General features: G+C 52.4%; 1 protein-coding gene across 1 annotated transcript; it reads left to right on the top strand.

Moving 5' to 3' along the window:
• Positions 1-19,278: 19,278 nt before the first annotated feature.
• On the top strand, positions 19,279-56,212 carry MN1 (MN1 proto-oncogene, transcriptional regulator). Its single transcript, XM_080941132.1, has 2 exons — positions 19,279-23,866; positions 53,914-56,212. The coding sequence occupies exons 1-2, from the start codon at positions 20,143-20,145 to the stop codon at positions 54,087-54,089; spliced, it is 3,900 nt and encodes a 1,299-aa protein (XP_080797258.1). The 5' UTR covers positions 19,279-20,142; the 3' UTR covers positions 54,090-56,212.
• Positions 56,213-70,977: the final 14,765 nt, after the last annotated feature.

Raw genomic sequence — 70,977 nt, 5'->3', positions numbered from 1 at the left:
GTGTCTTTCCTGGTTCCTTTGCCAACACTGCTGCATGAGATGGGGCTGTTGAGTAAGGTAGTTTATCCTGGAGGCTTTCGAAATCATTACTGTCCCTAACAAAGCAGGTCGTCAGGTAGGAAGCAGGAACAGTGTATAGACCCAGGGCTCCCCAAAGAAGTGCTGCACAGCTGGAACTTCACAGACAGCTTGAACCTTCCAGTTTGTATGCAGAGGAAGCCGTGCTAAAGGAGGGGTAGAAACAGGCTTGAAAGAGTCTAGAAAAGCCTGGAAGGCAGCATTCCATTGCAGAGGGGATGCCCGCCTGCTTGTAGCCCTGTAGGATCCAGTCAAGACCTGGGGAGGAGGGCCCCAGCTGGGAGTCCACAGGCTGAGACAATTAGGGGATAATTGGAGCTGAATCATCTCAGTGGAGGCCCAGGAGGGTGCTGGGTGGGTGTGGGCCCTGTAGTGATTGCTCCAGACCATCCGGGGCTGAGTCCATCCTGTGGCTCACTCTCCTTATCCTGGCATCTAGCACACGTACAGGCGCCTGGCCTTGACCCCAGGGTGACCTGCTAAAGACAACACAGTCCTGGGGAATTCCCTGGTTTAGGACACATGTCAGCCACTGATCCATCCCCAACGCCATGGACATAAGAAAAATAGCATCTTAACCCGGGACAGCATGGCAGCCATCTATTCAAAGAAGTGCTCTTTCTACATCTCTAAAGTGACTTGAGTGTGGTTCACACTCTCACGGTAAGAGAAAAGCAGTAGACCAACAACCACATGTGCAAGGTCTGACACACCTACCCTCCACAGACGTTGCCAAGGAGTCAACAACCCCAAGTGATTGGATGGAAAATTAAGTTTCAAGAGCCCTATGCCCAGCAGGTGGAAACTCCTCTGCTGCTTTCTGACATAGGCTCAGAGATTTTGATAAGCCTGCATTACACACCAGAAGCATAGTAAGGGCCTGTCGGCTCTGTGTGTGTGTGTGTGTGTGTGTGTGTGTGTGTGTGTGTGTGTGTGTGTGTGTGTGGAGTTAGGTGGGTAGGAGGAGTCCATGAGTGGGGAGACAAACACTGAGTTATCCACCCACATCTCTGCTACCCTGGTGGTCACCTGTATACAGCTCTTTGACAACACACACCCTGGCTGCCTGACAACACACACCTTTATCCCCCCACCAGGAGCTCAGATCAGATGGAGAGAGATGGATGTTGGTAGACAAATGGCCCAGTTCCCTGGTCCCCCATTAGGGTACCTTGGGGCCAAACCCACAAATCTCCCAAGGTCCCTAGCACTTCTGAACATCCCTGACAGCCAGAGAGGCTGTGTAGAGGACACAGCTTTCCTGTCACTTCTTGGGACCTCCTGACATAATGGCCCTGCCCCAAATCTTTGCTTGGGGGGGTGTCATTTGGTACAGTGGTGAAATCGACCTCTGCACAAAGGAACGGGTAATGAGAAAGCCTGGGAGGGAGGCAGTGATGGAAGCAGTCAGTGAGGTCTTTCCAAGAAGGCTGAGAGCTTGGGGGTCAGGGGCTGGTGTATGCTGAGTCTACGGGTCATCTGAAGCCATCCATAGAGCCAGATAGAGGTGGAGTCAAACAAATGACACCCACTGTGTAACAACAGCCACGGGCTCAGAGAAGCGGCATCACTCAAGGCTTTAAGTCAGGTCTAAAGGAGCCCTCCCTGTTCCAAGTCTCCTAGATTGTGGGTCCCATTACTTCTCTGAGCTTTGCCTTTCTTCTCTGAAACGAACCCCGTGCCACAGGTCACAGAGGGGACCCAGTAACACACAGTGAGTTTGTCATGTGAAGCCGGGCCCAGAATTTCCCTACACAGGTACCACAGGCTCAGACTCGTTAGAGTCTCACATTCCATTCCCCGTTTACTGTAAACGGGGAGATGCCCTCCTACAACAGTCCATGTGTACGAGAACCCATGTATAGAAACTCAGCCTCACTGTGCAAGTGGCCCCCTGGCCAGTCCTAGCAGTCCCCGCCCCGAAAAGACAGGTCCTCGTTCAAATTCTGGGTCCTGGCTTTCTCCCACCTCAGCCTGTAGCAGGGGTAGAGATTAGTTACACACCACTGTACCTGATTCTGTTAAAAATCATTTTATTCCTGAGGTGCTCTGAGGACTGTCCTACAGCAGGGCCTCGGGACTGGGCTGCCTGGAATGGAATTGCTTCCCTACTAGTGAGGACCCAGGGAAGCACCCCTCAGCCTCGTTCCCTAAGGCCATTATGGACTCCCTCAGGTAGGTTCTGCCACTCCCTTTCCAAGGGTGGAGGCTACCCCATTTTTGGTCAAGACATTCTCCCTGGCCATGCACAGTTTGACATACATTCAGAGTTCTGTTCCCAGGCCAGGCTTGCTGAGCTTGTTCTAGAGGGGACTCCGGAGGCATAGACTGTTTCAGCCCTGTCTGGAGGGCAGGATGTGTGGTGAAAGTTGTGGGATTCCCAGAGCTATCCAGCCTGTGCAGTCAGGACCCAAAGCAGTCAGGAAGGGTAACAACAGCCTCGTTCATTAAACATTACCACTTCTGCAGAGAGGGGTCTACCCAATGTGGGATGATCCAGGTTCCCTGGAGCCCAGAGCCTGGGGATGTGTTAGTACAAGACCATTGCCTTTTGTGAACTTTCTACTGTAACGTATGCGTGTGAGTGTTTCGTCAACATGTATGTATGAATATCACATGCTTGCCAACAGGTATGTCTATGGACCATATGTTTACCTGCTGCCTAACGAGATCAGAAGAAAGCCTCTGGTCCCCAGGAACTGGAGTCATAATATAGATAGTTGGGAGCTGTCACGTGGATGCTGGGAAGGGAACTGAACCAGGTCCTCTGCAGGCGAAGCCAACCCTCTTAACCTCTGGACACCTCTGCAGCCCTGGTTTCTGTTCTTCTTCCAACGTGGCTGCCCGGCACATCCCCACTCCTCCCTAGTTCCCTCAGGATGAAGTTCCACTTTCTTATGCTGCCATTCAAACCCTCTAGGCTTGTACCAGACCATAACAACATTTTATCTCACCACCACAGTGCCTGATGTCCTTCCTGCCTACCCTACATTTGAGACTCTGCCCACATTTAGAAAGGCCATCTCTGACAGTTTAAGTCTGAGGTTGTGACATTGAAGCCACTTGCTCTAAGCACCCTCAGGAATGTCTCCTAAACCCAGGCACCTTAAAGGAAGAGCCTTGCTTTCTGGGATGCAGCCAAGGAGCCTGAGACTTTTTACAAGGCACACATCTGTGGCTCTAGCACTTACAAGGGATCACGAGTTTGAGGCTAGCCTGAGCCACATAGACAGACCTACCTAAAACACACAAAAATAAATTAGAAGACAACCCATCTTCCTTCCCTCCTGTCCCCACACAGCCCCAAACCTCAGTTGCCTGCTGTGAAAATTGGGCTTATTAAGCTTTTCCAGGAGAGGCAGCCAGGGACCCCGTGATCATAAGCCACTCAAGGACACTGTTCTCAGCCACCATGTCAGAACACTGTCCTCTCTTATGAGGCAATTAACTTCCTCCATTTGCCCTAAACAGAAGGGTCTTCTTGAAGGCGAGGCTCAGAGCGGGGGCTGTCAGATGGGTTGGTAGCTCTCTGTCTCCCGTACTGTTTGTTCTGGAACAATGTCTTGCCTGACCAGAACTTGGAAAATGCCAAGTATGTCCACCGTCCAACCCAGGGGCTGCAGGCTCTGCACAGACGTGCAAGCTGGCTTTGAGCACACGAAGGATTGGCTGTTCCCTTCAGGGGGATGAAAATGGCGTCCGTCTTCATCCCTTCAAAGGCTACACTGAGTCGCACCCCTCCCTTCCGACAATCCTCTTCCAGCATGGCCTGGCTCGGGCTTGGACCTTCCAGACTGCACGTCTAAGTATTTTCCCCGTTGGAGACTCTTCCCCTTCCCCCTCCTGCAGTGAGTTTCTAGATTTATTTTGAGCCAAGCATCTCCTCACCCCCAACTCCTTCGCCTCCTTTCAAAACCCAAGGCTGTGTTCAACCTCCAAGTCCAAACCACACTTATGTAACCTACGGTAATGCAGAGTGAGCAAGCTTGGCTGAGAGCTGGGCCTTTGCTCTCCCAGGACAGGGGACATTCTGTCCTCTTGAAATGGTTCTGGGTGTGCAAGTGTGTGTGTGTGTGTGTGTGTGTGTGTGTGTGTGTGTGAGTGCACGAGTGTATGTGTGTGTATGCATGTGTATGTGTGAGAGCATGTATATATATGTGTGTGTGTTAAAATGGTTCTGGTGTGTGTGTGTGTGTGTGTGTGTGTGTGTGTGTGTTTCTCTTCCTGAAATGAAGGAAAAAAAAACCCAGCTCCTTCTGCTCAAGATGTCAAAAAGAAGGACTAACTACGAGAAGGAAAAAAGGCCTGGAATAATTTCAGCATTGGGCCCAGATCAAGAACGGCAAACGCTGGGAATATTTTCCGAAGTCAGGCTGTGAGCAGAGTCACCCTTACTGGAAACTGGAGCCTGACCTTGTGTAGCTTCAGGGGTGTGTGGTAGCCACGTCCTCCACAGGGACAGCAGGCTCTGATCCTTCCCCACTGTGCGCCCTCATTCCAAGCCCAAGCTACCTCTGCCACACACAGATGTGTTGTTAAGGTGAATCTACTTTCTCAAGAGGTAAATCTAGTTCCAAGAAGCAATGGTGGCCAAGGTGCCTTCCTGGTTCTGAGAACAGGGCATGAACTAGATCCATGTGTCCATCACCACATAGTGCTGCGTACAAGCACCTACTATGTGCAGCTCACCCTACTGAACAAGCACCTATTCTGCTCAGCTCATCCTGCTCACCATCCAGCTAAGACTGTTTTCAGTCTCTTGCCAGTCAACTAGAAACGGGAAGGTGGCACTTTTAGTCACACTGTGTCTGGATGTTTGGCCCTAGGACAGCCATTCCAAGAACCAAGTTCTTTAATGGGGACCCTCAAGACCTTAATCAACTTTCAAGGTAACTGGATTCAGCACTGGCTTCCATCAAGCAGCCTAATGTTTCCAGAGGGCCTACTACGCATTTGAGGGAGTTTGACTTTCCTCTGAGAACAATTTCCAAAGTGGCTTCTGAGGTGGGGGTGGGGGGAGCTCATCATTCCCTTTGCTCAGCTGGATCCAGGCGGTGACTTCATAACAGGGCAGCACATGGTCTGGGGAGACATAAGGAGGGCCTATCAGCTGGAGAGGTTCAGGATGGCAGAGGCTGAATGTGTCCTGGTCACTACAGAATCCTCAGAATGGTGCTTGGGACCTGGTAGACCCCAAAAAATGTCTTGAGTCACTGAGAGAGGGGAGCTCATCAAGTTTGGGGAGGATAGGATAAAGGCCCTGGTGGCACACTTTTATCCACAGAACCTGTGAGTGTTTCTTTTGTGGGCGGGGTGAATGCCAAAGGAACCGAGAGGAAGAGCTTGTCCAGCACAGTCCTGGTCTAGATGAGACCTTATCACGAGCAGAAAGCCTTTGGAAAGATGCTGAGACCCAACTGTAATCCTGGCCCCAGAGAGGCTGGAGCAGGGAACCCACAATTCCAGGCCAGCTGGGGCTAGAGGACAAGACCCCAACTTCAAAACAAACAAACAACAACAAAGGAAATGATTACTCAAGAGAACATTTCCACATGAGAGAAGATTCTTCTGCAAGACCCAAGGCTGGGGGCAGGTAGGGAACCACCCCAGCCAAGGAACATGAAGGCCTCAGGACACAGCTTGCCCCCAGCCTCTAGGAAGAGATGCAGCTTAATTACTGCTTGATGCTAGCCTAGTGAGACTAAGTGTCAGACTTTGGTGTCAGTTTGTGTTGTCTAAAGTTAAAAGCCTGTGGCAGTTTGTTACAGCAGCAGCATCAATGTTGCAGAAGGCATTTCCTGGTAGTAGAACAGCATCTGTAAAACCCAGGAGGAGAAAGGACACGGCCATGCCTTCTAGTGCCAACAGGGGCTACTCCTGTCCTTCCAGCCCAGCTCTGCGGCACACAGCTTGGAGAGTTCCCAGCCTCCTGATTAGAATCTCAGGCAAGGATGAGGCACTGCTTGTCTTCTTCCAGAGCATTTGTAAAAACCACCAGTGGAAGGGCCTTTGTCAGAGGGAGGAGGGTTGGCTGTTGGAACACACTGGCGGGTCACACCATCCCTACACTCAGAGCTTGGAGAACTGCCAGGCCAGGGGCAATGACTCCAATCCCAGGAGGGTCCCCGACGTGAACCAGCATAGTAGCTGGGCCTCGGCTGGAACCTGTGTCTTCTGATGTCCTTTCCAGTGTTATTTCCACTGTGTTGTTTTTCTCAACTGTGATACATAGAAAGGCGTGTTAGCCATGGTCAACCACACCAGCTCTATGTCATTGAGCCCCCAGCTGCTCGGCTACCACCTGCATCCACCCAACAGTTGCTTTTTGTCTCTCTGACCTGCCTGGCCCCTGTGCTGGCCAGCACTCCGCGCCTTCCTGTGTCTCTGGGTTGGTCTGTTCTACCCATGACTTTCTAACAGAACCACATAGGAAACAACCAGTGCATTTGTCACATGGTGTCGCAGCTTTGAGTGCCTTGTATCAGCAGGCCACACTGTTCCTCGGCTAAATCCTACTTCTGTGCAGATAGACGACGCTTTGTTCACTCACCATCTACTGATGATGGGGGTGTTGGAAAGAGTTGTAGGAACAGTTGGGTGTAGAATTTATCGGAACACCTGCTTTCGTTGGGGGGTGGTGGTGACAGTAAGAATGGAAAACTAAAGCTTCCTGGTGAGTCTGAGTCAGTTTTCTACAATCAAGATCATGTAGGTTTCCCTAACTCTGGTCCACGGTGATCTCCTGGTCCTGAGGGTTAGGGAAGTACCCACCCTTCATTTCTGCAACTCAGAGCTCCACAGCAGAAAGAAAGGAATGGTCATTAGATAAGAGTATGTGTCAAGTCAAGAGAGGACCAAACAGGCCATTTCCTGGTTGTGAGGTTTGAGCTCCCCTGAACCTGACGCTGGACTGTGGGGGAGCCTCCAGTGCACCTGGACATCCGCCGTGGGAAGCAGAAGCCTTCTGAGATCCCAGAGAGTTCCTGGCCAGGGATGCCTGGCCACTCTGTTCCTGTAAGGATGTTCCTCAAACACTCTCTGAAGGTTTTGCAGGTGAATGTTTTGCACTGCTAATATTTACAGGGTTTAAAAAAATAATAGTTTTGCAACAAAGAGACCCTTGTCAGCTGGTCCAGAAGCCTTGTGGGGACCTTACCCTAACACTGGTCAGAAGCCACAGGACACAAATGTTTCCATCGTAGTGGTGGTGGCACTGATGGAGGCTGGCCCTTTGTGGGAAAGGCTACGGCTCCATGATCCAGTAGCCTTGTCCCCAGGCCAGCAACTGCCACCTCACCCTTCACTTTCTGACGTGGAGCAGGAGGGTCTGGGTTACAGGCACTGCCATGGGTGGTCACCCATGGTTACCCATGGACTTTGAACTTGGATTTGAACCTGAGCCTGTTCTCTCCCAGTACCCATTTCTCTGCAAAGGCATCACCTCCTCATACGGTGTCACCTCCTCTCCTTAGGGGTAAAAGCTTCACACTATCACATATCCCAACTGTTGGTTCAAAGGTTGGTGGGGGGAAGGAATTTTCTAGAAAATAATCATGATGCGGTTCAGAGGCTGTGAGGACAGCCTTGGTTAAATTAAATAGGATCACGAAACAGCATCAACGCAGGAGAGGGGCCGGTAGGGACACGAAGTGGGGGTGGGGCTGACAGGGAGGGAAGGGCAGCAGCCAGAATACATTGTATACAAATATGAAGTTGTCAAAAACCACATCTAGGGGGCTGGAGAGATAGCTCAGTGGTTAGAGCACTGACTGCTCTTCCAGAGGTCCTGAGTTCAATTCCCAGCAACCACATGGTGGCTCACGACCATCTCTAATGGGATCTGCTGCCCTCTACTGGTGTGTCTGAAGTAGTGTACTCACATACATAAATAAATACATCTTTAAAAAAACACTTAATAAAAAATTAAAGAGCAAATTAAAAAAAAGAGTACACTGTCGCTGTCTCCAGACACACCAGAAGAGGGCATCAGATCTCATTACAGATGGTTGTGAGCCACCATGTGGTTGCTGGGATTTGAACTCAGGACTTCTGGTAGAGCAGCCAGTGCTCTAACCACTGGGCCATCTCTCTAGCTCTTTGCAAATTAAGAAAATGAAGAATAGTGTTTCACAGAATCTTCCTAGCTTCAGGCTTCACACCCCCCTCCCGTGACATCCCCTCAGAGAGGGACGGCAGGAGCACCCTGTCTAGGGCTGAGTGCTCAGCTGCCACTTGCTCTTGCCACAGCCCAAGTCTTTCCTGTTATTTAAAACATTTAAGAATGAGAGTTACAGGTCAGGTGCAGTGGCATCCCCAGCCCTTGGCAGGCAGAGGCAGGTGGATCTCTGTGAGTCTGAGGCCAGACTGGTCTACAGAGCCAGTTTCAGGACAGCCAGGAGGACTAAACACAGAGAAATCCTGACTCGAGAAACAGGGAGAAAGAAATTATTATGGGATGGCATGCATGGACTACAGTGTTCGTGTGGCAGTCGAAGGATTAGCATGTGAGTTAGATCTCTCCCTCTGTCACGTCTTAGGTTCTCAGGGGATTGAACTCAGGCTGTCAGGCTTGGCAGCAAACATGCTTGCCCACTCAGCCATCTTGTTGGTTGTCAACACCAGCGTGCGACTAAGCTGTGGAACCCACATTCGCGTTTTCGTTCAGTTATTATAAGACGCTACTAGAATCTTACACCAGACAAACTATAACAAGGTTATTCTAATTATTTTCTAAAAAATTCATGTATTAATACATGCATCTTGTTGTGAGCTGAGCCGATGACTGAGTTTGAACTGAAGTCAAATGTGTATGGCGTTGAGACCTCCCCTTAGCAAGCAACCAGCTACCTTTGGTTGACCGGGGGTGGATGTATTAAAAACTGAGCTGAAGGGCAGACCCACAGTAACAGGAATGAAGTGTTTTGTGATGTTATCAGAGCACTACAGTTGAGCAGCAAATTGAATGGCACAAGCCGAATTTGGGCAAAATGGCCTGACATTTTTACTGTAGATTTTATTTAGTGTTTCTTGGAGATGCTGCCCCTCCCCCCCAAAAAAACATTCTAGGGCATTTAAAAAAATCGACATGTGCTGAGTTTAATGACACCCTTCCCCCATATTCATGTCCACAGAGAGCCTATGATGTGGCTTTATTTGGAGATAAGTTCAGTCGGAGTCACCTGGCCACAGGTGAAGGTGTGGCTCAGTGGGTAGAGTACTTTTCTAATATCCACTAAGCCCTGGGTTTCATGGTCAGCACCACCTAAACCGTGTATAGTGGTGTACAACTGTGATCCCATCACTGGTGAGGTAGAAGCAGGAGGAATCAGGAATTCAAGGCCATCCTCAGCTGCTGAGTTTGTGGACAGCCCAGGCTAATAATGAGACCCTATCTTAAAAACAAAAACCTTGCACTGGATGTAGGGAGGGAGCTTTAATCTAGGGTGTCCTTATGAGAACCCCAACAGAGGCACAAAGAGGCAGTCACAGGGTGAGGAAGAGGGATCAGAGCAGTGTGCCCACCAACATGGAATCCTAGGCTCACCTAAGAGGTCCGCGCAGGCTCAGTTTGAAAACAGCTTGCCTTCCACAGAAGGGCTTGTGCCTCTTCTCTTGGCCTTGCCTGGTTCTCCCACCTCAAGGCCTTACTAGGATCCGGTCACATAGAGTATTCCCTGAGGTATCTGGCAATGTTTGGCTTCCAAGAGCTGAGGTGGGGAGGGTCGTTCAAAGACTAGGTCAACTGTAGGAATGTCTGGGGACCTGACACCTATCAGACAGGCATCTTACTGGGGGGTGGGGAGCATGCAGCGTGGGCACGAACAGAGCAGAAGACAGTCGGGCATAGCAGAGGCTGACAGGACTGGAATGGCATAGGAGGTCTTCAGGCTCCGCAGACAACCCTGAAGAGCCCGGCTATCATCTTCAAGGGATGTCGCCGGGACAAATAGGCGCTTGTTGTGTGACCCGGTTTGAACACACTTAGATCTTGGCTGCTGTCTAGGTAGAGGCTGGGGAGGAGAGTTCAGGACATGGGAACGGGTGTGCAGCATTTGTTCATGTGCATGTGTGCATATGTGCTCCTGTGAATGTAGGGCACGCGCCTGCACCCTTCAGACATCAGGGTGGAGAAGTGTTCCAGGTTTCTTCCCTTCAATCAGAGACTCCCCTGGTGTTGGGGTAGTGGTTGTAGCTGTGGTAGGAAGAGACCCAGGTCCTGGAGCAACCCCTCCTCCACGAACCTCTCCTTTGGAGCGTCTCTGTGTCCCTGTCCCCTGCCCCCACTTTCTCCTGGCTCCCTGTGATTTAAGAGGCATTTTCCTTTAGGGTGATATAGATTCTGAGGCACAGCATCTGTCTCCAGCTTGGTGAGGCTGCCTGAGTTATAGCAGATTGCTTTCTGCACAGGGGGAAGGGGCGGAGGCCGCTGGTTGCTTTCTGCTTTCTGAGACTGGAACATTTGAGCAAACATTCCTGGCTGCTTTAGAAGTTACCAGACCCAGATGAGCTCATCGCAGCCAGAGGTGGGGGCAGCTGGCGCCTGGAGCCCGACCAGAGCTCCCCAGGTGGCCCGGTGGCAAATGGTGGAGGCGGCTGAGCCTCAGCTGGGAAGAAGGCAGGCAAGGCAGGGTGGGCCCCTGTGCAGCTGGGTCTGCCTGAACAGGGTGGGTTCTTTGTGTAGGGCCTTTCCTCAGAGCTAGAGAGGCCCTGGCCAGGAGCCTCCGCAGCACAGCCAGGGACTGGAGAAGCCACTTTGAGCAGCCTGGCTCCAGCTCTTCCTGGGGCTACCCCAGGGAGCTACCCACTCTTCTGGGCCTCAGGGCCTCCTTCCAATGTAGTAGCTGCCGTTTATTGAGTGTTAACTACGTGCAAAGTGCCTGGGCCCCATTCACCCTCCTGGTGTTCTTAAGATCTCTTACCCTTCCCATTTGGCAAACAGGGAAACTGAGGGCTAGGAGGGTGTGGTAGCTGTGAGTGGCCAATATGAAAGCCTACATCTTCTTGCTGGCCACAGGACAGCATTCGGAGAATGGGTGGTTATTTTGCCACAGCAAGTTCAGGACAATTGAGGCACCTGGAAGACATGGGGGGTGTTGGGGGGGGTAGCAGCCATGACTCCCTGGGCTATTTCTGAAGCCCAGCAAGCTTCCTCCTACCTTGTCTCATCCTGGCAGCCTCACAAGGCAAGGGGTCCCAAGATTCCCCCTTCTTTTCCTGGCTAAGCCTTTGGGTTTGTCCTGGGTCTTGCATGTGCTAGACCAGCACTCTGTCACTGACCCCATGTCCCAGCTCCTGTGGGCAGATAGAGGGAGGTACACTCCTCTGTGGGATGCTGTCCCTATGTTTCCTTCTGTGAAATGGGCACACATACATCCCCTGGTGGGACTGGTTTGGGACATAGGACTAACCTCTGGAGGGTCCTCATGGGAGGAACATCACTTCCCTGCAGCTTGGTCCCAAGAGGATGCCCAAAGCCACCAGTATTTCCACACCCTCAGAAAGGAGTCCAGCAGCAGAAGGAACCACTAGGTTCTTTGCACTCCTGGGCTGACACAGGAGAGCCACACCCAAGCCTGTCTTTTCATTCCAAGCTGCTAACAACTCTCCTTGTAGCCAGGCTTACAAAGGAAATGGGGGCCCTGGGGGATTTACCCTAAGCTCTGCCCCACCCCCTCCTTGGTAGGAGGGGTTGATGACACTGTAGAGCAGGGTCCTACCTGCCCAGCACCCGGGGTCTACTGTCTATTACAGGCCACAAGCCAACTGGCCCGGGGAGTCACTGAGACAAGGCAGGTGACTTCCTTGTGGCTGTGGGGGACTTCTCTCTGCAGCCACATCTAATGTCTGCAGCTGAGGAGGTGAAGGCAGAAAGGGGAAGGAGGGGGTGGTTGACAGGGGATGGCATGGTTTGAGAGGCTCTGTAAAGGCTGATTAGAAGCTCATTTGCTGCTCAGTCCTAGTGGCAGGGAGTCCTGTTGCCACCAGAATAGAAGGTGGTGTGTGTGTGTGTGTGTGTGTGTGTGTGTGTGTAACTATGCTAGATAGGTTTGTGTCTTCTCTCTCATTATGTGTCATGTGACGCTTATGTACAAGGTCTGTTGTATTTTTCATTGCTGATTGGGCACTCTTAGGGAGGCCCCGGGTTGTTGGGGTTGGTGTGAGTTATCTTGGGACAGGAGCCGGGTTTATCACACTGGGCTTACAGGACGGAGAGTGGAGGCTCCCGGCTAGTAACTGTGGAAATTATCCATACAGAAGGAGATACAGGCAAGGCTTTGGGATCTGTTGGTCTGGGGGTCGGAGGCTTCTGTGAGGCCTGCAGCAGGTAGCCACATTTCTTGGGGGCTCAGGTGCTAAGGATTCAGGGGGAATCTGTGTGCTCAGAAAAGAGTCCCATCCAGGCAGTGGCGCAGGCTTGTGAGACTGGTACACCAGGAGGCAGAGGCAAGAGTTTCATCAGAATCAATTCCCCGATGGTCTATCTAGTGAGTTTCCAGTCAGGGCTATGTTACAAGAATCTTTAAAAACAAACGAACAGCACAACACAACACAAAACAAACAAACAAAAGTAAACCCCAAAGAAAGGGCTACCTTTGGTTGCTATTGGGATGTCCCCTCTGGACAGTGGTCTCCCTTTAGCCTCTGTGTGCCCAGACACCACTATCCCAGTGCCTGCTACAGGAGCTTCAATCATCGGTCAGCCAGGCAGCTTCGGGCTGTACTGAACTACCTGTGCGACACACATAGGGCCCCCAGCACAGCCGAGCCCTGAAACACCTTGGAGATCCCACAGTCATAGTGGCTGGGTACTGTGCACTTGAACGGTGCCTAGAAGGCTGTGTGGCAGAAGATCCACCTGGCCCCAATAACCTTCCTCCTGAGGGGACAATCAGTGGGTTTCCGTACTGACACGCTGAGGTTAGGATGCCCGGAAGGGAAGAGTAGAGGAGCAAAGAGGGGAGGAGTGTCCTTCTCTAGGCTCAGGGCCTTCAGGGTTCCCTTAAGGCAACAGCTCAGATTTTGAGGAGCTGAGCAGAGAGGAGCAGAGAAAGCCTCGGCCAGAACCCAGCTGCTTAGGTGCTACTTCTGGCTCATTTGCTGTGTGAGCACAGGTGCATTGCTTCCTCTGACTGTGCTTCGGTTTAAAAAGTTTAGAAAGTGGAGAACAATGGAATGTGCCAATAACGAAAGGTGGCTGTTGGTTGTATTAACAGCAACCTACTAGTTTCCCTACAAAGGTGGCTGTTAGTTCTCAACCCTGTCCATCACCCGCTTACCTAAACTAACTGTCTATTCCTACCTACGAATCAAATCACCGGTTCATCACACATCATCCATCTGTCTAGCATCTATCTGTCTGTCCATCCATCTGTTCATCTATCCACCATTCATTACATCTCTCTATCCTCCATCCAACTGTCTACTGTCTGTCTATTCACCTTCTTTCTTTCTGCTTCTTTGTTTCTTTTTGTTTCTTTGTTTTTTTTGTTTCTTTGTTTCTTTTTGTATCTTTCTTTGTTTCTTTTTGTATCTTTCTTTGTTTCTTTTTGTATCTTTCTTTGTTGTTTCTCTTTTCTTTCATCACCTGTTTACTTTTCTTCCATGCATCCAATCCATCTTCTCTCTCTCTCTCTCTCTCTCTCTCTCTCTCTCTCTCTCATCTATCTATCTATCTATCTATCTGAAAGGAAAAAGATATATCCAATCATAAGGAAATCTAATCTCCTCACAGGGGATGTTGTTAAGAGTCGAGGAATGAAAGGAAAAAGAGATCTGATGGTGAGAAAATCTAATCTCACACAGGGCACCAATGTTGTTAGAAGATGATGTTCCAGGTTTCGGCACCGATGTTAGGAAAAGGATAAAGAGAGTGGGAGGATATGGATCATGGAGGTGTGGTGAGGGCTGGGGGCAAGGGAGATGCCTCTGGGAGGCCCATGTTGGGAATTCCTTCCCCTTGAGGGACCAGTCACAAGATGGTATAGTACGGAATAGAGTTTATTCAAGTCATGGGAGAGTTAAGAGGGTAGTAGAGGGAGAGAGGGAGGGAGGGAGGGAGGGAGGGAGAGAGAGAGAGAGAGAGAGAGAGAGAGAGAGAGAGAGAGAGAGAGGCCAGCCATGAGCACATGGAGAGAGGGGGGGAAGGGAAGAGGAGGGGTAAGGGAGAGAGAGTAAGAGAGACAAGAGAGCAAGAGAGAGAGGAGGGGGCAAGCAGCTCCTTTTATAGTGTCAGGTCACTGGGGCAGAGCATACCTGGCTATTGCCAGGTAAAAAAAAATGTGATCCCAACACAATCTATCTATCTATCTATCTATCTATCTATCTATCTATCTATCTATCCATCCATCCATCTATCTATCTATTTATCTATCTATCCAGTGTCCATCCATCTTTCCAGTGAGCCAGATTCTTTCTTGCATCTCTCTCTCTCTGCGACCCCTTTGTAGGCAGCTCTGTAGGTGGAAGACACCTTATAAGGCTGCCGCCTGCTCAGGGCAGTGCCAGTGGCTTTGAATCCCAGAGTTACGACTCTCATACCCAAGCTGCTCTGACGAGGGACAAGTGGGAAGTGGGCAGACCTGTTTCCTGGGGAATGAGTCTCATACCACAAGATGAAACTTTAGTCTGCGCAAATAGTGTGATGTGTTTTGGGTTGGCTGCTTAGGGGCAGACACAGGACTCCCTCTCTCCCAGACTTGGTTTCCAAGGTGACCAGGTGAGAATGACTTCTGGGACTCTCTTGAGGAAACTTCCCACATCTGGCTTCCCACCTGGCTTCTATATTTGGAAAGGTCCTTTGGCCTCATCTGATTCTCATACTCCTATTCTACCTTTAAAACCCGTTTTCAGGAGCCCTTTTCTATTTCTTTACCTTCCCATCACAGGTATTTTAAGCCCTTATTGATGAACTCCTTCTCATGTCAAGAAATGGGACTCCTTTGATCTGATCTGAAGGTTGAGATTGTTTCTGACTTTTCCTTTTCTGAGTTTCCAAGTGGAACCTTGGCATGCAGTGGGCATTCAGTGGACAGCTAGAAGAGATGCTCTCAGAAGATATCAGGTATCATGTGTAGAGAGGTGGAATTGTTGTTGCTTAGCAACCGGCATCCTGTGGCTACAAGAAGGTCTCATCCCTTGCACCTACTAGTCAGCCCCCTTTGTCTTCTCTCCTGGTCACACTGGGGCTGCCTGGAGATTTCTGTCCAGGGTACCATCCAGCCTGCTCCATGGGTACTAGCTCAGAGCTCAGAGCGGGGGTGGGGTGAGGTGGGGGTGGGGGAGGTAAGACGCCCATTGGTAGCTGGACTACTGAGCAAGACTGAGTAGGATCATTGTTTTTCTCTGCCTTCATTCATTCAAATGCAGAGGCAAACAGAGGCTCGGTGAGAACAGTGCCTGGGAGGGAGGCTTACTCACCCATCACACGTGAGGTCTGTTGGCTTTGCAAACACAATCAATCACCCTTATATTCTGGAATAGATGCTCCTTTCCAAACAGAAAAACAGAGGCTCAGAGAAGATAGTATTTTGCCCAAGGTAACACAGCTCATGAAAATGAACATAAAATTTAAACCCATAGGTCCATGGAGAACTTCATCTTGGGCCTACTCTGGGGCAAGATGTTGGAGAAGCTGGCTGCTGTAGACCTTTCAGAGGACATTGCCAAGTGTCCAAACTCTAGAATGCATGGGAGACTTGGGGAAGGTTCCAGGGGGGCCATGCACAGGCCCGGCAGTAGCCCCCGGATGCTGTTTGGAAACAGGAATTTGGGATCTGCTATTGCTTCGCTCTGGGCAAATTCCTTGGGTCAGGTCTGGACCTTGAAGGGACCATGAAGATGAAGTCAGACTTTGAATGGGAAGTCCCTTGTACACAGGCAGTTGAGAGGACACCTCATTGGCCTGTCACCAGGACTGTTTACTGTGTGTCTACTGTGCGTGTGCTGACAGGTCCCTTTTGGGTTTGTGTGGGCTGCTGGGTAAGTGTGAGCGCTGCGTCTCCAGCTCACAGGAACATGCGTTCTGAGTATGTGTTTTGTTGTGTGCGGACTTCAGAAACCCCTCTTTAGCCCCAGTTGGAGGCTGTTTTGAGCAGCTAGGGGGACATTCCAGGCAGCTCCTCACATGTTACCAGCTCAGAGCACCTCCAGCAGCCCCAGGGCCCCCAGCCCATCTGTGTCCCTTCCTTCCTTTGCTGGTGCCAACATGCTCAGTAGTGGTGGTGTTGGCGGGGTACAGGAAGGGGGAGAGGAAGGAGAAGGCCCTGCTAGATGCCTGAGGCTCTGCAGCTCCTGGCTCGGTGCCGGCAGGGACTCTGAGTTCGTTTGAGCACTAGGGGGCAATGTGTCTGTTTGAAAGAAACTTAGAAACCAGCTCCAGAGGTGTGTGCACACACAGGCATATATAGAGGTGCCCACACCGTAGAGGGTTCACATTGTGGTGTAAGAGGCCCCAGGCAGAAGAGCACATTCTTATGTTAATGGGACAACTGGCACACAAGGGCAGGGGTGAGGGCACCCAAAGGGTAGAGGCAACTGCACAGAGATACATATATATATGCACACCCAGAGAAAGGTGGTGGCTGGGAGCAGACATCAGTGTGTGTGTGTGTGTGTGTGTGTGTGTGTGTGTGCACCCATGCACACACTAGCCTCCTGGGGCAAGGACAAATGTAAGCATAGTCCATTTATAGTGTTAAGGAAGGGGACCCCAATTTCACACCCCTTTTAGACACAAACCTCAAAGTGCTAACTCTGGGAGGGAGCTAGGAAAACATATGCCTACCCCTCCTCCCTTCAGGTATGGTGACCCTCTACTAAGGAGTGTGAAGTGACGCCCCAAAACCTCAAACTCATGCTCCCCAGACAGCAGGCCTGTGAGTCCTTCTTCCCAGCTCCTGACACCTCCCCCATGGTGCTCCAAACAGACCTCCACCCCTCCCCTTCTCCAGACAGGCATTCCATCTCAACCTCCTGAGAAGGCTACTGTCCTCAAGACACATAGCCAGGTGTGACAGCTTTGCTACCTGGGATCTCCTCCTGACATCTATTCCTGAACTGTCCCTCCTTTCTGCCTAGGAGGTTCAAGGGCTCCTATCTCTGGGCCTGGGGGGTCAGTTGGGGGAGTCTAACAGGGTGCGCTTTCCTTTGTGCCCACACCAGCACAGCCTGTCTTCCCCGGCTTTCCTTTCCTGTCACTTTGCTAAGTAATAATTTCCATGTCCAATTCCATTTCTTTTCTAGTTCTGAAACCTCTAAGCTATCAGCGAGAGGATAGTTCGCATGAAAACTAATTACACAAAATCAATATTTAATCACAGACCAACAACCTGATCCTGCAGAAAAATCCTTTTAAAACTCCGCCACCCTGCACAAATACTTCTTCCCGATGCTTATTTATGGGCTCCGTTTTTTTGGTGGGGGTAATTTTCATTTTTAATTTCAAAAGGAAAAAAAAATCTGTAGACTGCAGGAAAAGCCCGAGCTTGTTGCAGCTTCCTGAGAGCTTTCATTTCGAGTGTGTGAGGGTGGGGGTAGGGGTGAGTGTGTGGGGGATGGGTTTGTGTGGGGTGTGTGCGTGAAGGATGTGTGTCTTGGGTGGGTGATTGTGTCTGTGTGTGCGCGCGTTTGTATGTGTGTGTGTGGGGGGGTGATTTCTTCAGAAGTCTCTTGTGGCTTCCTGCCCCTGCTTCCTAAATCGAGCCCATTTTCCAACGTTACTTTGCTCAGAAGCTCCGGGGAGTAATGAATCGGCCGCGAATGACACGGTAACTTTTAACTCATGCCTGCGACAGTAGAGTGCTTAATCTGAGGTTTTTAAATAAAAAGGGCTCCGGGTTGGTTTTATTATAACGTTTATTTCATTTCAGATTTCATGCGTAATTTAGCAAACGCTAGACAGACTTGGGCGATAAACACTTTCTTTTGTGGGGGGAAGAGGCATTTTTACACACCATGCTTAATTTTATTTAGATTTAATAGCGATATCGGGGCACTTCAACGAAAGTTTTTTTATTTATTTATTTTTCTTCTTTTCCCCTCTTCTTTTAAGAATCCTGGCCTGCCAGCAAAATCGTCTCGCTTTATTTCATGGCAAGGAAAATTAAAGGCCTTTCCGCCCCTCCTCCCCTACTTACACTTTGAGAGGAAAACTCGCACACTTATGCTGGCGCTTGGGTGCGCGCGCGTCCACAGAATAAACACCTCTACCTCCTATCACCTCCAACTTCTAACTTTTAATTGCAAGATGGATTTCAGCTTCTACTCCGTGAGTAGAAAGATCTAAACATTTTCAGTAAGATTATTGGGATAAATATTCCACATGAAATAGGGCAGGCATTAAATCACTCTTATTGATTTTAGTATCACAATCCAATTCCGTTCTTTGACCTCTTCAGTTTAATTGATCTTTTAAGGAGGCCAACTTCGCGCCCTTCAGGGCCTGGGCCTGCGCGCTTGTGGCCGCAGCAAGGTGTCGCCCACCCCCCTCCCGCCCCCATCCCGTGCGCCCTTTGCGCGTCGCTCTCCTCCGGGTTTCGCATTGTGTCGCCTCGCCGCTCCCGCTCCGGGCTCACCCGAAGTGTCTCCACAAAGCGGCCGAGGGTGCGCGGCTTCTTCCAGGTGGAGCGGGCGGCAGAGAACCGGAAGCCGCGGACGGTGTGAGTCTCGGGAAGGAGCGAGCCAGTGTCTGGTCCCTGAGACAACCTTCGCGTTTCCCCCTCGGCGATCACTTCGTGAACTTGCCAGGGACGGCTCCCTGGGGCGCCGCCCTGGGCTGCAGTACAGGCGACACTTAGCGACTTTCCCTGGCGCGTCCCGGGGCTCTGCCAGGCTACCCCATTGTCTGTGCGCCCCGCACAGCTCACCGCCCACCTCCCCGCCCCCTGCCCACCCGGCAGGTCGCGCTGGCTCCGGTTGGGGGTGGGGAGTTGGGAACAGCGTGAATGGGTTAGGGGGCGGACAAAGCCTGGCTCCCGCCGTCGTCCTCGGCTCGCGCCCTCCCCAGCCGGGGGCACCCGGGGCGCACCCCCAACGCCGTAGCGCCGGACCCTGAGTAGCGCGGGTCGGTCGCCAGGCCTGCGCAGCCCGGACCCGGGACCACCTTAAGAGCGAGCCCCGCCCCCGGACCCGCTCGGGCGGCGCTGATTGGTGCAGAGGTAATGGCTGGAATGGATTGCTGAAACGCAAAACTTGTTGCTGCTTCTCCCGGCGCCGGCGAGAGGCAGACGCGGAGCCGGAGCCCGGACCTCGCAGCGCCTTGCCCGCCCCGCGCGCCCTGCTCGCCCGCGCGGCCCCTTCCCGGGTCCGAGGGGACCCGTGAAGCGCGGAGGCGGGAACCACAGCTTCGGAGCCGCTGGCCCCACGCCTCCCCTCCCGCGCGCGCCCCGAGACTCCCGCGAACTCGCGCAGCGACCGGCGGTCGAGCCCGAGCCGCGGAGCCGCGCGTCTCCCGCAGCCTGCGTTCCCGCTCCGGCGCCCGCATCTCCTGCTGCGGGGCCAGCACCGGCGATGAGGAGCGGAGCAGCCGGTCTTCCGAGCCGCTAAAGCTTTCGTCGCCGATCGTCCGTGGTCGACCGGAGGTGCGGGAGCCGGTGCGGCCCGGGCGCGGTGACTCGGGGCAGGGGAAGGACCAAGGGGCTCCCCTACAGCCCCAGCCGCCGTGCCGCGGACTCCAGAAGGTGATCATTCCGCTCTCCCGCCCCTTTCCCTCCTCCCTACCTAACTTTTTGTCTCAGCTCGTCGGCCTCCAGGTCTCCTCTCCGCATACCCACCCGCTGCCGTGCCATCCGCTCAGGGCATGGGCCCCCCGACAAGGCTCCAGGAGGCGCCGCGGCCTCGCAAGACGTGAGAGGCCCGCTTGGGTCGATTCCGAGGTTCCGGAGAACAGCGGAGAGAGCTCCTATCCAGCACCCGCGCGCTCGGCCGGGTGCAGAGCCCCAGCGCTGCGCCCCGCGGTGCAGAACGTCCCGGAGCGCCGGAGCCGCGGCTGAGGCGAGTAGCTGGCCTGAGGCGCGCGGCAGAGCAGGCTGTCATGCCCTATTGATCCCCCCTCCCCCGCCGCCAAGTATGTTTGGGCTGGACCAATTCGAGCCCCAGATCAACAGCCGGCACGCTGGTCAGGGCGAGGGGAACTTTAACGAAGCCGGACTGAGCATGAACGCCCACTTTAAGGCTCCTGCTTTCCACGCCGGGCCCCCTCCTGGCTCCGTGGACCCTGCAATAAGCGCTCTGGGCGAACCCCCGATCTTGGGTTTGAACATGGAACCCTACGGCTTCCATGCGCGCGGCCACTCCGAGCTGCACGCAGGGGGCCTGCAGGCGCAGCCTGTGCACGGCTTCTTCGGTGGTCAGCAGCCTCACCACAGCCATCCCGGAGGCCATCACCCGCACCAGCATCACCCCCACTTTGGGGGCAACTTCGGTGGTCCGGACCCAGGTGCCTCATGTCTGCACGGGGGCCGGCTGCTTGGCTATGGAGGTGCAGCGGGCGGCCTGGGCAGCCAGCCTCCCTTCGCAGAGAGTTATGAGCACATGGCGGAGAGCCAGGGGCCGGAGGGGTTCGGCCCGCAGCGGCCAGGAAACCTCCCGGACTTCCACAGTTCGGGCACCTCCGGCCACGCTGTGCCTGCCCCGTGCCTGCCGCTGGACCAGAGCCCTAACCGGGCTGCCTCTTTCCACGGCCTGTCCACCTCTAGCGGCTCGGATTCTCACAGCCTGGAGCCCCGGAGGGTGACGAACCAAGGAGCCGTAGATTCGCTGGAATACAATTACCCGAGCGAGCCGCCCTCAGGACATTTTGACATGTTTTCACCCTCTGACTCTGAAGGACAGCTGCCACATTATGCTGCGGGTCGCCAGGTTCCCGGGGGCGCTTTCCCGGGTGCTTCGGCCATGCCCAGAGCCTCAGGCATGGTAGGTTTGTCTAAAATGCACGGCCAGCCGCCGCAGCCACCGCCACAACAGCAGCAGCCGCAGCATGGAGTGTTCTTCGAGAGGTTTGGCGGGGCTCGAAAGATGCCTGTGGGTCTGGAGCCTGCAGTGGGCTCCAGGCACCCGCTAATGCAGCCTCCCCAGCAGGCCCCACCACCCCCGCAGCAGCAGCCCCCGCAGCAGCCGCCTCCACCACCCGGGCTTCTGGTCCGACAGAATTCTTGCCCTCCTGCGCTCCCGCGGTCCCAGCAGGGTGAGGCTGGCACACCCAGTGGCGGCCTACAGGACGGGGGTCCCATGCTGCCCAGCCAACACGCACAGTTCGAGTACCCTATCCATCGGCTAGAGAACCGGAGCATGCACCCATATTCCGAGCCTGTTTTCAGCATGCAGCATCCCCCTCCTCAGCAGGCGCCCAACCAGAGGCTGCAGCATTTCGATGCGCCCCCCTACATGAACGTGGCCAAGAGGCCGCGTTTTGACTTTCCGGGCAGCGCAGGCGTGGACCGCTGCGCCTCGTGGAATGGCAGCATGCATAACGGCACCCTGGACAACCAACTCTCTCCCTCTGCCTACCCAGGCCTTCCAGGCGAGTTCACACCGCCTGTGCCGGACAGCTTTCCCTCGGGACCGCCCTTGCAGCACCCGGGGCCGGACCATCAGTCCCTGCAACAGCAGCAGCAGCAGCAACAACAGCAGCAGCAGCAGCAACAACAGCAGCAGCAACAGCAACAGCAGCAGCAGCAACGCCAGAACGCGGCCCTCATGATTAAACAGATGGCGTCTCGGAACCAGCAGCAGAGGTTACGACAGCCCAACCTGGCCCAATTAGGCCATCCTGGGGACGTTAGCCAGGGCGGCCTGGTCCACGGAGGTTCCGTGAGCGGCTTGGCCCAGACGAACTTTGAGCGCGAAGGCGGCAGCGCAGGTGCGGGGCGCCTGGGTGGCTTTGAGCAGCAGGCGCCCCACCTGGCACAGGAGAGCGCGTGGTTCCCGGGTCCACACCCTCCCGGCGACCTGCTGCCCCGGAGGATGGGCGGCGCTGGGTTGCCGGCTGAGTGCGGCCCGCACGACCCTGGTCTGGCGCCTCCCCCTGCTCCGGGTGGCTCAGGGGTGCTGTTCCGAGGCTCTCTGCAGGAGCCTCTGAGGATGCCTGGGGAAGGCCACGTGCCCGCACTGGCCTCGCCTGGGCTGCAGTTTGGGGGCAGCTTGGCTGGCCTAGGCCAGTTGCAGTCGCCCGGGGCTGGTGTGGGACTGCCCAACGCTCCGTCGGAGCGACGGCCTCCGCCTCCGGACTTCCCTGCGCCAGCTCTCGGGGGCCAGCCAGGCTTTCCGTTCGGCTCAGGCAGCCGGCAGGCCACGCCGCACAGCGCTCCTGGCGTGAATTCGCCCCCGAGCGCGGGCGCGGGCAGCGGCAGCTCCAGTGCTGGCGGGAGCGCTTATCCGCCGCAGCCGGATTTCCAACCCAGCCAGCGCAACTCGGCCAGTAAGCTGGGCGCGCTGTCGTTGGGGTCTTTCAACAAGCCCAGCTCTAAGGACAACCTGTTCGGCCAGAGCTGCCTGGCTGCGCTCTCCACTGCTTGCCAGAACATGATCGCCAGCCTGGGTGCTCCTAACCTCAACGTGACTTTCAACAAAAAGAACCCACCCGAGGGGAAGAGGAAACTGAGCCAGAACGAGCCCGACAGCGCGGTCGCAGCCGGTAACCCGGGCTCGGATTACTTTCCCGGGGGGACTACTCCTGGGGCCCCTGGACCCGGAGGCCCTTCCGGGACCAGTGGTGGTGGCTCCAAAGCCTCAGGACCGCCCAACCCTCCCATCCAGGGAGATGGCACCAGTCTCTCCCCCAATTACACCCTGGAGTCAACGTCGGGTAACGATGGCAAGCCTGTTCCTGGGGGCAGTGGCCGGGGAAGGGGACGTAGAAAACGGGACAGTGGTCACGTGAGCCCCGGGACCTTCTTTGACAAATACTCTGCTGCTCCTGACAGTGGGGGCGCACCAGGGGTGAGCCCGGGGCAGCAGCAGGCTCCTGGCTCAGCTGCTGGGGGAAGCTCAGTGAACGAGGCCCGAGGGCCCACACCCCATGAGAAGGCCCTCACGTCACCATCGTGGGGAAAGGGAGCCGAGTTGCTCCTTGGGGACCAGCCGGACCTCATGGCATCCCTGGACAGCACAGCCAAATCAGATGGTAGTTCCCCGCACGTGGGTGAGTTTGCCTCTGATGAGGTGAGCACAAGTTATGCGAATGAGGACGAAGTGTCCTCTAGTTCTGACAACACTACAGCCCTGGCCAAAGCCAGCCGAAGTCCCCTGGTGACCAGCTCACCCAAACTCCCTCCTCGAGGCGTGGGTGCTGGGGAGCACACACCGAAGGCTTCTGCTCTGGGCCTGGGCATCCTGTCTACCTCTACCTCGACCCCTGACAGCTATGGTGGGGGCGTGGGCACCGGACATCCCGGCACACCAGGCCTGGAGCAGGTCCGGACCCCAACAAGCAGCAGCGGTGCGCCGCCTCCTGATGAGATTCATCCCCTGGAGATCCTCCAAGCCCAGATCCAACTGCAGAGACAACAATTTAGCATCTCGGAGGATCAGCCCCTCGGGCTCAAGGGCGGCAAAAAAGCCGAGTGTGCGGTAGGAGCCTCCGGAGCACAGAATGGTGACAGTGAGTTGGGTAGCTGCTGCTCCGAAGCAGTCAAGAGCGCCATGAGCACCATCGACCTGGATTCCCTGATGGCAGAGCACAGCACTACCTGGTACATGCCGCCTGACAAGACCCTGGTGGACGGTGGAGACGATGACAAGACGCTGGCGCCCTGGGAGAAAGCCAAGTCCCAGAACCCCAACAACAAAGAAGGTATATGTACGCGCCTTCCTTGTTTTCTAGTGCCAGCCCTAGCCTAGTGTGGCCTTCTTCATCTCCACTCAGACTTGGGCATTCTCTGGTTGCACCCTGTTGGGTTGTCAGGTAGATTTTGGCTTTCTTGGTGGCGAGAACGTAGATGCTCTTTTGGAGAATCGTCTATACTTAAGCCTTCTTTCTACCTCCGGGATTTTCGGAGTTTTTCAGGGTTCAGGCCTTGGAGAAGCCGGGCCCCTCCCATTCCACACTAAGACCCTCTCAGCATTCAGCCTCTCTGCTTAAGTGTTTGGGGCCCCTCTCTGGCAGGACACCTTCAGCTGGAGTTGGCGTAGATGGCAATACTTTTGCAAAGTCCCCGCCCTGGTATGGGCAGCGTCACTTGGAGGCCAGGCCTCATTGGACATTGTTTTTAGAGAATAGCTCTTTTGGGAGTTTAAGTTGGAGAGTTTCACAGGAAAAGCAAAACACCTGAGGACCTGCCAGGGTTCTAGGGAACTAGCACAGTCTCAGGTGTGTCTGCTCGGCAGTGGGTGCGAAGGCTGGGCTGGGCTCTGCCTGGCAGCAGTCACAACAGTCCTTCAAGACATCATTTGTGTTTGGGGTTATGACTATGTATTTCTAAGGCACAAAGGACCTTCGTTTGTCAATATCTCACTTGGCGTTGGTGACAGATGTCCAGTCCCAGGTCTCATTTGCATTCAGAACAACCCTTCTCCTCTAGGCCTGGAGGCCTTTGAGGTGGTAGAGGCGGGGACACTCTAATAGCTTTTAAATCCAGAGACCAATAGGCTGCAGTAAGCTTATGTTTTTTATTTTATTTTATTTTAGTAGAGCTTTTTTTTCTTTACAAAAAAAAATTTTAGCTAGTGGTTCTTTAAAATTGGTAACATTGTTTTTTCTCCTATCCTTACTTTGATTTTAAATCTAGTTAGCTTCTCCAGGTTTTGCTGGACAGAGTATTACTATGGTGCCGATTTCCCGCTGTCTTTCAAAAACCTAAGCTTGCTCACTGCTCTCTTCAGTTTTCTGCTCTTGGTTGAACCCTCCCACAATCTACTGTGCCTTATGTATATCCTCGGGAGGGTAGGTTTTAAAGAAAATATGATAGTCCCTTTTAGGGAAAAAGAAGGTGGGAGTTTGGGTGATTTGGAACTCTGTCTGGGCCGTCTTCCTTTGGTTTCTGGTTCATGAGTGTGGCCTGGCTGCTTTTCTCTTTGTTCCTCCCACTGCCCAGTCTGGGATGCCCAGACCCGCACTCCCATTTGAAGCTGGGTGTTTAGCATGCACGGCAGACACCGAGTCCCGCATCAGCATTCCACAGACTATTCCCAGGCAAGGCTAGAAATTGGTTAGTTTGGGACCCTCAGCTCTCCCCCTCCTCTGGCTCTTAAAATGGAATTGGACAGGGTACCCCGCCACCCCCTTATTTTCTTGTATACAATGTCTCCATCTAGCACAATCGATAGTCCCTTAGCAGAGAACTCAGCCCTGTCACTTCTTGTGGCCCAGCCTGCTACCTCCAGCAATTAAGAACATATTGGCCAAAATGGGGTGAGAAAAGTTTTCAAAAATTAGAGAATTAATAAAGAAAACCCAGTTAGTATTTCTCCTTCCAGTCTCTAGAAGGAGTTTAGTAGGTGGAGAAGTGTTGGAGGTTTTAATGAGATCTTCTTCTTCTTCTTTTTTTTTTTTTTTCTTTTTTTTTTTTTGTCAAATGTAGCTTCATGCTTCATTCTCAAAGGGAGTGGTGCAGACTTCAAGCACTGAAATGTCCTTACAGAAATGTTTTTAGCTTGTCTCAGCATCCCAAGAACATACATTTATGGAAGCATGGGCCAGTTGCTTTTGGGTCGGTTCTCCATGTAAATTGGAAGAAAGCTTTCCTGTGTGAAGAGTCAGAGACTTCCTTGGTACCCAAAGGGCTAGCTGCCTCCCGAGCCTGGGGGAGCACCCCCACTGGATCTCCTTTGTTTCCCACTCTGATGTAGGACAGATAGAACCCTAGATAGCTCTAGGAAGCAAGGCTTTTAAACGCTTCAGCTTGGGCTGCAAGCTGGGGCTTAATAAGGTCTCTCAGACTCTGTCTCCCTTACTGGTAGTAAATAAGGGTGATTAAACTTTTCATTACGATAACACCCCACAGTTCCATCCGTACAGGTTGTATAAATAAATACACACGGCTTTCTGTCAGCCACTGAGAGGCATAGCTGATAACCAGTGAAGAAAACCACTTTGAAATAAGTCAGGGGGAAAAACATAAGAAAAATGGTCTGTTTCTTGAAAGTCCTGCAGCCCCATTAGCTGGAGTGGAGATACCCAGAGGTCCGATGGGCCTTCACCTTCCAGCTCAGAAAGTGCTCCCTCCACCACCCTCCCAGGCAAAGGCCGTTTCTGTAATGGTGTTTTATTTTGTCTCACTGTAAAACATGCCAGTACTAATGTGATTAAATATTAACTCGGTTTCTGAAATCCTCTGCTCAGATGACAAAATCCTAGTCCTTGTTTTACAAAGTGATCCGTGCTGGAGATGTCGAAGGGACTGCACTGCACAAGTACCGAGTCGCAGAGTTGTGCCCTGCTAGTTCTTTGGGCTGTAGATGGTCCCTGGGAGAAGAGCAAACTTGACTGGTCCCTTGTAGTTCTTTAAAAGTCTAGACCAGAAGGTCATGTGGTGATGAAGCCAGTGAGCATATAACATATCTAGATGACTCGGCTCTTACTTCTCTGCCAATGGGACAAATAACTTTCCGTAAGGAAGCTCCATGCGTGTGCGTCCGGCTTCATCCTCGGAGTTGGAGGAGAGGAAAGGGCAGGGTGAGTCAACCTGACTCTGAGGTGATTCCGGCCTCTGTTACGTCAGAAAGGTCAATGTGGGTTTTAGATAGTTAGACTTCCACCTATGTGGAATATTGTAGATTTGGGGAATTTCAAGACTCAAAGGAAGGAAAACTGCTAGGAGATAGGCTGAGGGTACTGACGTGGAAAATCCTTTTCCCTTCTCCTTGCTCCGCATGATTTTCAAGATGGGAATTGTCCTTGCTCTGAACTGAGTCTGTTCTCAGCGAACTCCCCTCTTTCCACTGGCAGCTCTGTATGTTAAACCCTGAGGCCACAGGGTCTTCCACACCCAGTGAGCTGTCTCTGCCTGCACTTCGAACCCAAACCTTGTCCCGTTCCCCGCTCCTTTGGAAGCTGCGTGTTTTTACAGGGACTCTGGAGACATTTTTGGAATTTCATGCTTCTCTGTTTCCCCTAGGAACACAGGCAGGACTGAGAAATACTAGGCAGTCGGGAATGGAACTCTAGATTTTTGTTGTTACGTAGGGTAGACTTGAGGGAAGGTTTGCCCTGACCCAGCCTTGGCTGATGGGGCCATTTGTCCAACCTTCCTGCACCAGAGACAGAATTTCAAAGTCTCCTTCAGACTTTCCCTGGGAAAGTAAATTCCCTTTTCTCGGAAGCATCACCCATCAGTTTGTATGTCTCCATGTGACTTCTGCACCTCCGGAAGATGAACCCCAAGCTCTTCAGGTGCTAATCAAGGGAACTGTAAATTGATAGGGGCCCGCTTTGTGCAGCTGGAGAACCAGCTGCCCACTCCCTGGCTAGTGGAGGGCATATAACTACTGTTCTTCTATGCTTGTTTAATATTTCATGGCTGTAATAAACCTGTCTTCCTTGCCCGCCTCCCGACATAAAGCCCCAAGAAGCACACATCTGCAATTATACATTTCTACTAAATATTAATAAAGGACAACGGCTGTCTAAGGGGCCGGCGCTCAGCAGAGTTGAACTTGCCATAGGCTCTGCTCCTGCATTTTTTTCTGTTATAATTTTTTCAAACTTAAAAAAAATTATTTTAAGTACTGGCCCATTCCAATAGGTACCATTTACTTATAGTTACTTACAACCTGGGCTGACTGAAAGGCATTCCTCATGATGGCTTTCTCTCATATAAATTCATTTAGATTTCTTGCGAGGCCCCTTCAGACCGGAAGTGAGAAGCTGTTGAAATGCGCTCCTGTTTTATTGAGGGCTCTAGGAAAGGCGCGTGGGTGGCTTAATCTCATTTCTCTTTCTAGCAATGAAATTCTATGATTCCTGATAAGATTTTGTTTGCCTGACAGAGGTATTTAAATTTCTACAAAGAATCTTAATAGGTCCTGAGAATATAGCTACCTTCGCCAGCAAGCTACCCGATCTGCTCCCCTCATATAAAATATGCATCTTTAATACACATTGCCAGGTGAATGAGAGGACTGAGAATCACCTCTGGATGGAAGGGCTGGTGAAGGGGATCAGGGACTCCTCAACACTGTGAAACCCAGCAAATCACTAGTGGCCCGTTTCTCTCCACTCAAGTGACAATAACATTGGATTGTGTTCCTTGCCCAGGGAGCAATCTGCTTTGCCAAAACCATTTAGGAGATAAATACTGTCGGTTAGGAATACTGTATTTACCTCTGTTTGGCTAATTTTAGAGATGAAAAGCCTGCAGCTTTGTTTAATGGGATCAGATGTCTGGGGAACGTGTGGGGACGGCAGGCAACAGGAGGGACCGCCAACTCCTCCCTTGCCCAAGGGTCCTTAGCTAACGTATTTTTCTGTAACCAGAATGCCTATTTGGCTAATACTCTGTTTGTCCTTTGCCCAGGGGGAGCTGGTATAGCCCAGCTTCCTCACCTTCAGTCAGGGTCTGTCTGGTGAAAGAAGGTTTGTTAGGATATATCTTTGGTAGATAGATTTGAGTGTGGGAATCTGATTGATCCTGGCAGACATGTTTATAGATCCCTCCATGTGTGATGGAGTGGCATCTGGAGTTCCCCAGCCTCCTCAAACACACTGAGGCCATAATAAACAGTCTGAGGGCTTCCTGGAGAGACCATAGTCCAAGTGGGATTCAAATCCTCTCTCAGGGCTCGGCATGAAAAGCAAAGTCCTGGGCTGCTTCTCCCCACACATAGATGTGTGCACGTGGCTAAGTGTGCCTCCCTCCCTCAGATCTGTGCCTTCTTGTCTGCCGTCCCAGAAGTGAGCTAATCTACATCTCAGAGTTCATAGACAGGTTCTGATTCTGTAGTGGGATGGACTGGACATCAGTGTCAAAGCCATCGGTTTTGAAGGTTCTGATGACAAAGCCTCTGGCTTGCCGGCCGCTGGCCCGCGGTGACTTCCAACTGCAGTATCTCGGCAGTAGACACAGCCACTGTTTGCTGGGTCTTGTGTGTGACCGTGTGGTATGGAAATGTCTTCCCAGCTAAGTTCAGCCAGGTCTGGGTTTCCTATGTGGGTAGAAACCTTTGGGTCGGTGGTTCCCTCCCCTCCCCCAAATTCGGGCCCTGCTGGTTGTTTATGGAAACCCCACTCTTTTATTGTGATTCTTTGGTGCCAATGATGTGGCAGAGAGATGCTGGGCTTTCAAATTAGTCATGGCTCAGCCTGCAGGGACCCTCTGTGTCCAAAGACACATCCCCTCCACATCCCTAACACCCAGCTGTTTGGGGGACTGCAAAGCCCAGAATGGGGCGCTAAGCTCAAGCAACTGCTGGGATCCTGGCACATCTGTCTGGATGGGTTGCCAGCCCAAGGTGGCCGGTATTTCTTGCCATCTTCCAAGTGCCTGCATGCGTATCCAGTGTCATGTGGAGGCAACTGCATGCCAGCCCAATTTGGGGGCAGTTGGTTCTGTTGGGTGTGAGTGTAACAAGGCCCCATGGGTGTGGCCTTTTCAGGGCTCAGATTCTACAGGGATGTGCCCAGAAGTGGGGAATTGAGTTTACTTTTCTTGGGTGAGAAACAGGTTTGAAAGTCATCATTTTCATGGGGTATAGTGACCAGAGGGAGCTGAGAGGCCTGCTCTGTTTTCTCGCCTGTATTTTAATCAGTGGACTTGAGGTTTGGGAGGCCAGTGGAGAGTTTGCTATAATGTTTGCCCTCCAGGGGTCCCAGGTCCAAGAGGCACCACCTGAGTCTTGCAATTCTCCAGTCATTTCAGCTTGGACCTAGTGTCCTTATTGCAAATACTCACGAACCTACAGAGTAGGGCTTGGACCTAGCCACAGTGTTCAGGGCTAAGGAAGCTGGGTGGTCTGTGTTATCCCTGTTCCCTTGCGAAGCCAGATCAGAAAGAACTTTATAGTGATTGCCTGTGAATCCTTCCACGATTTATACACCATCGACGGGGCCCAAATGCCCTTTAAACAGAAGGCAATTGAGGTCTTAGCACATTCCTTTTCGATCGCCAGCTCTTTCTGAATGTCCCAGAAGAGACATCCTACACGAAATGAACTGCTCCAGAGAAGGAGGGTAAAAACACCCAGTCAGTTTAGGCCAGTGCAGACCACTTCTTTGGCAGCAGAAGTCGACTCTTGACAGTGTTGCCCTTACGGATGGACATTTACCATGTCTACTGTGCCATAGTTTGTGGATAAACCGTGTGACTAGAAATCTGTCTTTTTCATTTTGACCTCTCTGTGGAGAATTCTGGACTCCCCATGGAACTCCCACCCCTAGGATTTAGATGGCTGTTAACCACTTGTTTTGGGTTTGTAGTATAGTCTACCTGGGCTGACGCTTGCTCTGGGCGAGCTAAACTGGGTTGGGGAAGCATGTTGGGGACAACTTGCCTCTGAGGGTCTTTAAAGACACGTGGAGAACTGTGCTCCAGAACCTCTCCCAAGCCCCCTCAGATAGCAAATGGCCTGGGGGAGCCTCGAACTGAGTCTGAGGGACTCCTGAGCCTCTTGTCCTTCCCGTCTTCCCGAAACTGGCCTGTGGCAACTTAGTATTTGAGCTCCAATATTTAAAATCTTTTTCTTCCAAGGAGCCTATAGGTATTTGGGCTGAAAGATTTCTTTTGACCCTAAGGCATGGGAAAGACATTGTCCTGGGGCTGATGGTGTGCTCTGGCTTTCCTGATGCCTTGGGCTTCACGTGGAGTGAAGGGACCATGAGTCTGTTGTGAAGTTGGGAACCCTAGCCTGCTTTGTCTAGCATGGTTGTATCTGGGAGTTCCTGGGACGTGAGCTGATAACTAATGAATTCTTCTATGCGTGTGTTCATTTGGTACCCCTCCCAACACACACACACACACACACACACACACACATGCACACACATGCACACATATGCACATACATGCACACACAAACATGCACACACACACTCATACACACACATGCACATACTCACATACATGCACACGCACATACACTCACATACACACACATGCATGCACACACACATCCACACACATGCACATGCACATAGACACACACACACACACACACACACACACAAGTTCTCTAGTCACTAGTCATTCAAGACACAGGGCATTTCCCTGTTACCATGACGAAACTGGATCTTGGAACATGACCTTGTTAAATGATTGACAATGGCCACTAGGAAAAAGACACTCGTGAAGATCTCTTAGATTCTAGCGGGTGGGCAAGGCTGCAGAGACCCCCAATCAGCCTTGGGAGGAAGCTAGCCCAGGCTGAGGACCTGCTAGAAGTTGGTGGGTTCTCTCCTGTTTGAAACTCTTAACTACTTTAAGGTTGTGGGTGCTTTGCTCTTCTTCTTAGGAGCCAGAAGGCAGTGGGAATAAGAGGGGAGGGAGGGAGGGAGGGAAGGAGGGAAGGAGGGAGAGAGAGAGCACACTAGCTAGCTTTTCCCAGTTTGAAAGACTCGGTTTCTGCATATTTTCCTACAGTGGGAGGAGTGTGTGCCTCAGAGATGAAGGACAGGCTGAAGTGCTCCCCAAGAGTACAGTGTTATTTACCGCATCTCAAGATTTAGGTATGGAAAATAATTTCCAACAATGGGAGTCATTTCCACCCCCAGCACGGAGGCAAGGGTGTGGAAATCGCTCGGAGACTGACTGACGTACTCATCACAAACGACAGAGCTGAGCTTCCCCTCACAGGGCCGTGGATGTAGATGTGGAGAGACACAGATATGGACGCTCTTGCTTGGAAGGTCTGTTTGCAGCCAGGAACCATTTTTGTGTGGTTCTCGACCTCCGGTGGCTTGAGCCACAGAAATATCCCTCCAGAGACATCCTACAGATGCAATGAGGTTGGAGGATGTGCTGGGGTCGGTCAGTAAGCCAGGGACAATGGGATGGGGAATGTCCTTTCCCCTGGAGACCTGTGGGCTGGCCTTACCTTCCTCAGTCCCGAGGTAGGCCTGTCATAGCTCCTACTGGTCTCCCACTCAGGAGATATTTTTATCCTTTTTCTGAATGGTGAGGCAAGAGGGAACTCGAGTTTGTGACAAATTTAGCAGAAGGGAGATTTCCTGACTTGAGGTAAGCAGGTAGGAAGAAGTCACAGCAGAGGGACTTGTGCCTGGCCTTTAAGGGACCAGAAGCCCTAACACCCCCGGTGAAAGGCCTGGCTGGTTGAAACAGGCCATCTTTTCACCCCTGCTGACTGCTGCATAGCTTTCTAGTGGCTGAGGGAAGCCAGGATTTGGCTTCTTTTTAAGGAGTGATTGCTTGATCCTTGTGTTTCAACTATGTCTAAATGATCCAGGCTCTGGACACCCCCCCCCCCGTGTGTGTGTGTGTGTATACACATGCATGTGTGTCCCTCTGAGCTAAGGCCTCAGAACTCTTACTAGGAAACAGAAAGATAATTTTTACTCCTCGAAGCTCAGACCAAGTTTTGGCCCCATTCGGTGAGAGGTGGAGGCTCACTGATCTCTGTATGATCAGGTTTTGCCGAATTGGCTATTCTGCAGGGGGGCCTCTGGGAGAGGGCAGATGAAGTTCCTTGTGCATTTCAATATTTGGCTCAGTTTGGTTATTAAGCATCTATTTTTGTGTTTGATTTTCAAGAAGCATTTGTGAGCACATGTGAGGTTAGAAAGGTCTGTACGCACACACATGAACATGCATACATTAGTGAAGGGATCCAGTCACTGGTCACAGAAGAATATCCCCATACCCCTATCCCTTTACAGGCCAGGGAGACAGTGGTCTTCAGCCGTACCCTTTTGGAGAGAAGGAAGCTGTTCAGCTGTTCCCACTCCCAGGGCCTTGGAGGCAGGCATAGAACACAGCATCTTCTGATGCCCCTGTTCTGGGACCCTGGGAGGTTCCTGAACATTAAATTCCCCAAAGCCTGGGAGGCAAGTGGCATGACCCCAAGTTTGAGGCATTTCAGACTGACTTGAGGTACCCTGAGCACCTCTTGCCATTGAGAGTGGTGTGTGGGCCCCTGTGAGTGTGTGTAACTTCAGAAATGTGAGGGTGCATTTCCAAAAAAGGAAGGGAAGCCATACTGGGGTCTCATAAGCTGGAAGAAGAAAGGAGATGTCAGACTGAGCCAGAGCCTTTCTAAGAACAGTTTCCACAGGATGCGTGTCACATTGACGGTGGCGCTTCAACCACTGCCCCTCTTTATGTGGGCTTCTCACCCGTGCCTGTATCTAGGATGGTGTTTGAAAACCCCACATTGTAAAGCTACCACAGCCTTGAAGCTTGATTACGTGATGACAATTCTTGAGCAAAGATCTTCCTGAGAGCTCCTGGGTCCCCCTTTGCTCTGGCTCCCTAATGTTTTCCTCTAAGGCCTCCGTCTTTACACAGCCAGGTCCAGCCTGGGTGTTTCTGGCGCTGCACCAACCCTTCAGTGAACTTAAGGCTCTGAGGAAACAGGCATTTGGAAAGATGAGAACACGATTTCTTTTTTTCTTTTTCTTTTCTTTTCTTTTCTTTTCTTTTCTTTCTTTCTTTCTTTTTTAATGTGGGTCTGTTAAACTCTAACATCAGTGTCTGGCTTTAAATTCGGAGAAGGTCTTTATCTAACACTTAAAACTGAAGTCATTCCCTACAACGCCCATCTCCCTTGTTTGGGGGTACTTCGGCAGGGTGAGGGCACAGCAGTTACCTTTCTTAACTGTGATTATGACATTTTGAGCTCCTGGTTGGTAGTAAGAATTTATGGGCCAGGTCCTGCCAGAAGACGACAGCCAGAGGCGCGGTAGTGAGGGAGCCCACGCCTAGCCTCTGCCACAGCCTTGCTTCTCTTTAATGAATTAATTTTGCTTCCCATACTTGGCATTCAGTAGTTATTTTGGGAATCCAAAGGAGAAATCTTGGAGATTTAAAAAAAAAAAAAAAAAAAAGACACTTTGAGAAAAAAAGAAAGAGTGTTGCTTTTGGAGTTTGAGCCCACTTGAGATGAAATACTGTGGGGACAGACACGAAGCCAGAGGTGGCCCTGCCGACCCCACTTCTCTTGTATCGGGCTTTGCAGTTGCTCTGAGTCGCAGGGTTCAGAATGGCCAGGAACCTCTGTGTGGCATCAGATACTGCCGGCTGCCCCCTCTAGCCTTCCGCCGCTGGAGAAAGGAGGTTCGGTGGGGAAATAGCAGTCTTGCCATCTCTGTTTGCTCCGTATTTAGAAATAGATTGTTTTGGTGCTCTGAATTCTGTCCTATCCCTCTTTGCTTGTTTGACAGAGACGTGTGTGCCGTGGTGCGTTGGTCGAGCACGGGCAGGGCCGGTTGGATGGTTGGAATCACACAACCCAAACTCAACAGGGATTTGGCATGTCAGCTGGCGAGAAGGATGTTTGCTTCTGGTTTAACTGTCTTCTCTCTTCCTTGGTCCTCGCAGCAATATTTTGTTTTCTCTTTTAAAAAAAGGGATTGGGGCCCTTTTGCTGAGTTCCCCCTCCCAATAGCATTTGAGGGGTTACAGTAAATTGAGGGCGATCTCAGCTCTCAGCCTGGGTGTCCCAGCACTAATGGGTAGCAGGGCCCATTACAAGAAGCAAAGTACATTGTAAATGGCTTATGCAGAAAAACCATTTAGATAAAAATGCAATTTTCCCTTCTGCATGTAGTACTAAGAATTAATAGCATATTCCTTCTAAATGGGTATTTTCATATTATATTTTCCCCCTAATGAAATTCTTTTCTCAAACAGAAGCAAGTTTCGTTTGGACTCGGGGGTAGAATGGATGGGTATGTTTGGTAGCAGGCAAATGCAGCCGGCACCCCAGCTTTCTTTGCTGCCAGCCCTTGGCTGCAGGGGAGTCAGGGGACTGACTATGCATGTATAGGCTGAGACAGGCAGGGCTGCATCTGCCCCGAGTGGGTTTCCTTCCTTTTTCTTGTTGTAGGATTGGGGTGTTTTTGAAGCATTGAGCAATTAGCCCCTGGGCCCTGGCCCTTCCCTTGAAAGTGACCTCACCTCTTCAGTGTGGGGAGTTCCCATGATTCTCTCTGATTGTGTCGGCCTGCAGGCCAGCTCCCCTGTAGGTGACAGCTGGGGAAGGGCCTGCTTTGTCCTGGGTGTGCAGCCAGGGGCTTCAGTGGGGGCCGGGTCCAGCAATGTCCGCCTGAATGGCTGTTCTGGGCAGGAGATCAGGTACAGGCGAGACAGCAGCTCACAGAGAACGTGTTTTGCTCTTGTCTCTGCTTCCCTGGGATTGGCTGGTGGGCTTGCCTTGCTCAGGTGATCAGACTGGGAGGCATCACTGTTGCTGAAGAACATGACAGAACCCCAGAATTCAGCTGTGTTGTCCCCATGTGTGAAACAGGGTTAAAGCGAATGTCCTAAGATGGGAAAAACTTAACGCTTGTCTTTAATGGTCCTGTCCTAAGACATTTCCCAGCCGAGAGAACTGCCCAGAGAGGTCAGGCAACTCAGAGAAGATCACACAGCATAGCTTCCAGTGAGCCTGCCTGAGGCCTTTTCTTTCTCACTAGGGTCCAGGATCTCATCCGGCTAGGTTTTGTACGGACCCGAGCCAGATTTCAAACCAGAAATTTCCAAACCTTTCTAGACTTCCCCAGGACACACGTTGCCTAGGAGCATTCAGCCCGTGCTTTGCCCAGCCTTACAGATGGGTCTGGATTCTGGGGAGGCCGTGATGGCCCTCATCCCTCCAGAGGAGAGACTGTGTCTCAGGCCCTGCTCTCCGGCTTTTCTGAGCTGTGTGCTGTCTGACATCCTCTTCCTCACTCGCTGACTGGCATCTCTGGATAGTGAGAAGGTATCGTGTGCTGGGAGACGTTGGAGAAGCTTAAGCTCCACAGCCAGACCTGGGTTCAGACCCCAGCGGTTCTCCTCGGTCTTAGTGCTTCTGTGGAGGCTAATAGTTCTACCTCAGTGAGCCGGCACTCCGGAGCCCGAGCACAGCTCCGACCTTTATTGACAGCCTGCTCTGCTAGTCACTTCTCATTGAAGACCTTCAGAGATGTAAGACACACCCCAAGCATCGCTTTCACCATGTGCCCGATCTGAGGGTTAGGGAAACTGAGGCATGTCGAGGCGTCACAGGGATGGGTAACGCCATCCCTACGGTAATGATTTACCTCTGCCAGGCTGGAGGGGGAGAGACAAGCTATACGCAGACCCTCTTGTTTGAGCCTGTTGGACAGACCTCATGCAGGCATCAGAGGGCTGACGGCGCTGTCAGGCACTGTTGGTCGCCAGCAGCTGGATACATGGAGGTGTTTTTCTTCCTCCTGACAGCAATACCCGGCTGGGAAGCGGTCCCTGGTGTGTGTAACGGTCATCCCCCCACCCTTGTTGGAGGAATTCATGAGTTACCCCGACCCTAGCCTCCCAGTTCTGGGCAAGGAGCCAGAGCCAGCCATAAACAGTCTGGGAGCTGACAGTACACCCGCAAAACCCCAGTGTCTAGCACCTCAGGTGGGACCTCAGCAACCTACAGAATGGGGCTGAACTGGGATAGTGATCTGGGGGCAGAACGCTGACAGACTGAGGTCTCTCTGCTGCCGTAGGGTGTAAGGAACAGGGAGGCCTGCGCTGAATCCCCCTCCACCTGCCAGATCATTGGCTCCTTCCCCTGTAGACAGGTAGAATCCTGCGTTCTTCTCAGGGGTGGGTGTTGGCTGAGCAGCGGAAAGGTGGCGGAGAACTTGGGGTTCTGAATTTGGAGGGAAGGGATGGTTCTCAACCCTCAACACAGTTGGGCTGTGTGACCTCAGGGGAATGTCCCCCACGGGGATTTTGGTAGCATCTAGATAACAGTTTTAGTTGTCTCTCTGAGTCTAGCTCCTCCTGGAGTTTACTGGATAGAGCCCTGACAGGCCGTTAAACATTCCACTATACTTGAGGTGTGGTTCTTTTCCCCAGTAACAACAACAACCCATCCAGCAATATACATCAGTAGTGCCCAGGAAGCCTAGAAACCCCTGGACGGCAAAGAGTGGCCCGGGTCCAGGATAAACCTCAGATCATTCAGCAGGTGCATACCAAGTCCTCACCATTGGGTGGGGGCAGCAGGGAGCTGCAGGAACCGCCACGCTCTGGTGCAGTCTGCCTTTTAAGGAAGGAGATAGACCACAGACAGCAAAACCAGACAGAGTCACAGGATGGACCAGCCTGGGAATGAGGGAGATGTGCACAGCATGGGCCACAGGGAGATGTGCTGGAGATGGAGAACATGCTGAGCTCTAGATGGTGAGGAAGCGTGGACTGTGGCATTCTGGGATATCCAGTCAAAGCTGCTGATGCCAATGCCGATGGTGTAAACACTGTAGCTGGTGCTTCCTTCAGACTTTCTAGATCCGAAACATGGACTCCCACGTCTTCAAGCCAGCCATGTGCAACAATGCAGGCTCATGGGTAGTGTAGTTCAGAGGGTTCTGAGATACAGCTGGGGCAGCAGTATCTCATTGTGGGTACAGTGGGAACTGGGGAGGTTTTGGATTCCGGAAGGTGAGAGTCCCTGTCACCATAGATTTCTAGTTAACTGGGGCTCATTTGAATCCAAGGTATCCAGAACGTCTTCTTCCTTCAGAGCCAGGATGCTGGTTAGGGCAAGGGATGTCCTTGCCACCCTGGGAGGGGGAGCTGGGGCACCCAGGTGGTCTAGCTTGCCTCACCTGGGGAGTCCGTTGTTCACCCCACAGGGCAAGGTTGGATTTATGTGCTGGACTGGGGTGCCTGCCTCCTCTGTTCTGTCCCTCAGCCATTGTTTCTGAGGCCCACAGAGGTCACCAGCCGGAAGGCACAGGCTCCACCCAGGTGACTGACTGCCTGGCTTCCACCTTCTAGAAGCTTCTTCCTTTTGCTTCCCTTCCAGCTTTCTGTACGGCAAGGGACCGTGAACCTGAGGCCTAAAGCTCAGTCTACAGATAGGGCGATCGAAGCTCGGCAGAGGGTTGTGCGCTGGCCAAGGTTTTCCATCTTGGAGGGATGGCATACAGACTCATACCTTCTGAGCCATGTTTACGGGGGGGGGGGGGCACAGAAGTGTGTGTTTCCCTACCACACACTGAGGCTAACACTGCTCTCCCACACTTCCTGCCCTGCGCGAGTATGGTTTTTGCTGAGTGCTTCTCATCGGCAACAGGGCTGGACCTAAAGCCCTGGTCATCAGTGTCATTATGGCCTGTGGCTGGGGAGAAGCCAGCCTTATCTCATTGGGCCTCCGGATCCAAGACATGGATCCTGGCCTCTCCGAAACGAGCAGGGAGTTTTTTGTGTGTGCAGGGGCACAGGGCCACCCTGGCACGGCTGCTTCCTGTTGATTTCAGGTGGGCCCAGTGCCTGTCACAGATAATACTGAACAGAAGGGCCCCAGCACCCTGCTGTCTTTGACTCCAGAAGCTTAGGTTTCCACCAGAGAACTGGGGCAGAGACCAAGATCTTTCATCTCCCCGGGGGAATCTCCATCCTGGCCTGTTTATTTGCCCTTGCCCCGCACATCTCCTGTGGTACATGTGCCATTACTCATCTTCTTGCCGTCTTCAGGGCCCGGATGACTATGGTGGGATTTCCCACTTCACTGTTACAGGCGGGGATGGAGATGTACATATCACTGATAGGTAAAATCCGGGACCCTGAGAGATGGGGGAGCCAGCTCAGCATCCCTGCACAGCCATCTTGGGCAGGCCCAAAGGAGAGATCAGTCTGTAATTTGGGGTTGTGATGATCCCAGGGGCTGGGGTACGGGGATCCGTTCCCAGGTTGGCTGTGTGTTTTCCAGTGCAAGCCGGTAGAAAAATGCATCTGTTGAAGCATGAACATTGGTGTTTTTTTTTTTTTTCTAATTAAATTATTATTTTTTTTGCTCACTTATTACTTGTGTGTATGTGTGTACACATTTCACGATGTGTACATGGAGGTTGGAGGACAGTGTGTAGAGGTTGGTTCTCCCCTTCTACTGTGTGTCCTGGAGATTGAACTTGGGTCACCAGGCTTGACAGCAAGTGTCTCTCCCCCCCGAACCATTTTTTAGGCCCAATTTGTGTGGGCTTTGGAAAACCTGCCCCTTGCTAATGTGAGAAAACTGCCGTGGAAGGTCCCGGGGAGGCTGCTAAGATTGTCTCACAGACGTCCGCCTGTGTGCGGGTGTGGGCAGTGAGCACACAAGCCCAATGGCTCTTAGTCACACGCCCATCCTTGATGCTTGTCACCCACCTTGCTCACCAGGGAGGGATGGGAAAGACATACTGTAGGTCTTCCCTCTTCTGAGACATGGCCCAGGCTTGCCTCAAACTCACACTGTGAAGGTCAGGGCTGAGCTGACCAGGTATGGCTGCTGCCTACTGAACCCCCACTCTTTCTTCCCTCCCTTCCTCCCCGCATGCTCTTTCACCCCCAAGATGAATCTGTACCCCAGTTAGCCAGGCCTGTCATTCTGACTGCCGGGTGGCTTGGAAGAGATTAGGGCTGTTGAGGAGCCGGAGCAATGCCGTGTAGAGAGAACAGCCGGAGCTCGGTGATGCACAGCCCAGGGACTGGATCCCAACCTGCCAGTCTAGAGCCCTTTGAGGGCCAAGTGACCTTTTCCACGGGGTCCCATATCACATGTTTACATTATGATTTATAGCAATTTGTAACAGCAGCAAGATTATTTGTAAAGCAGCAACGGAAATAATTTTATGGTTGGGGGTGACCCTGACACGAGGAACTGTGTTAAAGGGTTGCAGCGTGGCTCTAGGTACTGTCCCCTGCCAGGGTTGCAGCATCCGCTGTCCCATGCCTGCCCTGGTGCTGCTGGCCAGACTCCTGCCTTCAGGCTTCCCCCACCCCCCACCTGTACCCTCCAAGGGCCACCCCTGCCCTGGAAGACATGGGCCAAGGACCCTCAGGGTTAATTGGTCTGAAGCACATCAGTGTCAGCTGAGCCCGGATCTGACTTAAGCTTGCTTGGGGGAGGTAATGGAGCTCTGCAGGAGGAAAGCTAGAGCCTGGCTTCTTTCTGTGCCCCTCTTCCCTTCTCCACAAGCTCCGGGTCCTTTGTGGTGCTTTCTCTTCCCTCGCCCTGCCCAGGACACTGATGGCAGCCACCCTCAGAAGTGTAGCACAGGCTGCTGTGTCTGGTAGGGAAACTGAGGTCTGGCAGGAAGCACTGAGCTCAGCCTCCCAGCAGCAGACAGGGAGGGTGGGGCTGGGTGTGGCTTCCCCAGGCCTCAATCCTCAAACCTCTTTGCAAGCCCCACCCCCACATGCCACACTCCACACATCACTTCCCCCCATGCCACTCCTTCATGCTCCAAGCTCCAAGCAGCTCACGCCCCGCCCCCTTATGTTCCCACAGCCACGTCTTCGAAGGCCATAGTCACCCAGTGGGGCTGCAGGCACACACTGGGGCAGCAGGCACACAGTGAGGCTGCAGGCACACAGCGTTACCCTCAGTGCTCTCATTACAGGGACCCATTGTACAGACGAACATGCTGACTTCGGCTAGGCTATGGAAACACAAAGGTCAGGCATCACCAAAGGGAAATGGAAGTGGGTGGGGCTCCTGGGCAGAGAGCTGTCAGGGTGACTTTGGTCTGGACTGGCGGTGTGCTGTCTCCAGACCTCAGTTTTCCCATCTGAGCACCGGGAAGATGGTCATGTTTGGTCTCAGGGAAGAAGACCTGGTAGGGTTGGCCCATCTGTGGGTAGCCTGAAGGTTGCTTCCCATCTCCAGCCTGGACTAAGGGTGGTTGCTGCTGAACATGCTGGGCCTCAGTTTTCCCATCTGTTCAAGGCCTGCACTGAGGCATTGGGAGGCTCAGAATGATGTGAGCCTGGGTTCAAATCCTGCCGCTCTCCTAGGAAGCCCCACGCCAACCACTTTCCCCCCTCTGACTCAATTTCACCTCTGGGATGGGTGAGGCATGGCATGAAAGAGGCTAACCTGAGTTCTCTCCCAGGACACAGTCTCTGGCCCAGTGCAGCCTGGGACAATCTGCAGCAGCAGAACCAGACTAGTCTCCCACATGATTTCTGGTCCTTCTTCCCTCCCTCCTCACCTGCTCAGCAGTTTCCAGGATCTACATCCCCTTTACTTCCTGTGGTTGGGCAGGGCAGCCATGTTTGGGGGCTCGTTCCGGCTCCGTCATGGCAGAGACCTGGGGGCAGAGGCTGGGAAAGCCAGGTCTTCCTTGGTCTTGTGATTCCTGGTCCAGCCGAGGACCGGGCCCAGTATGGGGAGGGAGAAGCCCCAGGATACGAGCTACAGGCCTGGTAGTAGATGACGGTGGTGATGATGGTGGTGGTGAAGGTGTTGGTGGTGATGATGGAGGTGACATAGTGGCCATTATTATGAGGGAAACCATGGTGACAATGGATGCTAACTGCTAAGGTCAAGTGGGCGGGGTCACGGTGGCACAGGTTAGGAGCCAGGACTCTCTTCCTATCCTGCCACTCCTGCACACCATAGTTTCCCTCTAAGCATCCTCATAAGGCATGCGTGCGTGCATGCGTGCATGCGTGCGCTGGAGACTTATAAGCGTGGCTGATGCACACGTATGTTAACTGAGATGGACTATAATGGCGGCCAGTATCATGTGGTGACCCTGAGGGTGTCCAGTGACCCAGAGAATGGCCTTTGACCCTAAGGGTGCCCCGTGACCCCGAGGGTGTCCTTTGACCCTGAAACTCCACCATGGGCAGAGGGTCCTCCTGTCAGGATGTGGTGGCTGCTTTCTGTAGGAGAGACACTTGTCACGAGCTAGCTCTTGGCCTCATGGCCCTGGTCCTCATGAACCAGCCTGGTCTCTTGGTCCCCCGTGGGACTGTTTGGCCTGTAAAGGTCTGACTAGGGTCTCATTTCCAAATCTCATTTAATTTAGAGGCATCAGAGCCATTGGTGCTTGCATGCGGGGTTGGGAGGCGGGTAACCTCGGGACACCTCAACTCTGAGCATGTGTGCGGGAGGGGGTAACCTCGGGACACCCTGACTCTGGCCTCTAGGCTGTTTGCTGCAGACACTGCATGTGCATGTGCAGAGTTCTCGCTGAACCTACAGGGTGCGCCGGGGTACGTGGGGGAGTAGGGAAGGGGAGTGGGGGAAGGGAAGGGGGTGAGGCATCCAGTGGAGCTAACTTGCCCGGATTGTGAACCTGGGGGAGCACCCTACCATGAGCCCGGAAGAGCACAGTAGGCCCTCAGAAAGTTCTGTGTATATAGCCACCAGCAGTCTGCTGCAGATTCCTGGTCATATTGTCCTGGAGGCCCAGAGCAAAGCTTCCTCTCTTTTGGGCAACTGGCAAATTACAAGACATACTGTGTGTCATAGCAGAGTCAGTCCAACGAACAGAAGACAGGACCCTTGGTATATAGAAACCCCACCGTTGGGTTGTACGTTTGAGTGTGAGAACTGTGGTTCTTCTTTGGAAGGTCACAGGGACTTTGACCTCTGCCCCCGGAAGTGGAAGCTCTGGGCTCCACTCCAGACCATGTGTCCTAGAGACATAAGGCAAACAGAGAAACCAGCTCCAGAGGTGGAGTATGGGTATTATTACCAAATGTGACTTGTGGGGGAATCTGACAGGAGGTGAGGCCACCCTGACTCAGTCACTGGCCTCCACCCCCGCACCCGCCTCCTCCTTCGGAGGCCTCTGCTGCTGGAGGGGTCCACACCCCACCTTCCTGGGTTACTTCCCAGAAACTGCACTTGGGTGTTGCAGGCCCGGGGGGAACTCTCAGAGCTAAGCCAGTCATCAGAGCTCAAGCCTTCAAAGCCTTCTCCCACCCTCAAGGGAGAGATTAAGGAACATTTCCCAGCAGCCCACGGGGCCCTTGGGGGTGGGAAACGCCCACTGGGGGCTTCTGCAGGTCACAGAGTCACGATTCTGTCAGCTGACTCTTCACCTTCCAATCACCAAAGGGGTAGCAGCCAAGAGACAGGCAGAGCCCTGCCTGAGGTCACACAGCCAGGTTCTGGCCCACCTGGCACCTGGTTTTCTCTCATGGGAGAGGAGAACCTGGTGACAGGAACACCAGTGTGGGCACTCAGGACCTGGGGGTTAGCTCTCAACACAGTGCTCAGAGAGATCTCTCCCCACTGCTGGGGTGGGTGGCTCCTTCTAAGTCCAGCGTCCATTTAACACGACGTGGGCTCTGGACCCACACAAACCCGTGTTCAAATCCAGCCTGTCACTTTCAGTCATGTGGCCTTGGTCCCCACGGGCTGCCAGAGGACCAGCTGGGGCTGTGGATGTGGCTCGGTTGGCAGAATCCCGGCCTGGTGTGCGTGAAACCTTGGGTTGATCCTCAGCACTGCAGAAGCAACCTGGCTGTTCACACTTATTATCCCAACCCTGGGGAGGTGGATAAAAGGGGATCGAGTTCCTCCAGCCCAGGGCTAGCCTGGGTTGTGTGAGACCCTGTTTCAGAAAGACATCAGTCAGCCTCGAGGGACTTGCAGTGGGCTATCCCATCTCTGTCTTTGTAGTTTGAGGCTTAGCTTCCAGGATGCTTCTCTGGCTTGATGTGGCTGGCTTGGTCCACCTCAGAGAACTCGTCTTCCTTCTGTGGAAATGCCTGGACTGATTTTTTCCCCCGTGTTTTTTATTTTTATGTATTTATTTATTTTAACTCAAAAGCATTTTTAGAGCAATTCTGGTTCATTGGTTTTACTTTTTCAGTCGGAGGTGTCTGGTCAGAGGAAAGGTAGGGTTACAGAGACCTGTAAGGGTATCTCAGAACCCCTAAGCCTCATGGTGTGATGTCCTCATGTGTCTAGAGCGTAGGTTGATGCCTTCCTCCTTGTATAAACTTGAGCCTCGGGTTTGAAGGTTGGCAACTTTCTCTGCACAGGGGCCAGCTAATATTTGGGATTTGTGGATTATACAACAGTGGTTCGTTTTTAATCTGGGTGCCCAGAATTTCCGTCAACTATTGTTTGTCTGCAAAACCCAGACTCAGGCCACAATGACATAAAAATCTCCGCGAGGGAGGCCACAGGCTAGTAAAACTTTACTTGCGGTGTGAACCAAGGTAAGCTAGCCTGGGGTGAGTGTCTCTGTGACTAGTCTAGGCTAAGCATCTTGAAGACTTACTTGCGACAAAGTTCTTTATGACTATACTGGGGTAATTGTCTCTGTGACTGGGTCAGGAGACAAGACAGGGCCCTCAGTGGTGTTGGGGACTAGATGGGGGTGGGGTGGGGCTGCTAGCCACAGCATAAACATCTGCACAGATGAGTCTCCTAGCTGCTCTGCCTCTGGTCTCACAGCACACACAGGAAAACATGGAGAAGATCTTTCCCGGGCCTCTGTCTCCCACCCTGTAACTTAAGTGAGGACTCGCTGATGTGAGGTGCAGGCTGTAATCATTGCGTCTATCTGTTGCAGAGGGGAGGCATGGGTGCGGGGAGGTGTGGCGGGCTGAGGTGAGGCCATCTGGGTCTGGGGACCCAAGCTGCAGGTGTGACTTGGACGCCATCCAGGGCTCCTGGTTGGCCTGGTTAGGCAAGAGTCTTTCAGAGTGTCATTCAGGTGTTGTGACAGTGGCTTTGATCTCCAGCTTGCTCATGGCGGAAGGACTCCAGGGACTATGTGTTTTTCCCAGTCAGGAGTCTGTGCCAAGACTGAGGTAAGGAAAGTGTGAACTCTTACCCATCTTGACATATCCCCAACACCCTGCCCTGACTCTGATTCCTCTCAGGCTCCGAGTTGCTTTCAGGAGGACCAAGTTCCTTCCTGGATACCCCAAGACTGAGCCCACTGGGCTTTGAAGCTTGTGTTCCTCACTGCCAACCCCAAGTCTAAGTCAGGGTCCAGGCAGGGTTCTGGATGTCCAGGGCTGTGTGAAGCTCTTTGTTGTTCAGGGAGAGCTCCCCTCCCCCACACGATGCCAGACATACCTCTTCCTCTCCTGAACAGTTCTGTGCTTGGCCTTAAATCTGCCCGCATACCTTCTCTAACTGAGTTCTCCTTGAGCCCTGGCTACTGCCCAGGCCCCACCATAGCCCATGGCACAGCCCATAACACGGCCCACAGCATAACCCAGGACACAGCATTTCACTATTTACCAGCATGTTCTGGCTGAAAGCTCTGAGGACAGAGTGTGGGTCAGAGTGACCTCTCAGAGCCTAGAACCCAGCACACTGCATGGTCCCTGTCACTTATGTATTGGTCACCTAGAGCTTTGTCTGCAAAGGTGAACGACTACCCATAGACCCCACGTTCAGGGAAACACGAGCTGTGGGAACTTATGTGGGTAACAGGCAGCAGGTACCTTAGGACCTCAACCTGGACCATCAGCCTTTTGGAAATGCGTGTTCTACAATCCATCCTAGCCGCTGAAGGCTGGATCACTGACGAAATGGGTGTGCTTGTTTGTTCTGATGGACGGAGTATTGTCAGGCCAGGAAGACATTCAGTGAGTGCAGCAACTTGATCTGGGAACATGAGGACCCAGGTTCAAGGCTCAGCCCCAGCTGGAGAGCTACGGGGGAATTGACAAGATTGCAACCCCAGCAACATGCAGAGTGGAGGCAGGGGGATGGATGTTGCTGGCTGCTGGCCAGCTTTAGCTCTAGGTCTGGTAAGTGACACTGCCTCAAGAGAATGAGGCAGAGAGCAGTGGCCCAGGACATGGACATCATCCTCTGGTTCAATAAGTGTGCTTACAGAGCACACACATGCAGTACTCCTGACATACACACACCTGATAACTGTCATGTCTCATTCTCACTACATATACCCCCACCACACACACACTTCTATATACACCACACATACACCATACATACCACACACACATACCACTCTCTTCCACACACACACACACACACACACATACCACAAACATACTATATACCACACACACATACCACTCTCTCTTTCACACACACACACACACACACACACACACCACAAACATACTATATACCACACACACATACCACTCTCTCTTTCACACACACACACACACACACACACACACACACACACCACAAACATACTATATACCACACACACATACCACTCTCTTTCACACACACACACACACCACAAACATTATATACCACACACACATATCATATACATATACTTCATATACACATACTTCATATACTACACATTCACACACACACTTCATATTCCACACACATATACACGCACACACACACATGCACATACCACACTCTCACACACATACACATACCATGTACCACACAAACTCACACACACCACACATACACACACATATCAACATACAATGCAGACACACATCACATACACACACCAATCATATACCACACACATACATCATATGCCACACACACACATCTCCCAAACACATACAAACCACACCCATATGCCCACATTACCCACTCTGCACACACACTCATTGCTAAGTCATCATATCCTGGAAGAATTCATGAGTCCCTTAGAGCTCTGAGAGGTTCAGCGTCTCGTGTGAGGTCACCCAGCTTTCAGCCTCCAGTCACTGTACAAAAGAACAACTAAAGGTCACAGGTGCTCATGGGGCTGGCATTTGGGAACCCTGTTCTTTCTGTCCTGCATCCTGGATGAGGACCTGAGGCTTGGTGGGAACTTGTGGCGGGAGGAGCTAAGTCCCCAAGAGTCAGGTCAGCGAAAAGACCACTGGGTGTGTTTCAGGCCAGGATCTCCCAGAAGAGGGTCATCAGAGTTTCTCCAGTCCAGAGAGATGATGCCCAGCCTGTGGACAGTGTCCCTTGTGTCACCACACCCTCTCTGCTTCGCCCTCTCCTTCCCTCAGGGCCACCTGACTGACAGTTGCTATTGTCTCAAGGCACTGCGAATTGTTTGCCCAGAGTCCCCACAATGGCCGTCCTCACTCTTCTGGGCCCTGAAAGCCGGGTTCATGGACTTCTGATCCTCAGCTCGGCTTTTATCCATCCAGCCTGGCCCTGTGCTGGGGCCGAAGGGATGAAAGGAATTTCTTTCAGGGCCCATGACAAAGGGCAGAGCTGCATGGAGCAGTGTTCATGAGACAGCGCCCAAGGGGCTCTGTGACTGTCTAGTTTGGGTAATTCTTACCTCTCTGCGTAAGCCTGAGCATCCTTCCTAGAAAGCAAGACTTGACCAGAGGGAGGTGATGGGAATAGAGAAAGGAGGAGAGACCATGAGGGAGGTACTGGGCCATAGTCCCTACCACCCACACCAATCGGGACATTTCATCTCTGCAAATGACCAGACCGTGTGGGCATGGCTGGCTGTGGCTGCAGTGCTGTGAATTTAGTCTCCCTGGACTCAGTTTCCAGTGCTGTGAAATGGGCCCCTGTGCCCTGGCTGTTGTGGCAACCCAGGGTCAGCTGAACCTGTGTCTCCTATTGTAATTGTAGCTTGTGGCTGGTGGTACAGAGTCATGGCTAAGGTCTGTCACACAACACTGCGCCTGGACATCATAGGGAGAGCTAAGGCCACCACATGGTGGTGGGGAGGTAGCTGAGGTCAGATGCCACCTGTCTTGGTCCCTGTGAGATGCCATGTTGAATCACCAGCAGGCCACTGTTCCTGAAGCTTTAGGTCAAGGCCTCTGTCTCTTGCTCTGGGGACCTCAGTCCTACCCCAACCTCTGCCTGTGAGACAGACTCACTCCCAAGGAACTGAGACACTGTGGGTCAGCCAGTGCCCTGGCCGCGTGTCCTGTCGCTGTGATAAGAAGCACAGGTAGAAGCGGCTTAAGGAAGGGGCTTTGTTCAGGCTCACAGCTCAGGGACGAAGTCTGTCATGACGGGGAGTCATGGTGGCAGCTGATCACCTCACACCACGGCCAGGGAGAGGGAGAGATGGATGTGGTACTCAGCCCACATTCTCCCTTTAGTTCGGTCTGGGAGCACTTGTTTGCGATGGAGCTGCCTGTGTTTGTGACAGGTCCTTCTTCTGTAACCAACTCCATTCAGAGTTGGGGGTCCCGGAGGCTTGCGTCCAGGGTGGCTCCAGAGCCTGTGAAAGTAACAGCACTAACCACATCTGGCATGGGGTGCTGTCTTCAGGATCTCCAGGCAGGACTGTAAGTTTAGGATAGCCTGGGCTACACAGAAGGACTGTGTAGCACTCCCTCCTATAAAAGGAAAGGCTGGACACTCACCTGCCACAGTTATCAGAGAGGCCAGCCTAGTGAGCGTGAGGGGTTTACACAAGGCCGCACAATGGGCGGGGTGTCACGAGGACACTGACTGTGTACCAGGAGCGGGAGGACTGAGCTGTGGGCCTGAACCTCAGCACAGACAGCAGAGACCGGGTCCTCCACACAGGTGGTTCTCACACCTCAGCCTCTGACTGTTGGGATGACAACCATGCCACACCATGTTCACAGGCAACCTCATGGAGACAAGCCATAGCACCGTGGAAGAGAGGGGAGGGCTAGGAGACAGCACAGTCGGGAAAGGGGCAGAGTGTTGGAGTGCAGGGATGGGGACCTGGGCTTGTATCCCCAGTGCCCATGTCAAACCTAGATATGGCAGCCCATACTGATAACCTCCGCACTCTGGAAGTAGAGACAGGAAGGTCCTCGGGGCTCGACAGTCCATACAGTCAAACCCATGAGCCTCAGTCTCAGTGAGAGATCCTGTCTCAAAAACTAAGACTTGCAGAGGAAGATACCTGTGTGGACTCTGGCTTCTTCATGCTACACAAGTGTGTGTGTGTATGTGTGTGTGCACAGGCACACAGGTATGCATACACACATGTACACACATACACATCACACACAGAGAGACACATGTACACATGTGCATGCACACACATGCACACACAGGTACACACACAGGTACACGGGTATGCATAAACACATGCATCTGTACACACACAAATGCACCCATACAGGTACATAAGCACACATGCAGGTACATGAAAATGCATATGTGCGCCCACATGCACACTTAGGTGCACTCCTGTGCACACCCAGTGATGGGCACGCACATGCATTCACACACACATATGTGCACTCACTCATGTGCATGAACACACACACAGACCCTGCTGTCAGGACCCCATTCACCTGAGCCCATGTTTCCAGGTGTTTGATCTCGGCAGCCTGTGGGGAGGATCCTGGACATACAACTGCCTCTCTTTGTGCCTCCCAGCAGGGCTGGAGGTCATGTACCTTGGCTTGGTGACACCCCCCCCATGGGTTTGATAGCAGGGCAGGAAGGATGGTAGAAGTCAGCAGGGGGGGGAGTGGGGAGGTGCTACCAGCAGTGTGGATGGGTATGGCCAGGACAGGGCTTTGTGTAGGGACAGTACACAGGAGACTCACTCAAGAGGCCAAATGTGTGATCAGGAGGTTGTGTAAAGTCAGGGCTCACTGCTGGGGACTGGGGAGCTATGGAAGGTTTGAGTAGGAGAGAGGCCTGTGCATAGTAGAGGTAGAGGGAGCAAAGTGGCTGCAGGCTGAAGCTGGTGTGGGCAGGCTGAAGCTGGTGTGGGCAGGCTGAAGCTGGTGTGGGCAGGCTGGAGCTGGTGTGGGCAGGCTGGAGCTGGTGTGGGCAGGCTGGAGCTGGTGTGGGCAGGCTGGAGCTGGTGTGGGCAGTCTCAAGGAAAGGAAGTTCTCCTGCCCGGAGACCCAGCAGCCCCACCCCAGCCAAGGGCAGAGGTCACAGGAGACAGCATTTCTCCCTTTACCCCTCCTGGGTCCAAATAAAGGAGATTCAGAATATGCTTCCCTCTGTGGATGTCGGGGGTGGCATTAGCTGTTTTTCAGGCCTACACTCCCTATTACATAAGCCAGAGTTAAAAATACCAGCTCATTCTCAGGCTGGCCAGAGGGAGCCCCCACAGAGATGAAAGCATTGCTATTCTAGGTCTGGCACCCCCAAATCCTGGGCTGTTGAGTAGCACCTGCAGGCCCTGGGCTCTTTGTCTTTCAGACACGTCCAGAGGTGAGACCACCCACCTCCCTCTGTGCCCACCCTCCATCTGTGCACTAGCTGAACTCCATTCATGCCCCCCCCCATCTTGGTCATCCCTCTGGTGGGCAAAGAACAGAAGGCCTGACCAGAATCCTCATCCCAGGACTCTGAACGTTTCTTGGAGAGCCGCTGAGGCAGGAGGCTGCCAAAATGGTTGCTGGTGCCTGAGCATGGGGCCCCATGTGGGATCCTGGCTGGAGCTTCTGTGCAGAACAGGGGCAGCCAGGACTGTGTTGCCTGCCTAGAGGGAGGAAGGATGGGGGAGGAAGCACCCAAAGCAAAGGGGGAGAATGAGCCATGAGGGGAGAGGGGAAGAGGAAGGAAGGAAGAAGACAGGCGACCAGTGGGCAGTTGGCTCCAGTAGCCACTCCAGCCAAGTCAGACCCTTCCCGTTCCTGGTTTCTCTGCTCCCTTTGCATACCTGCTCCCTATCTCTGACTCCAGGGCCTGAAAGCCCAAGGGTGAGACACACGCCAATATCCCAGTGCACAGGTGCAGGCTGCCATTGCTGTTGGACCCTCGGAAGCTCGGAGACATTGGGCATCTGCCCCCTGGCTGTGCCGCACTGCCTCCTCTGTTTCTGTGGCTAAGGTCTCGCTCTCTCCCTGAGGCCTTCAGCCTGGCAGACAGAAACCCACATGGCTCTGCATTGGGTGAGCCAGACTGGTTCTGACCTCAATGCCGTGAGGCAAAGCCATCTGCAGTAATGACCGTGTGTGGGGTCTGTGGCCGTCAAGGGTTGGTCTTGTGAGAAGGAAGGGCCTTGGAGGTCTTACAGGGCCATCCAGAGCCAGCCTTGATCCTGGCTATGGGCATGAGAAATCATCTTTTGTCACAGGTGCTGTTCCAACTCTCCTGGCCAGTCAGCTGTGGGCTCTGGCTTCTGCCGCTGTCAGTGAGGTTCATGCAGGGGATATTTAGAGACGTTGGTGCCCCTCCCCTCTGGGTAGGCCCTGTCAGACTTCACCTATACTGCATGAGCCTGGCTCTCCCAGCATGGCCCCTCCAGTAACAGATGGAGAAACAGGTACTGCAGACAGTCCAGAGGCCTAGGCATGAAGCCTCACCTAGGAGGAACCCTAGGCTAAAAAAGAGAAAGCCAACCTGTGGCATCTGCCAGCAGTGTATAAACAGGGATTCCAGGTATTCTATACCCCAGGGACTTGGTGAGGGGACCATGTTACCTCTGGATTGCTGAAATGGAGATCTGCATGTGCCCACCACTGGAGGTTTGGAGACTCAGAGTCTTCCTGGCTGGGACTTGAACAGCGTCTTCGGGATAGATTTTTCATCTATGAGTTGACAGTTCGAGGGACCACCATCCTAGGGCATGATGGGTAACCCCCACTGTAATGACTCTGTAGATGGGATGGCTACAGTCTTGCTTACATAGTCAAGAGCTGAAGAACGTCATTCTGTCCTGAAAGGACTGCATGTAGACACTAGGCTGGGGTTCACTGCCTCGTTAGGTCCCTGCTGAGACTGGGGAGTTTTGTACCAACGCCCTGTGCCTCAGGTCAGACCTTCATCTTCTCTAAGCCGCAGGTGCTTCTGGCCAAAATGGAGGAAGATTAGTGCTTCACTGCTGGCTTGTTGGAGGATGGGATTAGACAGTCCTGGATTCTACCTCAGGTGCAGCAAAGGCCTGGCTCTGAGATCCAGACACAGCAAGTGTCAGGTGGGGGAACAAAAGCAGAGAGTGACCGGGGAGTGGATTTATTTGAGCCTACTATACATGCTTAAGAAGCTTGGGGGGACCCTGTTTCCTATCATTGTCCTGGGGCCTGCAGGCAGAGCTGGGCACGGGTCTTTCTGCCCTGAGCCCACCCAGGTGGCTCATCCCTGCTTTGATGAGGGGTTCTATTTCTCGGTGCCTCTGTCTCTCGGTGTGTGTAACAGATGCAGGCGCAGCTTCATGAGCCTGTTGAGGGGTGACCCGCCCCTTGTGGGATAATTCGTTCTGGAATAAACAGGGATTCAGCTGGGCCAGAGTGGACTCAAGCAGGGTAAGGACTGTGGGACAGGCTGGGACCCGCATGTGCTAAGGGCTGAGCTTCTGTCTCTTCCATCTTGAGGTAGACTGGATATGGGTCCACCAGCAAAAGCCAACCGGTAACCTATGCCTGAAACCTCCGTTTCTTTGTTGAGATGGGTAAAGAACCTGGTGGTGGGTGGACTACCTGTCAAAGGATTAGGAAATGAGGGATTTCACAGGCTTCTGGGCCTTACGATCTTCCCAGGGTCATTCCAAGAAGCCCTACCTGGGACTTCTCTATCCCAGGCCATCATCAGGGCCTAGAACTGTCACAGAGTAGTGGAGAAGTCACTTCTGAGCCACCCCGATTGATCCCAAAGTGGTGCTGCCTGGTGGGAGGTTCCACAGGCCACCATGCCAGGGGAAATAATAGGTCCCAGATAAGTGCTTCAGGGCTGAGTGGGTGAGGACTCCACTGCTCTCCCCACCCAGATGCCCTAGAGTGGGGCCCTAAGTCATGAGGCTTGCCCAGGGGGTGGGGCTTAGCACTCAGGGCCTCTCTACTCTGCAAGTTAGGGCTAGGCTCTTAATCCTAGGTACTGGGTGGGGTGGGTGGGCAACTTCTGCCCTATCGACGAGGGTGAGCGGGTCACAGAGTTCAGTATCTGGGTGTGACCCCTTAATCGGAGCTGGGCCCCCACCCAAATTCTGTCCTTCTGCCCGTCTACGGAATTCGCCATTAGCCCGCATTCAAACCTAGCTCTCTGAGCCTTCCTGGCAGAAGGGTAGTCATACAGTCATAGGTAGGGTGCCTGAGCCTCTGGAAAAGGGGATTGGGAAACTGTCATTCAAACATAGTAGGGCGGGGCCCAGAGTTGCTCGGCGGTGTGCTCTGAAAGTTTCTGATCTGTCTGTTCAATGCCTGTTCCTTGCGGGCATATCTACCCAGAGACAGCTGTGACCTGTGGTTCTGTGTGAGCGGCTGACTGAGTTCTCATGAACCACCCACCTCAGCCATCGTGATGGATGATGTAGTCTACTACCTAGAGCACTTTAAGGCACTTTACAGTTTATACAAACCCCTGAGGCCCTTGATACCCGTGTGTCTGGGTCATCGAATTTTCAGAGAACAGGGGGATACCTTTGTAGGGCTAGCTAGCATGGGGGAGGAGGGAAATCTCAGAGCTGTGTGTCTCTAGGCAAGTTTTTGTCACTCTCTGGGCCACAAACGCTTTGTCTGTGAAGTACAGGGCTGGGAGGGTGAAGGAAATAGGAGGTACCCCATAGGCATCTCCTTTGCCAGCCCACTCCCCAGGTCGCCTCTTCTGAGCCCACTCCCTGTTCCCTAAGGAGGGACAGGAGCCTCTGGAAGGAAGGAAGCTGCAGAGACATGGCCACAGAATAGTCTAGCCTCTGCCTCATTGGTCTCTACTGAGTCCTCCCCAATCCTGTCAGCCGTGTCCCCTGAGGCAGGCCATTCCCCTCTCCGGACCTCAGCTTTCTTAGCTATAAAGTGAGGTGACCACTCTTAGCTCCCTGGGGGTGCGCAGTCTGTCTATTTAAGGAAGTGGCAAGCGCATAGTAGGCTCACAGCAGGTGGTCTGTACAAAGGAGTGGAAGTCTCCCCCACCCCTTCAGAGTATCTGGAAAGCCCCGTGTGCTCTCTGATGTGCTGTCAGACGGGCTTCTCGCTTTCCTGGTGTCTTAACTGTCCAGAGATGGACACACTATGATGTCATCCCATCCCATCCTCCCCCTGCTTGGGTAACAGACTTGGATACAGTGTGGCGTATTGTGGTGTGGTGGGCTTTTCTCATGTCGTCTTTATGGCCCAGGCTTCTGAGGCCATCTCCAGCCACAGGAGAGGGCGAGATGCCACCTCTCACTCTCTGCCTGTCACTTTGCATGGTCTCCCTGTGGTCACTAACTCATGTCTTCTTTCTCTGCAGCTCATGACCACCCCACCAACAAGGCCCCAGCCACCCAGCCCGGCAGCCACCTGCAGTGCCTGACTGTCCACTGCACAGATGGCGACCCCAAGGCCCGCACCTCCGTACCCACCTGGCGGTCTCTGCACTCCGACATCTCTAACCGATTCGGGACATTTGTGGCCGCCCTGACTTGAGCCCAAGGGAGCCGCTGCCCTAACCACCGGGAGGGCCTCTGGCTGGGCGGACTCTTGACTTCTTCTTCTTCTTTTTTTTTTTTTTTTTTTTTTGGTCTAGGTTGGTACTTGCTTAGTGGCACTCAGATTGGAAAGGGTTTGTTTAAAGCGGCTGGGGAAGGTGATAAAAAGGAGAACCTCAAAAAAGTTGTCTTAAAGAAATGATGTGCCACACCGTGACATGCCTGTGTCAGCCTCAACAGCAAATGCTGGCACAAGTAAGCCCTTTTCCTGCTAGAGAACCCCCATTTTCTATACTCGGCGTGCGTTCTAGAAGGCTCTTCCCTTGTTTAAGCCTGGCCAGGGGTTCCCTGTAACCCCACTTTTAAAAATTCTCTTTGATTCTTTTCCCTCCCTCTTTTCTGTTGGCTTTGTTCATCCCTATGGAGATCTTGGAGGATAGAGTCCTGGAGCGTTCCCCGGGTGGAAGCCACAGGGTCATGGCAGCGTTGACTGGTGACAGACACTGTCAGTCACTGGGTTTTCTCTCTTCCCTGAGAACTTGCAGAGAGAGGTATTTTCCTCACTGGCCCTTAGCCTTCACCTAGCTTCCATTTCTCTCCAGAGGAGCCGTCCCTCTGGTGCTGGGACTCAGGGCCCAGCCACTCGAAAGGAGCCTGCCAGGGTCATGAGTACTCCCTCCTTCACTGAAGTCACACGGCACCCTCTCCCTTTTCTGTGGCCTTGTGACCCTCAAAGGGCACAAGTGCAGTCCATCAGTTGTCCAAGGGACTTCCTGGCCCTGATCTCTCAGATGGCATAGCCCACCATGATTCCATCCCTGGGAGGGGGGGATTGAGGCAGCCACACTCTGGCTGAGACACTCTTTGGCCCTGAAGTTCCTTCACAGCTCCTGGAGGGAAAGAGAATAAATTGAGTGGCTTCGTGATGCCCATCCCTGGGCCTCATGTCCCCTTTGTGGGATGTCTTCTGCCCTTTTGATTTGGTTTCATTCCGATTTAAAAGCAGAGCCCTTCCCACTGTGTCCCTCGGGAAAGCAGCTATCCCCGCCTAAGCAGAGAGGAGCAGAGATTGCAGAGCTGATGGACAACAGCCTTGCCAACCTACGTGGCTGTGGCCGCTGCAGTGCCGTGGGCCCGTGCATCCCTGGGAGGGTCCGGACCAGGGCCAGCGCTCCTGTTTCAGCTCCATTTTTGTTGTCAGTATGTCTCCCCAATTACTCCTTTCTGAGCCCCTACCCTAACTTGACAGACTCCCCCACTTCCCTTTCTTAGCAGTTAAAGGACTTTCAACTGTGGGAGTCCCTTGCCCAAGGCGGGCTATCTCCCCCAAGTCCTTCTCCTCATGGCTGAGGCCTGAGCCCCCAGGGTCTGCACTAGTTACCTGGGCAGTGTGATGGGGCTCAGAGAGCAGAAACAGGTGACATGGGTTGGTGAGCAGGAAGGGCCCCCTGTTCTGTGCCCAAAGCAGTGGCTTCCCTCTTCCACGGGCCATAGGAACATCCTTCAGGCTTTGGTTGCTCAGAGTCTGTGATATCTAGCTGTCCCTCCCCAAACAAGAATGACAGTTTTCAGTGCTTAAGGACGAGCGTGCTAATGGCCGTCAGCAAACATCCCAGCATCGACTCCACACGCAGCGTATGGGCACAGGTCACTCGGAGTGTCCGGTGTTACCTGTTCTCACTCCGCACGACCCTGGGGTGGAGCAGCTTTTAAAATAGCCTTAAGCAGAAGGACATCGTGTCATTAAATTTGGTTTAGTGGAAAGAATAAAAGTAGAAGGAAACCGCGCCCGAAGCGCAGGAGCCTGGGAACACCGTAATCAGTACGCAGCCAACTCCAGTAGAGAGAAGGAAAGCGCTATTGCACATGTATAATATGAACCCTTAACCCTGCGGTGCGGCGCGAGCCTGGAAGCTTTTCTTTGACTCTTAAAGAAACCCATTTTTGAATGCTTGGTTGGAAGACAGTGACTGACAATAGCTCATGAAACTGAGTGGTATTTTTCTTTCTTTTTTTAAAAAAAATATGTAAAGTTGAGTCTTCCTTATTCACGCATACTGTATATACGTGTATATGTTTTGCTGAGCAGCTTAAATAACAATAAATACAACGTTAACGGTGTCTGGGTATGTTTGTGGGAGGGGCTTGTTTCTTTCCGTAGGATCCTTCCTTTGTGCACACAGGTTATAAGTGGTGTGCCCACGTTTTCACATGTGTGTGCACATTCGTGTTCTCATTCGTGTCCACATGCACATGGGGGTTCACGTGTGCATGTGTGTGCTCATGTGTACATTTGTGTGCACATGTGCTTGCCTGTTCACATGCGCACATGTATGTGCACCCACAGGTGTTCACATGCATGTGCACATGTGCCTACATGTACGTGTGTGTGCACATGCACCTTCCTTCATCACTCCCTATCACTTGTAGAACCCTGCTGTCACCGGTGTGTCAGCTGGGTTGCTCTGAGGATGCCATCTCCTGAGCATGAGAGTTACAGGTGACCATCACACCTGGCATGTAAACAAACTTCAGTCCTCACCCATGTGCAAGAAGCACTGAACTCACTGAGCCATACCCCAGGCTTTTATGCTTCATGGAACGGTGGAGTGGAGGCCCTGGATTCTACCCCGCATGTTCTAGGGATGCAGATAGCATCTAATCTGAGGGCCAACCTACGTGGCCCAGAATCCCAGGTACAGCTCTCTGGTGTGACTACAACGTCCCTTCTCCCCATCACATCTTCAATGACATGTCCCATACAGTGTGGTCCATGAAATGTGCCAGCAGAAACCCAGAAGGGCTTGTTGGCATCCGCTTGCTGGCTGGTGTCAGACCCTGACCTTGAACTCCATAATCATGTGCCCGGGCTTCTCTCCTAGCCTGCCACAGTCAGCAGTGACACTGGATACTTCACGGGAGCTCAGCGGCATGCTACCCGCCACATGTGACACTGCTGCCCCCCCCCCCCTGTTAATTTTACCTAGCTGATCCCTAGAGAGGTATGGGACTGGCTAGCTAGGCCTTCCATGCCTCTCTCTTAGGAGCAAAGAATGCTGTTTCCCATGATGCTTTGGGCCTCACCTGGTCCTCCCTGAGCACCCAGCTTGCTCACTGCTGACCCCACACAGCTGGTCTGTGGACACAGAGTCAGACGCAGGGGGGGGGGCAGGTGGGAGACCTGGACTTCCTTACAAAGGACATCAGGAACAGGAGGAAATCATCCAGTTTACTCTCTTGCTGTGACCAGGTGACTATCAAATACCCACAAGCCAGAGGTAGGGTCCTAGGAGGCATGCCCCAGACCAATGTCTCCTTGAGTTTCCATGGCCACTGTGCTGCATGTGCCCGAGGGCTCAGCTTACAAAGCTGTGTCAAGTCCTGTTACAACAGACACCATGGTCTCCCTGTCCATAAATTATCCAGGTCTAGAAAGGGAACATGGAGAGTTAACCGAGAGTTTAAAGTGGTGAGTCAAACCGCAGTACTAGCATAAGCATTTCAAGGAAGGTTTCTTCCAGCTGGGCATGTCCAGATAGGGTTTTGAAGGATGAGTAGGAGTTTATTCTACTTCTCACCATATAAATTGATCTTGATTGTTCAGAATTTTTTGGGAGGGGTGTGAAGTCATCTTTATCAAGATTATAGAGCCTCAGTAACTCAAGGATAGACCCTCTGTCTTCAGCTTAAAGATCCTTTAACCTTTAAAAGGCTCCTTCCAGAGTGTCACTGTTTGATGAACAATGTCAGGATCCAAGGAAGGGCACAAATGTGAAGAATGCTTGTGTCTGGCCTGACTGGGCTTCTGGGACTAGGTCATTCTGCTGATGGCCTGGGAAGCAAATTACCATGGTGGGAATCCCAGACACAGGCAACAGAGAGGGGCTAGCTTTGGAGAGGTAAGCTCAGGTACTCGACCACAGGCGGGGGACCACACCACCTCAGATTGGCTCTCCCCTCCACCCCACCCTGACAGACTGGGGACAAGGGGTAGACGGTGGCCAAAGGTCCTGCCTCATTCCAGTCAGGATTTGTGGAGACTCTCTGCAGTAGCAGGGGAGGGAGAGGGTAGGGAGATCCGGAGTCCAGGATGGGTGGGTGCATCACAGCCCAGGGCCTGGCCTTTGTTTCTTGGTTTGCTTGTCTGTTGTGAGGGGAGGAGGAATTCCCTGTCCTGGGTAGTTTAATGTGACAACAGAGTTACCAGAGAAGAGGGAGGCGCTGAACAATCGCCTCCACTGGGTTGGTTTGGAAAGCCTGCAGGGCATTTTCTGGATTGCTGATTGGTGGGGAGGACCCAGCCCCTGTGGGTGGTGCCACCCTAGGCAGTGGGTCTGAGGTATATACACAAGCAAGCTGAGCGGGAGCCAATCAGAAATCTAGGCACAAGCCAGTCAGCAGCCTTCCTCACCGCTCCTGCTTTCAGTTCCTGTCCTGACTTCCCTCAAAGATGGTGCCGCGTCTGGAACAATTCAAATACATTTGAATACTCGGTCCTGAGTTTGTAGAACTGTCTGGTAAGGACTAGGAGGTGTGGCCTCATTGAAGGAGGTATGTCACTGGAGGCGGGCTTTGTGGCTTCAAAAGCCCAGGCTTGGCCCAGTCTCTCTGTGTCTCTGTCTCCCTGTCTCTGTGTCTCTGTTTCTGTCTTTGTTGCGCTATCTCTCTCTTTGTCTCTGCCTGTTTCTGTCTGTTTGTCTCTGTCTCTCTGTCTGTCTCTCTCTATGCCTTGCCCTCTGCTAGTAATTCAGATGAGAGCTCTCAGCTAATGTTCCAGTGCCTGCCACCATGCTTCCAGGCATAGTGGTCATGGACTCATCCTCTGGGACCATGAGCCCCTCAATTAAATGCTTTAGGAGTTGCATTGGCTACACTGTTTTATTCCAAGGATAGAAATGTAACTAAGCCAGCTGGACTGTGACCTGAGCGTATAAGCCAAACAAACCCTCTTCTCCTCGAAGTTGCTTTTGGTTAGACTATCTTATCATGGCAACAGAAAAGAACACAGACAAAAAGCTGACTGGCCTCTGCAACAGGAAGTGCCCAGCCTGAGTGGCACCAGGACTCACAAGTTCCTGTTTGTCTCTGCTCTGTGCTGGGACTGAGGCAGGGGCATGTAGCAGGGGTGGTGGGAGCTGCTACATGCATATCCTGGTGTTGGCTCTGGATGCTGAGATGCCCCTGTTCAAGCTGAGATCTTCTCTAAGTTTCAAATGAGCTCAGCTTTCAGGAAAAGAAAAGAAAGGGCCAGGAAAAAGAAACAACATTAGGTATTTCACTAATTAAAATTGAGATTTTTTAAAATTAGAAAAGTTGAAATAACATTTCGAATATCCTTATAAACTATTTTCATCTTTTTTTTTCTCTTAAGTAAATTGTGGCAGGGTGGTTTCTTTCACTCTTGCATCTGTCTGCTTCTAATGGCTATAATAAAAGAGTTGAACCTGTGAATTTTCTAAAGCAAAGAGGTTTGGTTGGCTCAGAGTTTCTGGAAGCTGGAAGTCCAAGATGGTTTGGCAGCATTTGCTGTCAAGGTATGGACACTATGTGACAATGGTTGAGAAAGAAGAGTGGACAGGAGAAGAAAGTGGAGAGGGAGAGGTGGGAGAGGAGAGGGGAGGAGGGAAAAGGAGAGGGGGGGATAGAGAAAGGGGGTGGGGATAGAGGGGAAAGGGAAATAGAGTAGGGAGGGAAGGTGGGGGAGGGGAGACATGGAGAAAGAGAGAGGAGATAAAGAAAGGGAGAAAGGGAGAAGAGGTGGGCAGGGGTGGGGGAGGGAAGGGAGAGAGGGAGAGGGGGAGAAGGGGGAGAATTGGGGAGGGAGAGGAAGAACAAGAGAGGGGAAAAGCTGAACTTGCTTTCCTCTGGGACTGACCTAGTCCCCCAAACTTGGGACCTTCAGTCTTGGGACACCCAACACAGGCTGCAGAAAGGGAAAATCCATTCCTGGGACTGACTTCCTCTGGACACCAAATGAATCTTAAATTCTCACCTGTGCAGTGTCACTCATCAGAGAAGAAAGCATGTCAGGGTTTGTATAAACTGGAACCCACACAGGCTCGGAACAGGGCCTGCCCCTGAGCTCACAGTCTCTCTGGGGACAGTCCTCTCTGGGAAAGTAACTTGGTGGGTGTTCAGGCTACTTGGTCTTGTAGAAGGGCTCTGCTGAGCATCCCTTGACAAATGACCTCACCTCTCTGAACTTCACTTCCTCTAGCTTCGGCCTTGGGGAAGGTATGCTTCTCCAGGTTCCTTAACTGAACTTAGTAGGTGCTCACTAAACAAGAAGCCTCCTGACTATCACACAGTGGGTTTTCACCCTGAACAGGGAAAGCGGGAGGATCGATGTGAGGTTTATTTCCAGTTGCCGCTGTGCAGGAGAGGAACTCAGTGTCCCCACCCCCCCATCTCCCCCATCTGGGAAATAAAAAGTACATACATGGGGGTTCTTGATTTAATGGTGCAAGTGGGGGTGGGGTGTACACAGGGAAGTAGGAGGAAGCCTGGGCACCTGGGCAGGTGGCTGTCCCAGCATGCCTCAGGGTCCCAAGGGGGGAATGAAACAGAACTTCTTACCTTGGAAGGATGTTGGTACACAGGGATACCCAGCAACATTTTTTCTTCCTAAAAGATTAGAAAAGGGACCCAAGGGCAGACAGGAGCAGCATTATCTAGCGAGGGCTTTTGCCAGGAGAACTCTGTGTTGGAGCGTTGTAGCTGAGCCATAGAAGACCAGTCAGTGGCAGTGACCAGCCTTTGTCTCCACCCAGGACTGAGCTGACCAGGATGCATTGTTCTATAGCCATAACCCTGCGTGTCTCAGTCCACTATCTCTTACTAAAAGCTGGAAGTTCAATGTCAGGGGGTCACACCCACAGGCAGCGAGCAAGGCCGCAGAACAGTGCAAAGTGTCAGGCTGGGTTTTCCTCTTTCTAAAACGCAACTGTGGGGGCCCCACCTCAGGATCCTCAGTAACCCGGTTTCACCCGCAACCCTAGCAACACAAGGAGCCTAGAAAGGCCAGAGATCAGGACTAGATAGGGTCTGCAGTCACAGTAGCCTTAGGAGTTGCCCTGAGAACCCCAGGACAGTATTTTCTTGTTGAGATGACATCTGCCCCATGATATAAAATTAGCAGGTTGCTGGCTGTTAGGGGAACAGGCAGGAGGCCCAGGGCATTCACAGTACTGCTCCTTGGGGAAATGATTCACCACCAAAGAATCAGGGCCCTTTAGCAACCATTCCCTACATGTACCAACTCATCTTTCTGTCCCTGTGGACATCCCTGCTCTGGTCCCAGAGCACCATGAGCCACATGGCCTTTTGTGCCTGTCTGGGTTCATTCAGCATGATGTGTCCCTTGGAGCGAGTGGGGCGATATTTTCCCCTTGCACAGTTAAATTCTATTTCATCACATAGCCATACCACAGTGTGTATCCTTTATCTGTTCACAAAACTTGGAGATGTTTTACCTTCCATATTGTAGTGAAGCTCGTAACAACTATTAGTGAATACGCTTTCATCTCTGTATATGCTCTTGACTAAAAAATGTATATATTAGCAAATGCATTTCTGGTAGAGAGATAGCTTCTCCCTGTGGTTCTGTGTTATCTGAGTCTTGGAAGGAATTATCTGACCATTATTTTTGTATCGGCCAGGATGTTTTTGAACTCACAGTCCTCCTGCCTCAACTCCTGAGGGCTGGCTGGATTTACAGGCATGAAACATATATATGCTTGGAATTGATTTTTGAGAGCGCTGTAATGTACATGCAAAGTGCATGTGATGTGCATGTGATATGCATGTGATATGAATGTGGTGTACATGTGATGTGCATGTGATATGCATGTGATATGAATGTGGTGTACATGTGATGGGCATGTGATGTACTGCACATGTGGGGGTCAGAGGACAAAGGAGTTATTTCTCTCCTTCCACCTTTACATATGTTATACATGTGATATACATGTGGTATACATGGGATGTACACAGGGTATATACATGGAACGCACATGCTCTGTATATGGGATGTACATGAGATGTACATGACATATACATGTGATAGTCAGAGGACAACTCTAAGGAGTCATTTCTCTTCTTCCACCTTTACATATGTTGTACATGTGATGTACATGTGGTGTGCATGGGATGTACACAGGGTTTAAATGGGATGTACATGCAATGTATATGAGATGTATGTGGCATGTACATGTGATAGTCAGAGGAAAACTCTAAGGAGTCAGTTCTCTCCTTCCAGCCTTACATGGGTTTTGGAGATCAGTCATGTTATCCAGGCCCGCACCGTAGTCATCCTCACCCCGAGTCAGCTTGTCGAATTTTGTTTTTGTTAACCCAGCGGTGCCCCTTCAGATCTGACCCTGGCTTGGGCACAGAGCTCCTCAGTACAGCACATGCTCAGATTCAATCCCAGCACTGAAAAGAAAAGGCAGAGTTACAAGCTGTAGTGTGACTCACATAAAACAGCACACAGATCCTAAGTGTGCAATTTGCTACCTTCACAAACAGCCGTGTAACCCAGACCTCCATCTGGATGCGCCTTCTAGAAAGTTCTTTCCTGACTATCCCTGAATAGATCCCCTCCAACACTGTGTTTCCCATCACTGCAGAGCAGACACATCTACTCTGGGAACTTTAATGGCATAGACATTGACAGGAACAGCCTGGGGTCACCCAGCTACGCCTTTTCCTCTGTGTGATGCTTTAGGGCTGTCATGTCTACAATATTTCCCTCCTTTTCACTGATGAGTAGTATTTCACCATGGACATACCACAGTGTACTGGCTTGTTTTGTGTCAACTTTACACAAGCTGGGGTTATCACACAGAGAGGAGCCTCCCTTGAAGAAATGCCTCCATGAGATCCAGCTGTGAGGCATTTTCTCAACTAGTGATCAAGGGGGGAGGGCCCTGCCCATTGTGGGTGGAGCCATCCCTGGCCCAGCCCATTGTGGGTGGAGCCATCCCTGGCCCAGCCCATTGTGGGCGGAGCCATCCCTGGGCTGGTGGTCCTGGATTCTATAAGAAAGTAGGCTGAGCAAGCCAGTCAGTGACATCCCTCCATGGCCTCTGCATCAGCTCCTGCTTCCTGACCTGCTTGACTTCTTTCAGTAATAAACAGCGATGTGGAAGTGTGAGTTGAATAAACCCTTTCCTCCCCAACTTGCGTCTTGGTCAAGATGCTTGTGCAGGAATAGAAACCCTGACTAAGACACACAGTCTGTTTGCCCAGTCACCTGCTGGTCCATGTTTTCAGTTTGTAGTTATCTGGGACAAATAAATACCCCATCTTGTTGCTGTTCTATTGCTGTGACGAGACACCATGCCAAGGCAGCTTATACAAGAAAGCGGTTAGTTGGAGTCTTGCTTATAGCTTCAGAGGGTGAATCCATGACCATCATGGTGGGGAGCATGGCAGGAGGCAGGTAAACATGGTTTTGGAGCAATATAATTGGGACCTTAGATCAGATCCATGGGCAGGGAGGGGGAGAGAGAAGGGGAGAGAGAGAGAAAGAGGGAGAAACAGAGACAGACAGAGAAACAGAGACAGCTAGAGAAACAGACAGAGACAGACAGACATAGAGACAGGGAGCTTGGTGGAATGAACTTTTGAAAGCTCAAAGTCAACTCCCAGTAACACACCTTCTCCAGCAAAACCACACCTCCTAATCCTCCTCAAAGAGCTCTACCAGCTGGGGACCAGACATTCAAATCCATGAGCCTATGGGAGCAATTCTACAAACACCACACTTTTCCCGGGCCCCCATAGCTTTGCAGCCACAACATAATGCAAAATGCATCTAGACCGACTCAAGTCCCCATGGTTTTTCAGAACCTCAACACTGTTTAAAAGTCCAAAGTCTCTTCTGAGACTCCAAGCAGTCTCTTAACTGTAACTCTCCACATCCAGACACTCCAGGCCGGGCTCACACTGAGGGAGGAATGGAAGGAGTTCTGTGCAGACACCAACTGCAGGCCCCAGGACTGCCTGCACGTGGCCTGCCTGGAAAGCCTGCTTCTGTCTTCCCAAGAGCCGTGTGAGGGGACAGCCTGTCCCTGGGCAGGGCTGCTCCTGTCCCCAGCCCTGGGCCGAGGGAGAATAGGTCCGGCCATGCAGGCTCCTGTCCCCCAGCTAAAGGTCTGTGCACACAAGCAGCCATTGTCTGGTCCAGGAAATCGGTCCTCCCAACCGACAGGAAGGGGTGGGGGCGGATCTGCACGGGAATGTCTGCTGGAGAAGGAGAAATGATGTCACGTCAGCCATAAAAGGTAAGCGCCCTGAAAGTACAGGCTTCCTTGCTCTGAGGGGACAGGAGTTTCTTCCAAGAGGCTTGGCCCTGTCATGTGACCCCGGGCAGCAGAAGGTCCTGAAGGACAGGTCAACTCCCCCCACCTCATGGGACAGACAGGAGGGATTTCAAGAAGAGCCTTGTCTTTTGTGGTGCTGGGGCTGGAACCCAGGGCCTTGCTTACAGCCAACAATGGCTCTCCCAAAGGGAATTGCCACACCCCAGCCTCTGAGATAATTAATTCCGAGTTCCCAAGGGAGCCTCTTGTCTGGTTCTTCCAGTGCCACCAGGGAGTCCTGTGCTAAGGTCTTTAACAATGTATCCTCTCTTGCTTGTCTCTTTTATGTGAACACACCCAAGCCATGGCAGGCCTGCTGAGCAGCTACTCCTGGGCTGAGCTGTGGGAGAAGCTAGCCAGGCTCCTTTCGCAGGTGGCCAGCACTTACAAGTGGAAGACCACACTGGTACATCATCCTAGAGACCAGGGGGAGTGGGTGTGTCTGAGAAAGGAAGTCCTTGTGGAGGGTGTGAAGTCTGAGGAAGCCCCAAGGGAAGTCTTAGCACCACATGATCAGGAGGAGCAACGATCTGGCTGACAGAGGGAATAGTGACAGAGGCAGGAAGGAGTCCACCAATGTCCCCAGCTAAACAATGGTGGCTGCCTGACAATTAGGCTCGGTGTTTGGCAGTTGGTGAGAATGCTGGTGAGGGAGGTGGTGTTGCTGGTGGTAATTGGTTGTGATGCTGATGGAGATGGTGGTGTTGATGGTGATAATGGAGATGATGGTGGTGAAGGTGATTGTAACGATGGTGCAGATGCCACTGGTGGTGATGGCGTCGATGGTGGACCCAAGGCACCTTGGTGGCTCTTAGTTCTCCTTGTCTGTCGAAGCCTGAGTCAACATCAGCACCTGCTGCTCATCAGAACCATCTGTCTGTCTGAACTCCGTGATGCACAGCAGTCGCTGAGCCTCTGGGGCACCGATTCTCAACGTTCCTCACCAGTGCTTCTACCCTTTAACACCAGTGCCCCATGCTGCGGTCACCCTGGCCATGAAATTATTTCTGTTGCTGCGTTGTAGCTGTGACTTGGCTCCTGTTAGGAATCGTAAGGCAAACATCAGATTCGCAGGATATCTGATGTGTGACCTTGATGAAGGGGTCGGTCAGCCCTCAAAGGGGCTGAGGACCGTTGCTCTGGGGTCCTTTAGTAGCTCTGGAGAGGGTATTTGCTACCTTCTGGCTCACAAACATACAGAGACATACTGCTGTGGGGCATTCACTCCAGGTCTTCTGGCAGACATTTCTACAGAAGCCACCTCCGCCATGAGTCCTCTGGGGTCCCTGGTTAGTCCACAGATATTTATGGAATCCTCACCTCAGGGACACTGGCCACCTCAGCTCCTTGTAGCTCCCAGGGTTGGTGACTTCCTGAAGCAGACGCTCTCTTCAATCTCGATTTGGTTTGAGAGCTGAGTGACTTAGCAACAGAGCCTCCCCTCTCGTGTTATCCCGTGTTATCCCATGTTATCCCATATTATTCCATGCTATCCCGTGTTATCCCATGTTATCCCATATTATTCCATGCTATCCCGTGTTATCCCATGCTATCCCATATTATTCCATGCTATCCCATGTTATCCCATGCTATCCCATATTATTCCATGCTATCCCATGTTATTCCATGTTATTCCATGCTATCCCATATTATTCCATGCTATCCCGTGTTATCCCATGTTATCTCGAGGCTGGCATGTGTGAACTCTGCAGCGTGGGTGATGGGATTGAAAGGCCCCCATCCTGCCTCCTTTAGCTTCTGCTTTTGGCTCCTCTGTGCGGCACGGGATTCCTCGATTCTAGGCACGATCAGTCATGGCACTGGCAAGGAAGTGTAGACAACACAGAAACATTTCCTTTGGCTGGGGGGGGGCTGCACCCCCAAGATCAAGGGGAAGCCCTGTCCTTGGTGCAGCTAATGGTAGTTGAAGAGAGCCATTTTCTTCAGTGCCGAGCCACCAGCGTGTTGTCCTTGCTCCTGTTCTTGAGCCCAGTGGAACTCACTGGCTCATAAAAACAAAACAAAACAAGATAAACAAACAAACAAACAAAAAACCCCAAACCCACAGAAAACCCAAAACAACAAAGATGCTACACAGTGAGTGTTGCTAAAATTTCTTCTCTAAGGGTCTAGTGACGACCCAATTCCACCAAAGTTCCCTCTGGGTAACTAAGGAGTTGATTGGGCTTCCCCACAGACCACAAGTGAGGGGTTACCTACGGGAATGCGGGTGCTCCTTCCCGACCGTCTACCCTGAAAAGCATTTACTCAACAGAGAGGCTGGCTTCTTCTGGCACAGATGGAGCCCCTCTGACCCACAGTCTTTCCTGCGAAGTGTTGCCATACAGCAGAACAGCTGGACACCAGGTGAGGACCTCATGCCCTCCTTCAAGCTGGGCATAAACCATCAACCAGCCCGTCTGAGATGACCTTCAGCTAGGGAGCAATTCCCAGAGATGAATTCTCCAAGACAATTGTTGTTTAACTTGGAAGATAGCCACTGTCTCAGGATTTTACTGCTGTGAGCAGACACCATGACCAAGGCAACTCTTATAAGAACAACATTTAATTGGGGCTGGCTTACAGGTTCAGAGGTTTAGTCAGTCCATTATCATCAAGGTGGAAACATGGTGGCATCCAGGCAGACATGGTGCAGGAGGAGCTGAGAGTTCTACATCTTCATCTGAAGGCTGCTAGCGGAACACTGGTTTCCAGGGGTTGGAGAGATGGCTCAGTGGTTAAGAGCGCTGACTACTCTTCCAGAGGTCCTGATTTTAAACCTCAGCAATCACGTGGTGGCTCACAACCATCTGTAATGGGATCTAAGGCCCTCTTCTGGTGTGTCTGAGGACAGCAACAGTGTACTTATATATAATAAATCTTAAAAAAAAAAAAAAAAAAAAAGAATCCTGGCTTCCAGGTGACTTGGGTGAGGGTTTTCAAGGCTACACCCACTCCAACAGGGCCACATGTCCTCCAGCAAGGCCACACCTCCTCCAAAAAGGCCACACCTCTAAGTAGTGCCACTCCCTGGGCCAAGCATATTCAAACCATGATGGCCACTTATGAGTTGGCTTCTGGTGAGGGCTCCCTTTCAGTTTGCAGCTGCTGCTGCCAACACCACCACTACCTCTCTTCCTCCTCCCTTTCTCTCTCCCTCCCTCCCTCCCTCCCTCCCTTCCTCCCTTCCTTCCTTCCTTCCTTCCTTCCTTCCTTCCTTGACTTTTCAGAACCAGGGTTTGTCTGAGTAGCCCTGGCTGTCCTGGAACTTACTATATAGTTCAATCTGGCCCTGAACTCACAGAGATCTGTCTGCCTCTGCCTCCCAAGGTGGGATTAAAGGTGTGAGCCACCACCACTGGACAGGGAGCCATTTTCTTACTGTGGTTCTTGAACAATGAAGAGATGAAAATGGAAAGAGGGAAGGGGAGAAGGGGAGGGAGAAAAGAGGAGGGGGAGGATGGGAGGGGGAGGAGGGAAGAAAAGAGGGAGGAGGGGAGGGAGAAAAGGGGAGGGGGAGAAGGGGAGGGGGAGAAGGGGAGGGGGAGGAGGGGAGGGGGAGGAGGGGAGGGGGAGGGGAGGGAAGAAAAGAGGGAGGAGGGGAGGGAGAAAGGGGAGGGGGAGAAGGGGAGGGAGAGGAGGGGAGGAGGAGGAGAGGAGGAGGGGAGGGGGAGGAGGGAAGAAAAGAGGGAGAAGGGGAGGGAGAAAAGGGGAGGGGGAGAAGGGGAGGGGGAGGGGGTGAAGGGGAGGGGAGGAGGGGAGGAGGAAAAGGGGAGGGGGAGAAGGGGAGGAGGAGGAGGGGGGGGAGAAGGGGAGGGGGAGAAGGGGAGGGGAAAAAGGGGAGGGGGAGAAGGGGAGGGGAAAGAGGGGAGGGGGAGGAGGGAGAAAAGGGAAGGGGAGGAGGGGAGGGAGAAAAGGGGAGGGGGAGGAGGAAGAAAAGGGGAGGGGGAGGAGAGGAGGGAGAAAAGGGGAGGGAGAGGAGGGGAGAGGAAGGAGGGGAGGGGGAGGAGGGGAGGGAGAAAAGGGGAGGGAGAGGAGGGGAGGGATCTTTTTATAAGGCCGCAGCCATATTTTATCAGGGCCCAACTATTATAACTTCTTCAACCTTTATCTCCTAACCACTATTTCCAGATATCCCACTAGGACTTAACCTTTGTTTATCTGGAGAAAGGGGAGGGGTAGGAGATGAAGGGTGGGGGTACGGGGCAAGTCTATATAGTGCTGGGTCTGTTCTGTATTAGCCAAACACATGAGGCAGAAGTGGGTTGTTCCAGTTCCAAGCAGGACCTTGAGGGGTCTGTAGTCTCTGCTCATATTCAGAGCCCTTCACTGTCAAAGACCAACCTCTACCACACACGTTTGAGTGACCAGCCCCGTGGCAGGGGATGGAAACTGTGAGCTAAATCAGCACATTTTGTTTGGAGATGGTCTGTGTCCAGCAAGATTGCACAGTTTTTTTTTGGGGGGGGGAGTTTAACTGGAGGTGTTTCTAAGAGGTGAGAAAGTGGGGGGTCAGGCTCCTAGAAGGTGGTGGGTGGGGGCTTGAAGTGCAAAGCTGAGTATGCACTGCCTCTGTGACATGAATTTTTGGCCCACGGATCATATAAATAATGGTGGCTGATGGAGAACACCTGTAATTTCAGCACTCAGTCAGCAGAGGCAGGACAGACAGACAGCTGGAGGCAGGACAGAGAACATTCTGGGTACTCTTCTGACTAGCTCAGCTGTGCAGTTTGTGCCAGATCCTCTACCATCTCCAAGCAAGGACTTTCTGGGGGCAGAGGCAGATGGGACAGGACCATGGTCCCCAGTGCTGTAACCAGTTTGTGCAGATCACCTAGCAACAGCATCACCCTGGGAATGAGTCGGAGCCTGGTTCTGCTCTGCAGGGCTTCCTGGCTGATGCCCAGCTGAGCTAGACTGTGCCTAGCCCCGGGCGTCCTGAAAATATTGTATCGCTTTGCACTCAGATCTGTTATGACAAGGAGAGAGGACCAAGAAAGAGAACGGGTGTGCCAGCCTCAGCCATCTGCCCCTTCATGGTGTTTGCAGAAGTCACAGGGAAGGACCAGAGAGACCATCTTTGTCCCTATGCCTACTTCTGGCAGGGCCGTTTATTACCCCAGTCTTCTAAGTCACTCACTGTACCATCCAGGGAGGCTGGTCCAGGGCCCACCCCTACAGCCCCTCACTGCTGTGTACAGGAATTGAGTCATGTGTTTTATCGTACTAAATGGATCATTGATCAATACGCCTGAAGGCACTTGGCTGTTCCCCATCAGCCCCCCTCTCTGCTAAGTATCTCGCTGGGCAGCAGTGGGTGGGTGCTCATTGGACCTACATGACAGGTACAGAGATTCCAGAGTCAAGCTGCCAGGTCGTGTTCTGTAGCAAGATTTCCATCTTTCCTATAGTCTGGACCCCGCTCAGTGTGGGAATGGAGACCCAGAGAGGTCAACTGATTCATTCAAGGTCGCACAGCAAGAAAGAAAGAGGGACAGAGTTTGAACATACATGTATAAGTGGTTTCAGTAGTCCAGAGGAGCCTTGCGGGGAAGGAGAGGGCAGCGGGGAGAGGCTGCTGTCACTCTGCCACATGAGGATGAGGAACTGGTAGAAAGGCTCCTTCTGAGCAGGGTATCATCATCAGCAAACCCATAAAGCCGAGGTCCTGGCGGCTGGGAGGAGGAGGCATTGGTGACAGTTCTGGAAGCTTGGGTGACTCCACGTCACTCCTGTGCGTGGAGCGGGGGAGCCTCTCTTCCCTGTGCCTCGCGTCAAGACAGCTATTTTTAGCCCCGCTTTTTATAGTTAAAGCACGCTCGTGTCATCGTTACCAGGAAGGAGCACGGCAGACTTAGAAGTGACGCTCAGGCACAGTGATGTCGGCCTCCTGAGCCATCCATCTTCCCTGGAGCCCCTCTGAGTTCCTTGGAGGGAGTTTCTTCAGGGCATAAACCCTGGTTCCAGCAAGAACCGACTGTCCTCATAGTCACCCAGTCAGAGCCTTGGGGACACTGCCCTGGGAGACACGTGTGCACAGACATCTCCCTCTGCTTTAGTGACTGAACTTCATAATCCTCCTGCCTGCCCCCAAGCCTGCTATCACCCTGGCTGGGGTGCTCCTGTTTAAAAGGTCAGATCTGGGGAGACAGCCTTGCAAGGGGGGAGCATGACTTTGACCCCTGGAACACACATTTTAAAAGCTGTTGTGGTGTGAGTTGTAATCTCAGCACCAGAGAGCAGGGCCCATGGCTTTGTTGGCCTAGCCAGTGAGAGAACCTTCCTCAAAAAGAAGGAGGAAGGAGAGGAGGAGGAGGAAGAGGAGGAGAAGGAAGAAGAGAAGGAGAAGAGGGAGGAAGAAGAGGAGGAGAAGGAAGAGGAGGAGGAGGAAGAAGAGGAGGAGAAAGGAGAAGGAGGAGGAAGAAGACTGGCCTCTACCTACACACACACATGCACTCATACACACACACATGCAGGTACATTCTTATGTACACACATGCACACATGCATGTGCACACA

Source organism: Micromys minutus (assembly GCF_963924665.1).
Source record: "Micromys minutus genome assembly, chromosome: 29".
NCBI lineage: Eukaryota > Metazoa > Chordata > Mammalia > Rodentia > Muridae > Micromys > Micromys minutus.
The sequence above is the reverse complement of the archived record's forward strand: the minus strand, read 5'-3'. Positions and strand labels throughout refer to the sequence as shown.

Coding starts and splice junctions, on each gene's coding strand:
- MN1 (XM_080941132.1), top strand. CDS start 20,143: ATGTTTGGGCTGGACCAATTCGAGCCCCAGATCAACAGCCGGCACGCT. Junction 23,867..53,913: donor GAACCCCAACAACAAAGAAG/GTATATGTACGC, acceptor CTTTCTCTGCAG/CTCATGACCACCCCACCAAC.